The following is a 71215-nucleotide window of genomic DNA, read 5'->3' as shown; positions in this document are numbered from 1 at the left end:
GCATATACTGAACAAAAAAGAATCCATTCAAACAAACAACCCGCCTTCTTGATTTATAAACACAATTAAACAAAGGAGAAATTACGGGGACTAAATGATTTAAATAAGGAGGATAAATCTGAATGCGCCAATTAAGGCCTTCATGTGGGAGTAGATCTATTAAACTATTAAGGCCGTTGTGGAGAAAAAAAGGGGCCGGTTTTTTTTGCAATCCAATTTAAAATGGAAACAATTTGTCATCACACAGACAACGAATTAAAACCCTAAACATCTCATCCTAAATGAAAAGAGCATCTCTTTGGAATGAAGCGCTCGTGCCAAATAGAGTCCATGAAAACAGCTGCAATTAGCAAATGCTACACAATGAGAGCATCAAGATATCAAAAATCACAAGAATTTCCATCAAAACTTTACAGAACTGCTACATTTTTCAGTGAACTTGCTCTAAAATTCGTAATCAATTGATGCAATTGCAGGCCGATACATGTTTTCATTTTTCTCACACCCTCCCTCAGTATTTGCACCTCATTCTCCCTATTCAGCCATTTTACATATTCATAACCGGAGTTGGTAATGCGAAAACAATCCGTGCTATCAGCACCATCTGAGGCCGCTGCACAAAACCCCAAAACAGTCAGGTGAAAAAACACAATCACTGTACACCTCTACTTTCACAATATTTCTACCAGTTAGGCTAAAGTAGGTTTGTACATTTTGATTTAAATAATATTTTCATTTATATCAATTCCTCATCACAGGGCATCCGATGAGACATCAAAGCACGAGCCACGCACATCATTCACCGCCACAAATCAATTGAACATTCGATTAATTATCACTTTTCATTCAACTTAAACAACAGCAAGACTCCAGCACTCGCCACACAGCATTTGGAATATTTGCAGCATTTCTTTTTCTCTTACCTTCTTGGAGAGAGTACAGCAGGAGTAAAGTTACAAGCCACATGCCATAAATAGCAGGTATATTTTTCAGGAATATTTGGCAATCCTGGCAAGTGTGAGGCGCGGTTTTTTGGCCAGGCGGGTCTCCGTGCTGGACAGGCGACTGTGCTCCCCGGAGGTCTCTCCAGCCCTGCTGCCCCGCTAAGCATGGAGGGGAAATGAGAGGCGCTTCAGCCCCGCCCATGTCCCTCCTCTCTTCCCAAGACTACTGTGCATACAAATCCATCCTCACCGCACTAATCAAACACCGCGGAACGACGGGTCACCGCAAAGCCGAGAGTTGATGTGAGCTAAACAGTGGATTTCGGTCTAAATGGGTCCGAATTGCCAGTTTGTGTGAGTGGTGGAGCTGCGCAGACAGATCTGTTGGCACCTTGGAGAGAGCGCACCCACCTGTGCGCCCCTGATGACCGCGTTTCTTTGCGCAATATGGATCTACAAAAACTGCTCAGGTTGCTGCGGAGACTCTGAAAATATAATTACGTTTTTTTTTCCCCCTCTGAGTTTGGGCCTTAATCAGAGGGACGTGGAGCTACAACACATACTAATGAATGCCTTTCTTTGTCTTTCGGAGCCATGGAACGTGCGCAGACATTTGCGCACAGATATGCACTGCAGATAGAGAGGAGGAGAGAGAAAGAGAGTAGCGGGGTGTGGGGCATGACACTTTCACACAGCAGGTGAATAACACAGCAGGTAAATCAAAGCTATTGTCAAAGGTTTCAGCGGATCCTTAAAGCATTGCGTGCAACTTTCTACATGGCTATTTTTTCCCCATTTCATCCTGCTCTCTGTTGCGCTCCCCTGCATAAGCATAAATTAGGACGGGGAGAGTCAGGACACTCCCAGTTCATAGAATATTTAAAGTCACTGAGGATGCCAGTGGAGGATCTGAGAAGTGATCGTCTGCTGCAGCAGCCGCACAACCTACAGGCATAGAGAGACCAGTGAATCCAAATAAAATGGGTTTTTATTGGCCATTTATGTTCATTCCGTGTAATTTTGGTCTGATTGATAAAGTCTTGACTGGCAGTGCGTTTTTCTACACTGTGGTCTTCAATAAAAGTACATATTTAGGCATTATGTTGCAGCCCAAGTATTCACACACACACCTTTACGCGTGTATATGAACACTGGACAGCTCCCGAGGTGAAGTGAATCAGATGGTGTTGGAAGGAGATTTTCTACATCACAAACGATCAAATGAATAACTGACTCGTATTTGTAAACACGTGATTCATTATGGTCTAAACATGTGAAACGGTTCGTCATTTAAAATGACCTTAATCATTTGTTTGTTCACAAGTTAAATACAGCTTCTGATGAAAATTTAACGTGTTCTGCCCACATTTAAGAAAACATAATAACCCAATCAATGAATAGAGGCATCTAGACATGCGCAGGTCTAGTGGATGCCCGTGTGCCGGATGCCACTCATTGAAAACTTGGTTGCCTTTCAACTTAAACATCTTGAAGAAGAGGTCAGCGTCGCCTTCTCGCCTCTCCTCACGCTGCATCTGGTGTGACCAGAGGTTCACGCTTCTGACTCCACACGCGGGTCACTGCTGACATCTGCTGGTGAGACTCACTCATGCACGTGGGCACATTTCTGCACCAGGATTTAGTTTGAGTGATTGTGTACTTCCGGGCACTTAAAAACAACACCAAAAGAGGTCTCATGGGATGTGACTGCACCAATAATATAATTATTTAATAGAAATACTAAAATGTTGAGGTGAAGATTTCCTTTTATATGAATTTCATTAAGTCTGTACTGTATTTTATAGAACACGTAAAGGGAGGAAGGAGCATCATGTGGAACAGGATGCAATATTGTAAGGATGAAACTATCTGAGCTCATGTACAAAGTTTTGCATTTTCAGTGCAAAAATCCCGTCACTTCCATGCAACATGTTTTATTGGATAATTCATGTATTGCCAACAGCAAAACTTGAACATAACAATTCCAACCTATAATATGACCACAGACCTCTGAGCAATTCCTCCCTCCCTCGCCGTCCAAATAGAGGTTGAGTGTTGGAGTCAATGGGAAGTACAACTTAATTAAGTTGAAGTAGATTAAATTTTGCACATTAAATAAAAAATAATGCTTAAAATGGACGGAGCAGAGGCAGAGATACACTGACCTTTAGTCCTGTAAGGCGACAAAACACAGTATACTATGCACTTACCATGATGCCACTTGATAATGTTTATTATTAGACTTCCCCTGAATGCAAACATGTGTATTGTCTATAAATTGAGATGACCTGATGACATCATCAAGAGGCATCTTCTCAAAATTGAAAAAAGCTGCCCCTTCAAAGTGAGCATTTTTCAGCAGTAATTTTGGAGAGGCGTACGCTCTGTTGGCCAGGTTCCTGTGTAGTCGTCTGTTGTCATTGTTTTTTCTCCCTCAGCCCAACAGGAAGAGTCCAATCAACACTAGCGTTGCACTTTTTAATACAAACAACAGGACAGGACAGATTGTATTCAAAACTTTATTAGATTTCATGTTCCTATAATAAAGACATTAAGAGCTGATGTGCATGGGTGAGAGGATGAAACTGGAGACATCATTTGAGGGCGAGCCAGAGCATTAAAGTTGTACTATAGGCTATATCTGTGTGCAGAGAGCAGCGGCGGAGCATGACTTGGTGAGTCTATACGCTGTGCAGGTCTGATCAAGTTCAGGGGCTCCAGTCCACAGCAAGCTCCTCTCTCCATGTTCCCCATTCACCTGCATCCCGTCAACACAACTCCCTGATCCACATCCCCAACTGTTGTATTGCTCACAGAACTGTCACAGTAACTCAACGGTGCGATGTGACAAACTGTCACTTCTGTTGTGATTTGCATAGAGTTGCTTGTCATCATAAGGCCCTCGCTGTCTCAACCTCCACATAACCCAAAATAACTTCTCAATTCATTGATTAGTGAGAAGAAAATCCCTTTTCTTTTCAACTGAGTCTAATTAAACAACAACTGACAGAGATCAGCAACTCAGAGGGACAATACTCTTTAACAGTTAAATCAAATTATTGCAATTGAATGATTTGATCCTGCGACACATCGTCTTTGTTTCTCCGAAGTTACAGCAATAGCCTGAAAGTTAAAGTCCTGATTTTCTGACAACACAATTCTTACAAGGGGGATTTTCTTCCTCTTTTAAATCAAACAGAATATAAAAAACATGACAAATGTGTATTACCCATAATATCCTTTGCACCTTCTGCAATATTCCTCACAAAAAAACAATGAAGTTATTGCAGCTTTCTTTTTCAAATCAATTTTGCTTTTCTGTCAGTCTAATCACATATCATTGTTCCATCAATAATAGCCCATTGTTTTATGGCCAAAAGAAATAGTTTGACATTTTTGTTGGTTAGCTTAGCAAATAAATAAATAATGAGAACAGCACAGAAACAGCTAGCATAACTTCATCCAAAAATAATAAAAAAATCAGCCTACCAATAAAGCCCATTAACTAACACGTTATTGTACATTTAATACCTAGAGTATTGACACTGTGACAGTGGAGACTCCAAGAGCATGTCAACATGTTAATAAGTGTGCTTTAGAGGTGTTGGTAGGTGGATTGTGTTCATCAAGGAGAAAGCCACGCTAGCTGTTTCCCCCTTTCCACCTACTAAGTGTGATTAAGATAACCGGCCACACACCAGAGTGGACTCCATCAGAATCTCAGCATGAACGCAAATTAGCGAACTTCCGAAAACGTCAAAACTACTCTTTTAATACGGATCCCTTTACATTTCTTGCCGTTTCAACAGGAAATACATCACATTGAGAAACTATTAACATCATGATATGGACACATAGGAATATTTCCTCACGTGCGCTGTTTGGTTTCTTCTTATCTCACTTGGATGATCAATGTAACAACCTGACACTGATTTTCATAAGATCCCATCCATACACAAAAATATACATGATTTTAAAATGCCCAACTCATCCCCTTTCATAATATTGCTGCAGTGACTATAGACTGGAGTCACTTTAACGTGGAGGCACATCATTTTCAACATAACAGTGAGCTTCTTGAAACCACCAGAAGCTCACACTTCACTGTACAGTTGGCAAAGCTAACACCTGCTGAGACTGGGGAGGTACATTTATATCTGAGCTGACCCAGTGCTTAGCCACACATCTGTCCCACTCTGCAGAGGTATTTCTTATTAAAGCCAGACATTCAGTGTCTTGAATGTGCATAACACATGTATATTGTAAATGCAGGTGAAATAGTATTTCACTGTGAGTGCGATGCATATACAGTACATTCATCTCCTACTATGATGCTCTGTAGGAGCCATCCCTGTGTATTAGTCAGTGCATCGCTCTTGCTTGAACAGGGTTAATACTGGAGCCCTTCTCAACCTGCTGTCTGAGACGGGATCATTTATGAATGTATGGGTAATTTACTGTATGCATGGGCAGGGCAACCAGGTTTATCTTTTTTTACAGCAGTGCAGTTATAAACATTAGTTATTGAAAATAGTAAAACACTGACTAAATGGAAAAGAGTTTAGGAAAAACAAGCCTTTTCCAAGACTGAGACCCACAAGCAACTATATTGAGTCTGATCCAGGCATACAGTATCCATGGCCACATCACCAATTAGTGCTTAGCCTTAGCAAGGGTTAGCACGATGACATTAGCATGGCATACAATGGGATTTACAGTTAACCTCAGAGCTGACTCTACCAGTGATAGTACATTGAGCCATGTTTTTTTTTCTCAAAATGTATATATTTCTGTTTTCTAACATTGTGTCTAAAATCTGGCCCATGTTGCACATGCTTAAATGCATTGATTATTTGTCCTAAAAGCAGCATCCTCAGACGGTCATTCATTTTCTATGGGGTTAGCTTCAGGGGATTGTCTATCATGTCAGTTTAGAAGCTTGTTGCATTATCACTGTTTGCTGAGCTTTATAAAGTCTTTTGCAATATGTCGTCATCCTCGCTGGCAGAGGAGCGTAGAAGCACTAACAGGCACCTGCGTTTTATATCAAGCAAAGAGAAGGTACAGGATGAAGAGCTGGGCTGAATCCTACAATATGCCAGTGCCATTTGTGTTGGCACTGGCGTGTTACCCTTTGCTTTACGACAGTTGCTTGAATAAATCATACAACAGTCTTGGTGTATTGTGGAAAGAATCCACAAATTGGTCAGTGTGTCTGCGAGATAGCGCTGTTCATTTTGATTTAGTTGACCATTGTATTGAAGGACTACTGTGAATGTGGTGTTAGGATTCAGCACAGCTTGAACTACATTACATTATTTCCTGTCTCAAGCACTAAAAGAAAAGTGTTTTTGTTTTGACTTAGGTTTAGAAACAGTCAAATTGACATGTTTTTAATGCATCCTGGCTGTGGCCAGAGACAATGATTGTTATATCAAGGCTATTAAGCACTTTTAACTAGGAGCACAATGAGGCAAAAATGATTTACAACTTTTTTTTTCTTTATGAATAACCCCCCACGCAGTTTTTAATAATGTGTACAGAAATATACCCATAATTTAATAAATGTGCACGTGGTTGCATTTAATGTAAGGATTTAAAAGAGAAAGCATCTACCAGAGACACTTAGCTTACTGCTCATTAGCAAGCATGCTTTCACTGAGCTTATACTCACTGCATAATACCTATAAACACATGACTACCTGTGGGACATATCCAAATATCCACCAGTAGATGGACAAATCTCCTCTCAATCTTGTTACTAAGCAGAGTCTGCTGAAAGAGTCCTTCAGTTGGGCAATTTCAATATTCCGAATACGTATTTTTCTTTCTTTCTTTTGTAAGGTTGCACTTCCATCACTAATGATCTTCACCGTCTATAATTGTCTAGAGACAACTTGGCAACAATGCTTTCCATAGAGACTTTTTGGACTTAATATTTATGCTTTGTTGCATGAATATCAAGACCAATAATGCACATTTAATTTAGTAACTGTGCGCACAAGCTTTATTTGTCAAATATTTAACTGTAATCAGACCCATTTACTGGTCATGGCAAAAACCCAAAGATAACACCTTAATGTGTTTCGACCAAAGGAGGTAGATGGAAATAGAATATGATAAATTAAAAAAAAACATTACCCTACATAAATCAAGCTGGAGCATCTCTGGTATGTGCACTTATATATTGTGTGTACATTTTAAACAATTATGTGGACACGGATTTGTATGTTGTTTAGTTGTAAATCATTCGACGCAGTTGGGTGCACTTGTATGTATTCACCTTTAGGCCACAGCAAGGCAGTTTTTGAAATCCAAACGGGACATAGTGTGGAAACACAAAGAAGGTAAATAAATATGAGTACTCATATGGTTTATATACATGCACATTCTCATTTCTTTTTTGGTGTTGGTTTTGAATCAGCTTTGGATCCTGAGAGGCCATTTTCTGTGTTGTCAATCCCTGATGATGATACAAGGCACTCTTTCCTGCAGTGGCGTTGAAGGAAAGAAGAAGACAAAGTTAGGATTTTACACGCGCGGCAGCTCAAAGGAACATGTCAAGCGCACACCATACTTTGATGAAACAGCATGAAATGGTTGCATTGCTGGTAAATATCCAAGTGGTTGTGAAAACTCACTTTCTCTCCTCAAGCTTGGAAAGAACAAAGATAACGAAGGTCTTCATCCAAATGAAAAACATTATTGAGGCGATGGCTCCGCCCACAACGGAGGCTATTAAGATGGTCAGCCTGTTGTCCACCACCCTCACTGCAGACATTAACAAAGCACGGATGATGAAACAAATTATACATGTATATGTGTATATATATACATGCAATAAATGCACAAAAATAACAAACATTAAATCAGTCATAAATTAATTCCATACTCTATATTATTTTATCTTTTACTATCAACTTCTGTGCGATCATTTTACTTGTTTCATTTTCTCTAAGCAGACTACATTTCTCCTGCAATATTGTCTTTGTATATGTGGCCTGATTTATCTTATCAACAACATACAAATGAATGCATGTTCTAGTTTGTTATTACTTCAGTGTGCACATTATGGGGCCATGAAGCAACCCCAGTGAGCTGTCCCACATTTGTGATTGGCCAATATATACAGTATGTCAGGGCATATAGCTAAAAGGAATATCTTTAGGGATGTGTTGTCATATTGGGCAGCTCCAATATAATTGAGCTAATTTTCTGTTGCTGAAAGTGGGGACATTTTAGTTTGGTAGATTAATAATGGGCTGGTTTAAGATCATTTGGGTATGTTTGTAAAACTAAATCTACTGCACATGGAACTAAACAACTAATATAACTTTGCCTGAAGACCTCATTTATACATAATGACAGGAAAATAAAGCATAGACCTTGACTACTCACACTCGTCCACCACAATGAGGTGGAAGATGGCGCTGCCGTTGCGGCCCTTCTCTTTGGGATTGCGTCCAAAGCAAGTGTACTGGCCTCCGTCCTCGAAGGTGATGTTCCACAGCAAGATGGAGACGTTGTTGTTAATGTTCTTCCCAATAAACTCCACCCGCTCTCGATATATATCCACATGTGGCTCCACCCCCTCATTCACTTTCAATGAATCACACACCTGATGGGACCAACGAGCCATCAATCATCCAAAACGACCAAACGAGTTCCCTGAACATGAATCTTCCCCTCAGACAGAGGGGGTCTTACCTTCTGCATGGTGCCATTGTCATTGAATTGCCAGTTGAAGTAAAGGTCCTGGATGCCAATGCAGCTGGCGTACGTGCAAGGCAACATGACTGTGCTGCCATTCACAGCCTGCAGAAAGGGAATCTTCCCAACAGACATCTCAAGGGCCTGAACAGACCACACACCTGAGGAGGAAGGGGAACAGAAACCACAACAAGGTAAGACCACAAACCAACTTCACAGTCCAGCAGGGTTGTGTAAACACGAAGTCAGCCTGCTTCACAGCAACAGTTCAATATTTTAGTGAAATACGCTTTGCTTTCTTGATCAGAGTTAGATGAGAAGATCGATACCACTTTCATATCTGACTGTTAAATATGCGACTGCAGCCAGCAGCCAGTTAGCTTTGCATACAAACTAGAAACAGCTCGTCTGGTTCAGTCTGCAGGTAACAACGTCCACACGGTCTATCTTGCTGTACCAAAAATTGATTACGTATGTTTTTACAGGGCATTATGGGCCATAATTTATAGTGTCTTTGAGCAATAACTTCATCATGTCTTTTATGTTATATTTGTGGGAAAACCAGCAAATCTTTCAGGAAGTTACTGCTCCCAATCTCTATGCTGAGCTATGCTAATCAGCTAATCTATTTTCACAGATTTTAAGGTATCTGTATCAATATTTTCTTACTCTCTGCAAGAAAGCAAACAAACATATCTCTGCAATGTTGAACTATTCCTTTAAGTTCCGCATCCAGATTCCTTAATGTCTAAAACACATACTTCTTCATCTTGCTTACAATGAAATTTACTACTTATCTTAATTCAATTCACAAATAGATATACATTGTAGTAAATCCTGTAACTTCAACCGAAAGTTGTGCGGGAATGATTGACTACTATTCTACATAAGGGATGCACTATGCCTCCCACAATAAGCCCTTTGTGCACAAGCTCCTTGGACTCATTTTATGGTCACATCAGAAAACATCAGAAAGTCCCGTCTGCTTATCCAGTTACATCTGAACAATGAGTAGGTTCATGGACAGTGATATTAAATCTGACTCATACAACACAAATTACCAAATTATTCAAATCATTTTAGACCATTTAGATACAATTTTAAGTAACATCCTGTACTCCCTAATACAATATTAGGACAATTTAATGAGAAAACATAATTGATTATTAATTCCATCCACCATTCAAGTTAGATTTTCATGATTTTAAGAACACATTATAACATAAAACCAATTATTATTGGCCTCTGTAACTTAACACCACAAAGTCCTTGCTGTGACGCTACTGTAAATAAGAGAGGATGAAACCCGCTGGGCCCCTTGTACGAACTGTAACTGAACTCGGGGACACAGAGAGACGACTTTAGGAAGCCCCCGTGATTAAATCATACTTCTACCAATTAAGGCAGATGGGGCAGGAAAAGTTTGTCTTTTCCGTTTTCTCATTAGTAACCCACCAACTGTTGATGTGTCACAGGTACTTAAAGAGTCACATATACAATTTTAGTAGGTCAAGGACGGACCCTCTTCTACACCATTAAAGCTCCCCCTATGCTTCCATCTAGTGTATGATATGTAAACTACATGCTCATAAGCTGCTGTGCAGAACCAGTACACATATGATGAGGTTATAGAGAGAAAACACAACACCTGATAAGATGAATGGTTTCACGAGCAGCTGTATTTTCTGCACTGCTTCTCACACTCCCACGATTCTGTTTCGTGTGTTATGCTTTGCTGAAAACATGGTCAAGGTCAACGTATGACAAGCAACATTGCAGCAAATAGAAAATAACATAGCTAAAATGAAGACATGGCTTTATACAGAGAGGCTGTGGCATACTGTATATGGAAATGTTATTGATTCAGTCTCATCTCTCCCTTGCTATCTTGCAAAACTCACTCTCTCCAATCTTTTCCCTCAGCTGGTCCAATGCAGCACAGTGAGCTTGCAAAAACAGCAATGAAGCAGCGGCGAGAGCAACAGCATCACCCCTCCCGTCTCTTTCCTTGTTCGCATTTTGCCACTTTTTTTTAATCAACCTTTCACAATATTTTTTTTTATATATATGATGTAATATATTTGTAGTTACTGCAGCTACTGATAAGGGACTCAGACCAAAATGATCATATTCATAATATTTCTAATTAAAGTTTCGTTCGGCAAGGTAAAGTGTTGGAGCTTCAGATAAAAGTATAGAAATGATGCTCCAGTTTCTAGCCTATAAATGTCAACTTTAGAATATCTCACAACATGTGCTTGCCACATCATTTCCAAAAAATAGTATATTAAAATAACAGAATACTACAGCCTGGCAACTACTGGATGTAGCAGCTAAACTTTATATGTAGCAGCTTAAATACATATGATAATGACACATAAGCTGATAATACTATTTTTTTTTTTTCCACTTTTTAAATATTTTTGCTAAATTGTGATAACCACAAGATTTTGGTTTGACTAGATTTTTCAATCCAAAACACTGTGTTTTAGGTTAGATTGTGTAAAAGGAGACATATACTGGTTTGAATGGTTAGAATGACAAAAACAACAGCAGATGTATCTTAATAAAGTGGAACAAACTTGAAAATGAACAGCCTAAACTCAAAGTCAAAATGCAGAGACATAAAACAGCACTGTTTCTTTTGCTTAGCAAGTTTTAAGCATCTCATAGTGTATTATACAATAGAGCAAACACATATGATCCATGTTATAATGCTGATGCTTAGATGCAACTGCTGTAGCATCTCTCTCTCTCTGCTACATGCACCTGCACCTGCTGATTACGTCTACCATGCAGTTTTTGTTACGGCCAAAATGTTTGCTGTTCATTCTAAATAAAGACAACACCTGTGAGCTAGAACTTTAGCTTATTGAGAATTATTAATGTGATCAATTTTACAAGACCAGGAATACTGTAAGGCAGTTTTACAGCCGACAGTTCCTACACATATTGTCACAGGCCATGGCCTCATAATGCGTATTTTGCTGCACTATTGCTGCACTGATGCACCACACATACACAAATATTCACTGTACTGAATGTAGGAATGTCAGAAAAAGGGATTAGACATACATATTCTGTATTTTACTTAAAATAACTAATTGTTAGATAACGGCTAATGCAGAATAAATACAGAATTGCAACATCAGCTGTATGCCAGAGTACGAAGGATATTCAGACAGTAAGCGTCATCTATGACTGAAATGCGATTCTAATGTGATGCTATTTTTTCCAATAAGGAAACACTTTATTAAAGAGGTGTGGATGGGTGTCGCCTTTTGCAAATATAATCCAATATTTACAGCTGATCCTCTATATCCAAATCAGCATCAAGCCACTTGGTGAAAGGTTATCATCAGTCAGTCTCAAACACTGCATGAATTTACTTTATATCACAATATCAGATCTGGATACCTACTGTGCTGTAACGCTATGATCACTGTAAAAGTACTCTTCTTTAATATATTGATTCATGAATCAAATAGGAATTGAACTGATGTTTTACTGGACACTGCCCAGAGTGACTCTGCTGCACTATTGCTGCAGATACATCTCCACTGTTGGCAATCAAACCTATTGTCTAGACTAGAGTGCCTAAATTCAGCTCTCCCATCACTTTTTGGGTACATGCAATCCCAATCAAAACCAAAATGGATCACAGATAACACCAAACTGTCGACCAATGACAAGCACATTGTAATGAAACATTCAGTCTTCGTCCTTTCTGTTTCAATGCAGAACCATCAGCACATTTTGCTCAACCTTCAGAAAGAAAACATGTCCTGTAAAACCCTTCGACGAAAGCTATAGTGTACTGACCTAAATACAATCGCAGTCAACACTGACGTAGGTCAGAAGCCGATGAAGGTCAAAGTCAAATTTGCCACAACATCATTGTTCTGTATAACAACACAAAAACACATTGATACCGGCAGAGGCGGTTGGTATTCAATAAGGAGTGAGGGGGGGAAAAAACTAATGTGAAGTTTTTAAAAAAGAGAGAGATGAGGGGGTTACGTGCAAATCAGCTGTAGCATAATGATCATGGAGCGAATGGAGAGAGGTGACGTAAAGACATTACCAAGCAGCATAGAGAAGATCAGGCCGACGGCTGTGTGATGAGGGCCCAGCCTCGGCAGTTCAACCCTAAACCACTGGACCTCCATGGCAGCCAGATCTGTTCAAAGACAGATACTGCTGCAGGATCCAGCGGCCCCTAGATAGCTCGAACAATATCCTTTAGCACAACTTCTCTGGTATACTGTATTGAATCTGGAATATGCTGTCTTGGTGTCTGGACCCCAAACCCGGCACGTCCCAGTTGTGCACCTGCAGTTGTCTGGGGGGTGGGAGCCGGCCCGCCTAACCCCAGAACACTCCTGTGGAAGAGACTGTAGGTTATATAGAGGGCAGAGGCGGAGAGAGAGAGAGGAGGGGGGGGGGGGGGGCGGACACAGAGAGACAGATGGGAGGAAGGTAAAAGTGAATCAAGTGAAATAGGATGATGGGACATTAAGTTTCTAAAAGCACAGACAGTACAGAAAAGTTATTTTGTACAGACAGTTTGTGTTTAAATGTTGATGCATGCATGCGTCTTCATCCGCGTACAGTATCCATTGGACTGAATGTAAAAGGGGTAGAGCTTAAGAAAATACATCAAAACATGCACAGTTCAAGTTCTGTCTTGCCTACCTGCTCCGGCAGTCGGTGTTCACCCAGAGGCCGGCAGGCTGCCTGCACAGCTGAGTCAGTGTGGACAGGACAGCGGCAAACGCTGCGCACAGTCAGGGTTCACTCAAGGAGAATCCGCCAGCCGGCACTTTTACTGCAGAGCCAGCCACATTACAGCTCCAGCCAGGATGACAGAAAATTACAGAGGAGAGGTAGAGACACACAGCAAGACAGAGACGCGTGGAGAGACAGGCGGACAGGAGGGAACGCTGCTGTTCTCATTCCCCCTCAGCACAGCACCAATGACGCTGACTCTTCTCCCTGCCCGTCCCTCCAGCTACCTCACAACTTTTCCCTATCCTCTGTCCGTTGGCTGCATGCCACCTCTCTCTCCCTCTCTCTCTCTCGCTCTCTCTCTCTCTCTCCCTCCCCTCGTCTCTCTGTCTCCCCTCCCTCACCTGCCCCTGTTTTCTCTCGTATTCTCTTTCTCTCCTCCATCAACCCCATTCACTCCTCCCCTCTTTGCTTTCCTCCCTGCCTCACCCTCCTCCCCATCTCCTGACTTGGGGCGTGTATGCAGACTCAGGCACTTTTCTCAGAGTGTTTGTGAAGATCAGAGAAAAGTTCTGCAGTGCAGGTTGGGGAGGAGGCTATGTAATGCAGCCCCAGGGCCGGGCCTGACACACGGTCCCATATCAAAACTCTCCATTCATAAATAGACATGTTCTTTCACTAACCACGTCACCGTCAAGGATTCAAAACTCAGCACCATAATTACAAGTTGTAAGGGAAACAGCCCAAGAGTTTCTGTCTATTCTACTTAGACAATGAAAAAAGTCAGATTTTTAAACTGTAATGTGACTTTCCAAGCGTTTCCTTTCTTATTATTATTTCTTATTTTCTATTTCCTTCCAAGGTTGACAGGGTGACATTTTTTCTATTACTCTGTTTCCCTCTTGAAAGGCAAGCTCCTACTCATATTCCCCTGGCTCGGAATAATCAGCTTCCTCAGCCACCGGTGATGTGTGCATGCGTGTCCCATTCAATGCCTGGAAGGTCAAGCTATCTTGTACATCATGAAGCAGCCAACACTCTCTTGTGATCAGTGCAATGCGGCTGCAAATGCATTATGATATGAGGCGGTGTGGGCAGTCATGTTTCACGACAGGACAGCTCCTTTCCCATAAATGTACAGACATCAACAGCCGACCAATAGCATGTGTCTGCACTATTCACTGCAGGACACACTGCAGGACATGTGCTTAGCTCAGAGTTTCCAGATTTGATTACTCCATATTTAGACCCTGTTAACATTGCATTCATACACGTATATGCCTGCCTGTTTAACTCCATCTATTACTGGAAATAGAAGGTGACTACACAGTAATTATGGTGTATTGTTCATTAGAAAAAAAGAGAAAAAAAGGAGAATTGACTGGATGCAACTGAGCCCATGTGACATAATGTGGTATCTGAGCCAAGGTACAGTTACACAGGCAGAGGACGAGGGGACAGCGACACATTCATTTTGGACTTAACATCATGGTTGTTTTTTTCTCTGATTACACAACTATTTAATTCACATGAGAAGAAAAAGTAAAGTGTGCGATTCTGACGGGCTGTAACGGAAATTTGCATCAGCAGAATCAGTTATGAAGACAGATGCAGGTATCTGCTATTTATTATTAATTGAGTGGGTTATTATGCACATAAAGGAGATTCTATAGGAAGGCATCTTTTTTCTTTACTAACTCCTGCAAAAGATTACGATATGCATCTTATTTTATGTTATTTATATTTAAGCCAGATGACAGTTGTTATTTGCATTCAATTTACGGTTTATATAGTATAGGCAATATACAATAGTAAGGGGAATGGATGGTCACAACTGGCTAAGCACAAATCTGCCAACACAGCAGCAGTATCCACATTACAGTCTAATGTTTGCAGTGTGATGAGTGAACAAATTGAATCCATACTGGGGTGAATTAAACCGCATGCGATTGTATTAAATTAGAACGTCCAGTGACAAAAAGGGACAAAATAGTCAGAGAATGCCAAACACACACCAACAAAGAAGAGAAGTACGTGAAGTGTGGCGCGAGGTGACAGTAGGTGGAGTGGGGGGTTGGTTTGACGGATGTGGAGCTCTAAACTGAGAGATCATGTGGTCAGGCTGCAGGCTGCAGGCTCACTGCTCTCCTCTCCAGGCCCCTCCACTGAGTATCAATGCAGCAGCAGTGGGAACTCTTCCAGAACTGCAAAGAAAAAAAATAAAAAGCATTTTGCTGCAGAAAGACAGGACGCTGCTGCAGACCTGTGCAGGACAACTGCAACTACAGAGAGTGCTCATAGACAGTCACACAAACACAAACATATGTACTTTGTAAATAATGAGGTGTCCCACATCATCATTCATAGATGCCATGTAGGTGCAGCCTCAGCGTTTAAAGTCACGTAGGTGTCATTTGCTCTTACTGCAGCAAAACGTGTGCTGCTCCAAAGGAAAGAGACAAGGGCACACGCCTCAGCGATCGCTGGAGTGAGTTAGAGCAATACATATACCTCCACAATATAAACATAGAAATCAGTGGTGGAAGAATTATTTAGCATTTGACTGTTATGAAAACAGTAACTTACAATACTGTAAAAATACAATTACATTACAAGTTAAAGCTCTGTATTAAAAACTCAATTAAGCAGAAGTACAAAACTACTTTGATTTGAAAAAATAAAGTTTAAAAAGTAAAAGTAGTTTTGTGGTTTCCATGACTTGTATATTAATAATATTATCAGATGTATAAGTAGCATTTTACAGTGACTCGTGCACAGTTTTTTTGTCAGGTAAGTTTAAGTTTAGTCCTTTAGTTCAATGGTAGCAAAGGGGTCGAGCCCCCTCCAAAGGGTCACACAATACATCTGTGTGTGTGACCTCTGCACTACGTACACTCCTTTTAATGCCGATCTGAATACGAAGGTTTTAATTTCACCTGCTATCTGGCAGCAGTTGGCATCTTTCAAGGTATTTGAGTGATGGGTGTTTACCGTCTGCTCCCAGCTTTTCAGAAAAAGAATTACAAACATGACTCCCATGTTCTCTTCTTAGCTTTATGCTTCACCAACATAATTAACAGTTTAATTTTACTCACTGCATTGTTTTGGGCAGCACAAAGCTGTTTTTAGCTCTGTATTGTTGGGGCTATCTAGTGAACATAGAGCATTTAGCAGATAAAAAGATCACCCCAATTAATTATTGTATTATTAATACATTCAGCATTACTATCGGTTGACCCTGAGAGATAGCCAGCGATGCTTAAAAACAACAGAATGTCAAATGCATGAGCGGCACAAGCTGGGGTCACTAAAGAAACAGATATTTCTCTAAGGAGTGGGTAGAGACCAAAGCAGACCTAAAGGATAGATGATGCAAGAAAGCGTTGTCATGCGCACGCAAACACACAAACACACAAACATTTAACATTTTCTCTTCATATATTTTATGGGGGGTGGCAACAGAAAGTATAAATCTGACTTTGAAACCTTATAATACGCTAAGAGGCAAAATGACACTGTGGTGGAAGTGCAAACAACTCATGAACATCTGAAATAAAACAAGAGGTCCATTTAGACATTGCACATTTTTGTTGAATGCCAAAAGATTGGATAACACCTGTTTAATGTGTAACAATGCATTTTATATAAACTTCTTAAGTTTGTAAAATACATATTTATTATAAAAAAAATAAAAAGCTAAACTCTAACTTAAACTTTGCTAAAATTGCTACTGCTGTCAGATAAATGTAGTGGAATAAAATAATAAAGTAGTATAATACATGTTCCCTTAAAATTGTATTTAAGTATAGTATTGAGCAAATGTACTCTTTTGTCCCACCGTAACAGAAATGACAAAAAAAAGATGAATACATAACCAAATGGTCTGTTTGTTGAGAGATGTAAGCGGTTAATTGATTCCAGTGCATTTCACTGTGCTCAAACATACACACAAAACTAAATGTTATGCAGTGGATACATATGCCACAGAAAGAACTTGTGACAAATGCTGACAAAGCATACAATTTACTGTCACCCGAAGTGTTGTATTTCTTAGTTTAACTGTCATTTTGCCTTGATGATCATTTCCTTAAAAAACAAGTTGATTGGCTGTGAGGTCATTTAAATTGACTTCTGTATTTGTGAACAGCACTTAACCCATTTGAACCTGTTCCACATGGCATGTTTTCATTCTGTAAGAAGTGCAATGTATAATGAGAAAAAGAGTCTGAGTGGAGAAGCTTGTGCCGTCCCAGACAGGTCCCCCCTCATGTCTGAGGTTAGAGTGTCTCCACACCATGACTTCAATAACTCTTCTATGTTGACGCTCAAGTTTAGTTTGATCTTGTTTAAGAGAATGGATATATAAGTATGGATTGTGTTTAAGTGAACAGAAAAAACTAAAATTAACAAAAAAATAAACAAAATAACACCTTGGGACAAAGTAAAAAGAGAGCTCACGATACCACCAGGGGGTGATGTGTCCTGCATGCCTTTTCTGCAGTCGGGACAAATGTATGCTCTATCACAGCAATGGAGGAGCACTCTCAGATTTTCCAATAAGTTGTAATGTGAATGACAGAACAGTATGAATGTACTGTGATGTCCTGGTCAGATTATTTCAACCCGTTTGCAACACAAAATAATTTGTTATGAAGACAGGCAGGTCAATTTTTGTCCTGTTTGATCCAAAAAGTTGACAAACTATGAGCGTAACTCATCTGTTTGAAGAACAGGAAGTGTGACCGTAGCTCATTGTCACAAACAGGAGTGGCTGGTTGGTATTTCACACTCACTCACCCAGTTTTATCTCCATGAGATGATCTGTTCCCACACACTGAACATTTTTTTAATCAAAACTTTAATCAAAAATGTAATAATTTTAAAAAACAGTTCTTTATTCCAGAGTTGCTCAACACAGATATATATGACAACATTTCAGGACTTTTTAAAAACCTGAAAATTCCTGCTTACTTTACATTACGTACAAAAACTTAATACAAAATCAATTGTGCAATCTTGCCAATGTAGTAAACTTCGTGCTTTGTTGATCACTCACAAATCTTGTGATGGACTTTCTGGTAGCAAAAATTAAATGATGGCACCGGTTCTTCTGTTTTATTCCGGCAGCATTCAAAAACACTTCTTTCTGAAATGTGTACTCTTGTGTACTCTTTGCTGATGCTTTTAAAAATAAATAGGAGAAATATCAGGCAATGCCTTGAACAAACACTACCTGCACTAGTATGGAGTGTTGGTGGCGATGAGCCAAATTAAACCGGCTCTTCTCTTAAAAAAATCTTTAATCTATTTATTTGACGTGAAAATTCATGTGATTTCACAACATTGGTCAAAAGGCCTTAGCTTTTCAGCAGCAGTAAAATTAGCACAAAGAAGCAAAGTTGAAACAAACATGTACAACAAACTCTCCATCAATACATATCAATAAAACACACATACATTAAAGGGGAACACCACTGAATAAGGCAAGTTTGTTTACAGGTGTTGGGAAGAACCACTGCATATACATTTTTTAAAGTTATATGAAGCCCTTTGTGGCCCGACAGGGATCTGTGTTAAGTCTGATACTGCCTCGCATGATGTCACTTGAGACAGCTTGAAAGAAAAATCTGGAAGTGTATAGTTAGAGGGGAAACGCCACGAGTTCTCGTAGCCTGCTCCTCCTCAAGGCTAGAAGCTCGAGGCTACATTAGCTACTACTAGCATAACACATACAAACCTCTGACCAAACTGCTAGCAGGCGAGTTGCATTGTGGGTACTGTAGGCTCCAGATTGTGACAAATAAAAAAGACAATATCTACAGCAATGCACATTGTAATTCAGTGACCATAATAAACAGAAAAAGTACTATAAATTACACGTTATCGAAACACAAAAATGGATATGAATAGCAAAAGGGATGTTAAAATGGGAAAGGCGATTCTAATCAATTGAGTGTGTCCCTTTAATCATCACCACCACCACCATCATCATCACCACCACCAGCCGCAAGATCATCGTCATCATCGTCGTCGTCATCGTCGTCGTCATCATCATCGTCCTCCTCCTCCAGGCCGTCCTCTTCCTCATCATCGCCACTGCTAGGTTCAGACTCTTCATCATCTGAACTTTCAGAATCTTTCTTCACCTTTTTAACCATCAGATGAACGGCCTCTTCAGGTGAACTGACCCAATCCCCACAAAACAAATTAAATCACACATACACACACACAAACATATACACGCGCACACACAGCAGTGAAGCAGGCTATTCATGAATGTTTGTATAGTTTGTACCCAGAATCCTTATTTTGAAACGAACCCAGCCAGAGTACCACAGAGAATTGATGTACTGCTTCCTTCCGCGGACAAAGATGACCAAAACATCAGTTCAGGAATATTTCTCCACCAAAATCAGTTCACCTGTATTCAAAAGTTAAAGTGGCACAAACTATGACCAAGCAGTTGTTTTGGCAGCAGCTGCTCAGAGAGGAAAGCAAAGGTTTTGCCGAGAGCGGGCAATATAGAGGGCATGTCATAATTCACCGCAGCAGTATCATGTATGAAGTGCTTTTTAGGAATGTAATCGATTATATGTTTAATGTGATGATTTAGTTGGAAGCTTAATTCTATAACACATCACACTTCATAAAATAATAATCGGACAGTTGAAAAATGAAACAAATCAAAAGCCATAGGTCAACACTGCTGCTGTGAATTCAGGTCAATGAACAGGCTCCAAGAACAGTGTAGGTCCCTCTATATTTACATTTCTTACTTTACAGTTTAAAAAACTCTGAATAAAATTAAGTTAGTAATAATAAACACTGGCAACTTTTGGTAAAACATATAAAAGATTTGTCATTAGAACAAATGAGAAGGGCAGTACTTTAATCTAACACTGAAGGACACAATACTATCTGAGAGGTTCACATTGGAGGAGCAAAGATGGAAGAAAAAGATGCCTCCCCACCATAAAATGTAATTGGTCTTGTCCGGCAGAGAGAACCCTAACAGCCAACTCCACACCAGTCCCGAGAAGAAGAGGAGCTCTGGCTCTCACCACACAGTCGGGTCCTTCCACACGCGTTCCTTCGGGCGCATCTCAATGTCCGTGCTCATGTGCTTTCTCTTGTAAAACTTCACCGCTACGAAGATACAGACGAGGATCAGGATCACACCACAGGCGCCTCCAACTGCCGCTGCCAGGATACCAATTTCAGAGAGGGAAGCTGGAAGCAATAGGAACCAAAATGAGTGATAACTGACCGTAAAATGTCCATGCTTCCTGTTGGGAACTGCTGCATGCATTCCACATGCCACTGCACCCCTACCTGTTCCAGGGAAGACCTTGACCTCTGACCTTCCTGTGGAACGGCCTACAGGCAGTACTACAGCAGAACAACTAAAATACTACCCTCTAAATACATCCTGAAAACATTGACAGTAATGACTGAATAGCAAAAATACGATGAAAGTTCAACAATTTAGAATTTTATTTTGCTGTAGTAAATGTGATGATGATGCAATGTGACAGACTTTTCTTCTTAGCCTGCAGTGATGCCAATCTAACCTTTGTTGACAACTTTGAGGATGATCTCTCCATTGCTGCCGTGCACATCTGGACGGTTGCGCACCTGGCAGATGTAGGTGCCATTAAAAGTCGGAGGCACCTCATGCAGCGTGATGGAAACGTCTCGTCTCATAATGTCTCCTGACCACACCGCATGGCCTTTAAAACGCCCGGTCTTTGGAGGGTATGGTACCTCCTGGTAGTAAAACACCTAACACAAAGACACACACAATACAGCAAACTTGCAAAGACTGTAGAAGCCCAAAAACATTTTAGCTGGCTAACATAACCTTGTGTCTACAATAGCTTTTGGAGTGGGAGTGACCTTGTTTTCTGTGCTACCAGAAGATATGCATATCATGTTGTATGAAAGCAAGACTTAAAGTAATGTACTTTGTATGTGTAACCATTAGCAGCAGACCAGCCATGAGCTCTTCTGTTCTTTATTCGATTTATTTATTGTGCAGCGCAAGGCATTTCTTCATATAATTTCCTTTGGATCGCTACCTCTATTTTGAAGTGTGGAGGAGCAAGCTATTAGCAACTTAAGATTGTCCACCGAGAGCTGTTAAAAGAGAGCAAATATATTGAATGGCTTTTATTACAAGAATTAGATTAAAACAAACTGTGAGAATCAACACTTTTTGAACATATTCAAAGCATTTTCATTAAAAAAAATATATTTTTACACACCGACTCATCCGATCCTGAATTTATGGGCCGGAAATTCCAGGACACTGTGACAGACATAGTCGACACCGGCTGATCGGAAGTGAAGGTGCACTTCAGTTTCACATTTGTCCCGTTGACCGCTTCCATCTCTTTCACTGTGTAAATAACTATTCCACTGACATATCGCACACCTGTGATAATGACAAACAAGTGAGAAAAAATAGCCATCAACATTACCGTAACCTCACAAGCCTCCATTGCCTGACTCATTCATGCCACACAAGTGGCATGAACAGTTTAGTTTAAACTGCCCTGGTCTCTCATTTCACTCTTCAGTTTCGGAGCATTTCATTAAACCACGAAAACAAGAGCAGGGCTGTTTGCACCAAACATAGTTAGCACTGCTTCTTTAACACAGAAACGTCCTTGACAGTTAAGAGCAAAGACTCAAGATATCTGGTGTTTACTCTCCGTGACTACAGTATAAACTGTGAGTCAGTTTCTTGTGATGACAACTGCTCACAATCTATTCTAAAGCCACTACTTTCTGAATTACTTCACTTCATTGCTTCAGTACAGCAAACAATTGAGCATATAATATAATAGCTAAGCTATGGGTCAATGATTGCATGTGTGTGCAAATACAGATGTTGAGATGCCTTAAAACCACAAAGAATATTAGGTTATCTGAAAAGACTCGGTTCGGATGTTTGTTATTCAACATCTGTTCAATAATACATCTTATTAGTCACATAGAAACAACAATGGTTCCTCATGTCTGACTTGAAACAAAGCATGCTACAGTGATTTCAATTTGGCAATTGTTAATCTCCTTCAAAGGGTTTGGCAAAGTTAAATATTTGAGCTAAATCTGCATCACACTGTCAGCCACAGTGATGAGCAGACCTGCAGACCCGTTCTAGGGATTAAAGCATTCCTTCTATTGAGCCACAGACAAGAAGAGGACAAGAATGTTCCGTAATCCTGGACAGGGAGGGATGAAATCAAATCAGTATGACTGTAGAAGAACATTCAACTTAACAGGATGAAAGTATTTAGCAGGACATGGTCAGGGTCTCTGTATGGTGAACACACAGGAACCGTTCTGTAAATGAGATCCAACTGAAAGATAATAATGATAATAGCGGGATCCCACATATATTACATCCTCTTATGGAGCTGACCATGCTTTTACACTAGGAGATACCTGATCAAATCAAGGAAACTGATTTTTAAATATGTGGGCATTTTGCCAAACTTGACGACAAAGATTAAATGCTACATTTGAATGACATTCATTGCAACCTGGACTGGCTTTGTTTGGAAACCAGAGGGTGTGTTTTAGAGGCCTGTGCAAGTACAAGCACATCGGAGACTTGTGGTTAAATCCTTTCAGGAAGCCTTCCACACATGAAATTAATTATTGAATACAAAAACCTAAATGACAAACACATGCTTTTCTAAACTCGATGCAAAAATTCTCTAAATTCATTTATTTTCAATCATATTTATTTGATTGTGCAGTACATTTAATTGACACTGAATTGACCAAAGAAAATCTGCATGAACTTGTTTAACAGCCAACAATCTTATCAGAAGGAACTGACATGAGATGGATGAGAAGAAGAATCAAAACTGAAAGTGGAATACATAAAATTCATTCAGTGGTCATTATTTTTTATTTATTAACCGTTGCTATTGTCCAACAATTAAATATAAATTATAGCAGCAATGGCTTATGGAAAGCTTTCCAATCCTTTCCAAGGCTTTGCATGAGAATGCTGCCAATAAAAACAGGTCTGTGCTACTTGCTAGAGAAGTTATAGTCGTGTCTTCCACAGTATCTCCCTCACTGAAAAGTGCTTGGGAACAGTATGATTTGTTGTGTTACTAAGCCTGCTCCCCATTATCTATCCGTTGTGACGCTATACGAGTGCTTATCAGAATGTAACTATGTTCAGATACCCAGGGGAACGTTCTCATGCTAGAAGTTCTACGACTGACTGGCTTTAACCGCAAGATTAAGTCTATTTTATTTTTAAAGACAAAACACCCAGTGCAAAAACACTTTTTCCTGCACTGGTCGATTTTAAGAGTTTGGTCAATTTTGATTTTCAGACTAGTGGTCCAGTGTCCAAAATACACATAGAGGTTTTTATTTTACTACTGAAGATAACATTTTAGAAAACAGAAATACTTCCCAGATTATATTATACATTAAATTGTCTTATTGTATAATATAATCTGGGGGAATTTAATTGTGATGTCTTTTAATTCTTTCTTCTTTTTTGCCCCATTTACCCATAGTGTCTTCAAAATGTCTCTAAAGGTTGTTTCCTCAACAAAGATCCTCATAATCTGAGCAAGAAGTATTCACTTATACACCAAACATCCGGTTTCATTCCTATCTATATTATGATGTTTTTTTACAGAGGAATTTTTTGTTTTGTTATGACTGTTTGCCCTGTGATGGACTGGCGACTTGTCCAGGGTGTACCCTGCCTTCGCCCCTTGACAGCTGGGATCGGCTCCAGCGCCCCGCGACCCTAATGAGGATCAGCGATTAAGATAATGGATGGATGGATGACTGTTTATAGTATTTGCTGATATATGGAGTGACACACAGAGTCTGCAAAAACCTTTGACACTCATAAACAAAATTAAACAACAACCCTGAACCTGGCTTTAACCTATTTTAATATTTATGTTCTGTAAATGTATTAAACTTAGCAGATAGAAGATATTTTTTGAGAACTTGTAACACATAAAAAAATGTCTTAATGTAATTAATCAACTAAGGAAGTTTAATGGTATCTACTAGTTAATTGTTTTAGCCAACTCATGTATTGTCTCCTATTAATTTAAATGTTTAAAAAAAACATTAAAATCACACACATTAACACTAAAATTGTTACCCTTGTTAAAGCACCTCCAGTCTAATCAATGGACTCTGGTGGCACATCTAGGGTTGATGTATAAATCAGGACATGTGTTGGGATGGATTTTGCCTCATACCTCGATCCCAACAGAGAACAGCAGTCTTTACTCACCCGTACCACTACTCCTAAACAGGTTTTTACAGTCAGTGATGTTCAATTCATATGATTGATGATATATTGATGATGAATGCATAAAATGACAAGTTGTAACACGGTGGTATAAAGGTATAATAATGGTATTATCTAATATCAGAAAATAGCCCATCAATAACTACCCTTTAGCAAAATTAACAAACAAACACAAACACGAACACACACACACACACACACACACACACACACACACACACACACACACACACACACACACACACACACACACACACGTAGGTTACATGGACCAATCCTCTTTAACACTGACACATTGGTAAAAGCCTTCATGTTAAGGTCTCCCTGGGACAACTGAAAATAACCAAACTCCCCATAATTAGTTTGGCTTCTTGGTGTCGGTGAGCAGTTCTGGGTCATAACTACCAGCACCCCTAAAGCATGCCTCTTCAGCACTAGTTTAGCTTGAGGGGACATGGCAGGCCTTTACTTGAAACGAGTTCTCTCCAGGAAGTTGTTCCAACTCACCTGGACCTAGGAATCCTCCCAGAAGAAGCAGCGGCCATATCCGATACATAAGATAACACATTGATACTCGGGTTAGTTCCTCAGTCAAACGTCCCTTCGTGTACTTTTATTGCGCGAAGTCATGAACGCGAACGTCGCCGCACACGGGGGTTTAATAAAGTGGCTTTCGGGAGAAACTCTGCTCGGTAGTGGAGACGTGAGTCACTCCGCGCGCGCACCCACACCTGATGGGCGGCGTTTCCTCTCGCACCTCTTGCACAACCTGTTAGCCTGCCTACCTACGCAACCTGTCACTCAGCACTGTGCGGCTGTCAGTGCCCCACGGAGCTTTAAGGTGTGGGTTTACAAGCGCGAGCACTCGGTCTTTGGTTAATAACTTCAAACTGATAACAGACAGGGGCTCCAGTTAATCTTTAATTTGGTTAATGTTCCTGCTGACTGGTACCATCTTGCGGACACATTGTCGCTTCACAAAAGAAACTAAGCACGTCGATATATGCAAGTGATGTTATGTAAAACTGTCGATTCCACTGAAACACTGTGCCTGCTGATTTCCCTCTGAATGCCTCTGAAGAAAGAAAACACTGAATTCCTTAACTTGATAGGTGTAGGCTACTCTAAGAAAGAGCACGAGTTACTGACATTTGTTTGGACTGACAGTTATGTCTGAAAGCTTGGACATTTAATTTTGTTAAGATGATGTCCCTAAAATTCCCAATGATGTTCTGAGACATCCCCACAAAATATGTCCAAGACAGATAACAATAGGTAATAATAACAACAGATTGTGTCTGATTTTCAAGAAGTTTATTTCCCTTGTTGAAAAATCTATACAAATTTAAATATTTCAAAAGTTGATCTGCTGGAAACAAGATGCATCCTGAAGGTTTCAAGCTCAACATTAGCATATGAAAACAAGTTACATATTGAACTATAATTGGTTTGAAAAGTTGTTGTGATGACTTAAACTCAGAGGTGATAAACATTCCTCCTTCAGCAGATAAATGTGAAAATAGCTTCTTAGTGTGAAAGACATACATGATTCTGCACAGGGGAGCTTCAACACCAACAGAGGGAGCAATAAGCATAACTGGATGGGACTTTAATTTAAGCACTTTGTCAGACGTATCCGAGTATTGCACCATAAAGACCTCTGTGGTCGATACACCTTATTCTTCTTCTGACAATACGATGCAGGTGATTTTTCACAATCCTCGAGATCTCAGACTTCAGCAAAGTCACATAACTTCCTTTTCTTAATGAGAGTGGCAACATCAAGCAGTCTCACCCACACGGCTTCATTTGCACCCTAACGAGTCAACTATTTGGTGATGCAAGAGAGTAAAAAGCAGAGATATTATGAAATACAAACTGGTACAGTGGGTTAGCAGACTGTCCAACAAGTGAATGATTCAGTTTTGGCAAGCATGCAACAGATCACCTGCCTGTCCAGCTGATCTCTGTTCCTCGAGAGATCAGTAACCAACACCAGCTCATGAACATGGAGTATGTACAACAAAGAGCATGGCGGTAAGAAGAGCACTGACACAATACTGGCTCAGTTGAGTCAAAAAACACACTGATTGAATTTCAACAGAACATTTATTTTGAAGTAAACGTGACTTATAGCCACAGTTCTACATGGGGATAGAAACAACTTACTGCTGAAACTAAATATTGTGCCAATGCCTCGTCGGTCTCGTTATAATACCTCACACACCCCTGCACCAGTCGTTAACATAGTCAACAAGTCATAAGGGACCACGCCTTCAAAGGGGAAGGAGAGAAGGAGAGGGAACATGATATGTCCTAATCAGAAGTCTCCTCATATTAATCATGGTGACAGTGGATTCGCTCTCTCTGCCTCACAGAGGCCAAAGTTGAATTGTTTCGAAATAAATTGCTGAGAATGTCCAACACACTGTTAAATACCAGTGGCAAAACTGGGACTACACATTGATACATGGTTTTGTGAATATCAAAGTGACAATAGAGACGGAAAATATCCAACTTGCGGTCTTCACCACTCTGAGGACAACCGCTCCATTTCTGTTGTTTACGTCTGTTTACGTCTGGCAGGTGTAGGGACCATTAAAGGTCAGGGACACCCACCGCAGGGTGATGGAGGCATCTTTTTTCTATAGCATTCCCTGACTACACTACATGGTGCCTGAGACGCCATTGAGATGGAGGCTGCAGCTTCTCAAGGCGAAATAATGCCTGAAACGCACACCACAAACACAGCATTTCAACGATAAATAACAATAAAACACAATATAAACATCTTTAGAACATTGTCACGAAACATATTGTGCCACGCACCGTCTCCTCAGTTCTCGGATGCAGGGATGTAAAGTTCCAGGTCAGTGATACAGACTTAGGAGTCACAGGAGAACTGAAACTGACTGCTTCCACCTAACCTCAAAATCTAAACCTCTATAGAACAACAAGCAATTCATTGTTGTCATAAGTTTTCAAATAAGAAAACATGTTGACGCCAAATAGCTTTGAAAGACATGTGGTCTCTAATCTGCAAGAACTAACTTGTCTTTGATATTTTGGGGATTTACAGTGCTAAAGAAACAGAGAAATTGGCACAAGGAACCCCACATGTTGTGTGTCGCTTGTGATCTTTGGATTGCAGTTTTGCGTCCATGTGAATCGGCATTCGGTTGAGAATAAAGCAACAACACCAGGGACACATTCTGTTAGCTGAATTTCGGTCAGTGACCTACTTTCGTACCTGGTTAATGATTGTGTGAGTGTAGAGTTCTGAAGGTCAAATAACACTGATCAGCCTGGGTAAAAAAATATTAATATGCATACCTATGTGTAAAATATGTCTGGTGTATATTAGGATTAGTGGGGCATACTTACTAGAGGCTGTGCAGTTGGGTGATGGGGACATGCATACTGTTGTTTACTGGTCAATTTTGTGTTAAGACATGACATTACTATCTAAACAAACCAAAGTGTTGCATTTGAGTGTTATGGAACAAGGACGTTTCTTTCAATGGGAGGGAAATATGTAGCTATAATATTGAGAACTTAAACAGCTCTCTAGGAAGCAGTGTTCTGGTGCATGTTTCTGGGGCTTTTATTCTGCAGGGAAAAAGAGGAGAGGAAATGTGTGTGTGTGTGTGTGTGTGTGTGTGTGTGTGTGTGTGTGTGTGTGTGTGTGTGTGTGTGTGTGTGTGTGTGTGTGGTGTGTGTGTGTGTGTGTGTGTGTGTGTGTGTGACAAGAATTAAAGTGCTTCCCGTCTTGTGCCAAACTACTGAGCATCGTGTTGTTGTTTTGTTATTATTGTAAAGTTTAGACGCAAGATAAACCCTCGCTACACATTTTCACTTCAAATGTAATCACAATCACGGCCGTAACCAGGATTTTAGAAGTATAAGGGACTCATGACGCTCAGTATTTTGGAACAGAAACCAAGAACAAGGTCTTTAAATTTGGATTAATGTCTGTCTTTTTCTGCTGTCAGAACAGCGGCTTGGTCACGTGACACAAGAACAACGCGTCATGTCGCCCTGGGTTTCGACTCGTTGATATGCATATTTAAGGTTTTTTTTTTTTTTTACAATTATCTTACAATTAATTTTATCCCGTGTGTTACTGTAACTTCCTCAAGCAACTAATACCATGATGATGATGATGATGATGATGATGATAATGATGATGATGCAATCTCCTCCCTCTCCAAGGTTGGTCAATTAAATACTTTAATAAAATTATATCTATCTATCTATCTATCTATCTATCTATCTATCTATCTATCTATATATATATATATATATATATATATATATATATATATATATATATATATATATCTGGTTAGATCTTGACTCAATGGTTGCTCTGTGATCTTGATCTGCAGATGATAGTGTTTTCTGACCAGTCATTATCCTGCACTGACACTGTCATTGAAAAAGTCAAATTGATCTTGCCTTCTAATAATATATTTGTTTTACTTGCCTTGTGGTGTATTTTATTCTCATAATATCCACACATATGTATAAAAAAGGGATCCAAATAAAGATTTAGGACAAATACATGTGCGTGCCTGTGTTTGCACGTTGTGTGCATGTGAGACACTACAAGGACAGGAGACACTAGAGACACAGTGAAGGTTTACATTATACAAATTATGATATTTAATCATTGTAATTGTGTACAATTTATATGTATAGAAATAATTTCAGACTATACTCAACAGCTAAAAATAGTATGATGATATTTCCAATTTTTAAATCATTCCCCACAACTGACAACAGCGAAAACAAAAAAAACAAACTGTGGTAGTTTTTATCGATATTTCCTGTGTTTTCTACACGGATGTGCCATAGTGTAGTGGCTAATTATACCCTGAATAAAAAAAGAAAATAAATATAAATTAAAGAAAATTAAACCAAAATAAAAAAGCCACCGATGCACCGTAGTTATGTAATTTACGCAGCTAAAAAGAATGCAAGGTCCATGCGGGAGTCAGCTTTTACTAATGTTTATTGTACCCTAAAACAATCAAACAAACAAAAGAACAAAAGAACGGCTCATGCTGCCTCTCCCATCCTGAGCTGGCGTTGTTGCTGGTGCTGGTAAAAAAAATCATAGGCCTACCCAGGTGCATCCCGGTCCTGTAACCGCGTACTTCTTTTTAAATACCCCTGGTGTCCACAGCATTACCCACTTAACAAACTAATCTAAAGACTAAGTAAACAACTCTCAAAAGAAAAAACTATCCTAATACATCAACAAAATATAACCTAAACAAACAACTGTAATCAAACAATTTTACTTGTGAATAAAATAACTTATTAGTAAATGGCTCCTACACATAGGAATGCACAACTTTGATTTCCTACAGTACCTGAATGCAGCGTTTGACCTAAAATGACCATGATGCATTGCGGTCAGCTGGCACGCACGGCGGGCTCTCAGGTCGGAGATGGCCCTGATGAGTTCACCGTCATACAGCAGCAAAGATGTCGTCAGGGCTGTACATAGTCAAAAACAAATAGTGTCCTCCATCTAAGCGGTATTTCCCCGTCGCCGGTGTCTGAGACCCACTACGCGTTTCTCATAGAATCCGAAGTAAAATGTTTTAGGCTGTAAAGTTGTTATTTGTCGTACTTTCAAATGAACGACCCACCCATGATTCACTGTGGGACCAGCGCAGTGTTTTTGTGCCCTGCGGCTTATCTTTCAGGACATGGCACCTAGAATCCGTCAGCCTGAACAACCTCCGCGCAGTACACAAGGTAGCCATACTTTTGGTGTATGGTGCAGATGGTTAGCAGGGGTTTAGTTATGGCCGTTATATTCCAAGTTTGGTACATACGCAGCCACAAAGGAATGGCTTCCCGACAGGCAAATCTCAGGGGGAAAAATCCCACTCAGCTATAGCTGACTGGCTGCAGTGCCCTCCAACGGTGTTATGTCTAATGGCGTCACTTCGGCTCTCTCCCATTTACAGACGCTCTGCAGTTTGCCTTTTTGACACACCTTTTGTTGTCTCATCGAGCGAGAGTCGGCCAGGGTTGCTAGCGAGCATCACCAGCCTCAACTAGCGTTACATGAAGTTGGGGCAAAAGAGTAACTTCGAAGCCGTGGGAGCCACGAAGCGACGGCCGACACCCTGCCAGGTAGTTTCCCTTGTAAATAAAGAACAAAATAATTTCTGTAAATCTTCATATTTTCATATGTACATGCAAAATGTGACGTATTGACGCGAGATGCAGCCATAACAGCCTCTCCAGTGTTTAGCAGGCTAGCTAGCTAACGTGCTAACATCAGACAAACGGTAACCTATCGGGATTAATGCGATCTGTTTTGTAATCCATAAGCGCCCGCTTTGAAAGCGAAAGTAGCCTTTATCCTTATTAATTAGGTCAGTCTGTCTGCTGTTGCTGCACCGAGATGGTTTTTGCTAGCTGGTCCCGAGGCTTTTCTCTTTTGACTTTCGCACCAAACTAAAATAATAAGAAGCGGCAAGCCATGTGTAATGCGTCCATGTAGCTGTATTTTTGGAGCAGTGTTTTATTGATCCATGGATAAGAGGTGGTGTCTCCTGTAGGATGAGTGGTGATGCTATGAACCCAGCTACAGTGGCCCAGCCAGGTGAGGATGTGCACGGAGATGACCGGTGGATGTCACAGGTTTGTGTTTTTATCATAAGTATAGGAAACATTCTTTATCCCCATGTATCATTAAAAAATACTATTTTTTTCCTTATGTAAAATGCATTTTAGCACCGAGATTATTATTATTTTTATTATTTCATAGAAGGTTTGCCTTCTTGGGCTTGCCCATGTCTTAACATTTAATTAGTTATTTAATTATACATACGTTAATAAACACAAACAAAACTGCGCCTACAAGAAAATGCATGGTTTATGGCCAGCTTCCCTTCATGATGAAACGTTTCATACAGTACTAACAACACATTAACTATTGCATTTGATGTGGCTGGAGGCTTGGGCTGTGCAATGTCATGAGGTGATGTTTTGATGGTACTCTCCATAATATTAGTGACAAGTGTGAGGAAAAGGTTGATGAGTCTATTCCCAAGACCTGTATTTATTTCAGATCACCATTATATCTAGTTCATTGTTTGGTGATAGCTCCTGATAGGTGAATGCAAGGTTAATCCTTCAAAGCTCATAAGACTGAGACCGTCTGCTTTACTCCAAGCGCTCTGTCAGATGGGCACCAGACTTGTCTTGTTGTGTGATGAGCTTGCAGGATTTTGTTTGACTGTGAAGGCTTTCAAGTTTTTACTAAGATTTAGAAAACTCATAACACAAAGGTGTTAACTCGGACTGATGCTTGAAAATTGGACAGGATTCAAGTGATTGCTTTGTGTGAATGAAATGCAATTTTTATTTAATTTATCGCAAATCACATTTAATACATCACAATTATTTTTTTACAGCACATCAGATTTGTGCAGGAGTGTAAGGATGCTGAACCAGACGTGCTTTTTGTAGGCGATTCTATGATACAACTAATGCAGCAGTATGAGGTGAGACAAAGTATTAATATCCAAACCTGTTTATTTGACTTCTCACATAGCACTAGCGTCTTAATTTAGATTATTTCTAAGTCACAATATTATTACACAATACTCAAGATACAGTGTAAATATACATACGTTTATGTTACCTCAATTCTGTTCTTACATTGGTACGTATGTTGCTGTAATGTGTTGATGCTTTGCTTGACATGTTATTTGATATTATTCACCAATGTCAGAAATTCGTATATGAAATGCACATTTCTGGTTTCCTTTCCACAGGTCTGGAGGGAGGTATTCTCGCCTCTTCATGCGCTGAACTTTGGCATTGGAGGGGACACCACCTGTAATGTGTTATGGAGGCTGCAGAATGGAGAGCTGCAAAACATCCGTCCCAAGGTGAGCTAAGCTTTCTGCACCTGGAGCTAAGCTTCAGGTGCAGAAAAATTCTCATATCAATTTTACTTCCGTTAGCCGCAACATACCAGCTGCATGCAACTGTTTCCCTCTCTGACACAAACTCAACAGACAGACAGTATTGTTTGTACCTTTTGTGAAAAGTATTTCATGAAGCTGTCCCTGACCTCATGTTGCTTGGTGTAGCATCAGCATGATGTCCGTGGTTGTCAGAGAGAAAAATTAAAGCAGAACAGCTTTTAATGACCCCGGCTGCCTTGTTGTTAAGTTGCAGTGTGCATTTGGAAAGCGTTGTAGCGGCGATGGGTCTGTTGTATCATCTAACTGTGCACCTCTGTAGCCTCACCGACAGGCAGTGTTGACGACTTGCCGACTTAAGACTGACGTGAAAGCACGTATTGTTCTGTAGTTTCTGTCTCAAAGAACAGTGGTGCTTCCGCGAGCTGCTCCGCCTCACAAAGCTCTCTCAGGCGGTCAGTCTCAGCTCTGCAGTGTCCGTGTCCAGATTGAAAATAATTAAAACTGAACTGAACAGGAAAACAAGTATAAAGTTAATCAATTGCTGGTCTTTAACATACATCTTTAAGGTAAGCAACAAACTGAACATAGACAAAAGAAGGATTGGCTTGTCCCTAACAGGGATCCTTACTACTGAACACACTGTTTATGTTGTTCCCTGATAAAATACAAATTGTATTACTGGTATCTGTTCAGAAAAAAGAAAACTGATCCGCAACGACCAGGTTCAGCAATGACCAGGTTATTCCACCAATGGATTTTTTCTTCCCTGATGACAATGCCACGATTCATCGGGCTCAAATTGTAAAAGAGTGGTTCAGGGAGGATGAGCCATCATTTTCAGTTCACACCGTAAACCCATTGAGAGTCTTTGGGATGTGTTGGAGAAGGCTTTGTGCAGCGGTCAGACTCTACCATCATCAATACAAGATCTTGGTGAGAAATTAATGCAACACTGGATGGAACTTAATCTTGTGACAGTGCACAAGCTTTTTGAAACAATGCCACAGCGAATGCGTGCCGTATCAAAGTTAAAGGCGGTCCAACGTAATATTAGTGTGTGTGGCGTTTTCTTTGGTGTCAACTTTTTTCTTTGTATGTATGTATGTATATATGAACATTAATAAAGCGTCTCTCTGTGGTCTTCTCCAGGTGGTGGTGTTGTGGGTGGGAACCAACAATTATGAACACACAGCAGAACAAGTTGCAGGAGGAATTCTTGCTATTGCGCAGCTGCTTACATCCCGCCTCCCCAAGGCAAAGATAGTTGTGCTGGTAAGTAGTTAGTTCTATGTGTTGTCCTTTACCGCAACTAGTTTGTTTTGAAGTATGTTGACATGAAATGTTGGGATTAGTCGAGTACCTTTTTTAAATGTCATGAACATTCCATGATATAGATAACAAATAATCAAACGTAAAAAACCCAGTTGATGTCAGTGATCCTCCCAAGTCGCCAGCTTTCAATTTCTGCTCTGTGTTAAGGAATATGCAGATACCTGTCAAAAAGGAATATAATATTCTTATCATATTTGTATCTGTGTAATTAGTTCAAGTTGTTATTTCTCCAATGGTTATTCAAAATGTACAGTGAAATACAGTGGCATACAGTTAAAGCTATGCTAAAAGGCTAATGTGTGATAATAATAATTAATTATACAAATGGTAAAAACAAAAAAAAAAGATGGTAAAAAAAAATGCAAAGACGTGTACTCCATATGTTAAAATATCAGTGACAAGCCGTGCGTTTCAGACTTAGGCCTTCTTGAGTACCGCGCAGTCCACATCAGGGGCGGACGAGCGGGAAAAAGTGTCCCGGACGTTACTGTCACGGATCACTCAATACACGGCGCGTTCATACAGTTCACCGACCACTCCGCCACACGGCTCCACCACGAGTATATGGCGCGGGGTACTGACCTGTGAAGCCGTTCCAAATGACGAGGAACAAATAAAAAAGGAGATGCTGTGAGCGACCGCGGCTCACCGACTTACAAAGCCACTTCAACCACGAGAGCGGACTCCCCCACCGACCAAAGCTCAATTACGCAGCTCAATTACGCAGCGCCCAACCGACGGCGCGCTGGCCCTCACTTGCATTGCGCCATGGGGTTTCAGAGACCCTCTCAGTCGCGCGTGCGTTAGACTCCTTGGTCCGTGTTTCAAGACGTGTCAGGTGGATTGCCGACATCACCACAGAACCCTGACGTCCTTTACGTCGGCCGATTCCACCCTTGCGACACAACGCGATTGAGGCCCAATGAGGACATTTCGCCCCGGTTGACAGTCGCGCCGAGAGCCGGGGGCCCCGTCCCTCACAGGAGTCACAGCAAGCACATAATCCACGGCCCCGGAAAGCGGCAAGGGCCAGGCACGAGCACTCTTAAGCACATGGCCGGAGCCGGTGTGCCTTCGGCCCGAGCTTTTCCAAGCCAATCTAAAGCCGGTCACAGCGCACTGCAGCAAAGGAAATACGCCCGCGAGGGACAGCACCGCAAGGGGAAGCACAACGCATATGGTCAACAACAATGCATGTTGTCCAAATCTATCCAATAAAAATGTGACACTGACACCCTGCACAATGCACAAGACCTTGCAGCACAGCTGCGCTGGCGGCAGCAGTGCACCTCGGCGCGGTGAGAGGCCGCGGGGAGAAGCACCAGCAGCCAGTGCAGCGGCAACTACAGCGCCGTCGCTTGTTTGTGATTAAATACGACTGCAAATGTAAAAAACAGTAACATAATCAGCATTTCACTCACTAGACGTACATAACTCTCTGAGGGAAATCGGTCATCAGCAAGTCCGAGTCCTGAGATTCTAGATTCACTGACAAATCACAGCGCTTGTTAGCAGAGGAACAGATGAAGGCACCGCTGCAAAGTGCAATTAGAAAATAAGCTAACAGGCAAAAATAATTATAATACATGTAGTGTATTTGTGAAAAACAATTACATTATAAAATGGCTATAACATTTAATCATTTTATTATATATGTTCAGGTCACCAGAGAAGGCTGAAACTTAGTTTATGGTTCTGCGTCACGTCAACGCCGTACCGACGCCGTCGACGTGACGCCGTCATTGAGCATTCAAAGTTCTGCGTCGAGGGACCGCGTTGCTCTGCAATTCACCGCCATGCCGCCAGGGGTGTGTGACTGTGTGTTTCCAGGGGTTATAAAGTCGGAGCTCATCAATATTAAAGAGCAAACGCTTATATTGCAAATGTTGAAGCGCAAACGACAAAAGACGTTTGCGCAGGTGGTCTGTAAGACCACTAAAAAAAAAAAAGCAACTGCCGGAAATTACGTTCTAAGCGGGCCAATCACAGCGCTTGCGGTCCGCGTCAACGCGACGCGTAGTTAGGATTTTAGGTACGCCGTCGACCTGACGCAGAAGCATAAACTAGGCTTTAGAAGGCCCTGACGACCCGCCACTGTAAAATATAAGTGTATGTAGATCATCAGCATTGTCTGCGTATCAGGGGGCCTTGAAAGATGTCTTTACCTCTGGCTTTCAATGGGAAATGCTCACATATTAGAGTCAAATTGATGCTCTCTTAACCCATTTTAAAGGAAAAAACAACTTCCTTAAACACAAAAGACAAGGTTTAACTCTCAACACATAACTATAAACACACAACTCAGAACTATTTTTGTGTCCCTCAGGGTTTGTTGCCTCGAGGTGAGCTACCCAACCCACTGAGGCAGAAGAACGCGGCGGTGAACGACTTCTTGCGATCCCGGCTGCCCCGCCTGGGCCAGGCTCTGCTCCTGGATGTGAGCGGGGGCTTCGTTCACTCTGATGGAGCCATCAGCCAACAGGATATGTTTGACTTCCTCCACCTGACTTCGACCGGTTACCGCACCATGGCGAAGCCCCTCAATGACCTGCTGCTGCAGATACTGGACGAGGCGCCTGAACCCAGGCGGGTGTCGCTGGTTTGAGGGCCGTGGCCGAGCAGCGCGTCTATTCAGTGGCATGTCTCACCCGCTGTTATGAGAGACAGGGTGAGACATGTCCCTGGTATCTGGAGGAGGAAGGGCCCACCCCGATGTGAGTGGGCCCAGGAGAGCTGTGGGATCCCATTCATGAGTGGAGGGTGCAGAAGAGGAGGAGAGACCTCACTACAGACGTAGACATTGTGATTGCAGTCGTAACTTCTATTGCAAAATGATTTACAAAGTCAGACTTCTCTGAATCACAGACAGATATTCAGAGATTAAGTGGCGCTCCAGTGGCACATACATACATACATACATACATACATACATACATACATACATACATACATACATACATACATACATACATACATACACACATACACACATACACACATACACACACACACACAGATTAATTTTAGCTTGTGGATAAAATGACTGGTGCCACGGAAACATGATACAAATAGAAAAACAATCCAATTTCTTCCTCCGCGTTTTGTTTGATCATCAAAACGGTTAGCTGTGCAGCTTCTCTCTTTAAAACTTGAGAAGTCCAGTGCACAGCGTACTCACAGTAGGCAGAACGTTATCCAAACTTGAGCAGTGATTCCCAACCCGCATGAAGGGACGTTCATGTGACGTCCCTTGGGTGTCACATGAACAATTATAACTTTAAAAAAATAAAAGTGGTGAAAATATATATATATTGCAGAGAATGTGCCGCTTTTCTAGCTCATAAAACAGAATGCTTCCACCTCTTAAGGCCAAATTAAAACAATCTTTGGTGGCATTTATTCCTGTAAAGTTTAACTTGTTGAGAACCACTCCTGAGATGCGTTGTAGTGAGCAGTATTTAAAAGTATTAGATAATTTTGCGAAAAGCAATAATCAAATGAAGCAAAAGTCATGTAAAATAATTACACACATTTATTCTGATAGAGTTGTGTCTGTCCCGTTAGTTATGCGTGCTATTTTATATCCTGTGAAAAAACAGGAGCACTTAGTTAAAGGTTCACTTTTAAACTCGGGTGTAACAAATTAAGACTAAGAAGTCTTTTTAGACTCCTGATCAACACAAATAGATCAATGTATATCTGGAGAGTTAACTACTTTTCCACAAACCACACACACTGCTAATCACTACTTCACCCTTGTGTCACCTAAAATCAAATGTCTAACTGGAACTCTAACGTTATTGGCTGCATGCTTGTTAAAATCGCGTATTCATACATAGTCGTTAGTGATGTGAGGCTGTTACAACACTCCCGAGTTGCTGCTTTGATGTGCAAACACGTCTGTCACACCCCGCGAGTGTATTTACATTTTACTTGTAGAATTACGTTTCACTATTTGTGTCCAGATGCTAAATTTACTGTGATTATTCAAATTTTGCTCCGTACAACTTTTTGACTGTTAACTGGCTAGCTGGTGAAGGACATTGTTGAATAGAAAGAATATGCCAATGACATTGTGTGTACACCGTTTTTCAGTCACTTTAGCAAAGCACTTAATTTTGTTTTTTACAACATACAAAACAGGAGCGACTTCAGCTCCAGTACTCCTTTCACTTCACCTTAGTGACCACAACACAAGTCATTCCTCATAAAAATACAGATTTGATTTTGGGTATTCCTTTCTGCGTCTGCATCTCACAATGTGACTAGCGCGGGCTCCCTCTCCCTCCTAACTACTCGGATATACAGTATTTTTCTTAAAGCCCACTATGCCATTTCTCACCTCTTTATTTCTCTCCGTGTTGTACTTGAGGTTGACTCTCACCCATCCCTGCCCGGGCCCTGACTTCTCTATGTGGTGTAGTTACTAAATATTTTTTGGAATGAAAAGTACACGGTTAAGCTACTGATGACGGCTATACTGAATATTGTCACGCTAAATGCTAAAAAGCAAACACAGGTCATGTAAAGAAAAGTGTTTGAGTCTGTGAGCTTCTACTGGAGCACACTACTGGAGTTATTTCTCATGTTCAAATTGTGGCCGAGAGTCTTTTGTCGAGTGTCGACATTCTCTGACGTTACTGCTGTCTTAAGCTCTGCACATTTGCGTGCCGTATATAAATAGTGTATGTGTGTGTGTGCCTTACATATTGATAGGGACGGTTGTCTACAGTGTGTCTGGTCCTGGATCAGTTGGACGAATGAGTGTGGAGAAGTGACCCCGGCTGTATATGAGACACGTGAAGCTTGAGGAAGTGATGCTTGAAGGGGTTTCAGATTGTGGGAGTGTGTGTTTGGTTTGATACAGCATTTGCACTGTTTTGGCTTGTCATGTACGTTTATTGAGGTAAAGCATTCCAATTAAAAAAACAAGGATCTAATAATGTGTTGAGTGATTTTCTTTTTTTTTCTTTTTATGTAATTGTTCTGTCCTAATTTTGCTCATCATCAAAATCCATTACCTGTGATCAGTGATTGTATTTAAACTTTCAAGAAAAGGAACGCACACACACCAGCAGAGGGAGCCATTTTATCAGACAACTATCAGAATGAGCCCAACAAACCTCACTGCTGCCTCCACGCCTCTTCTCCTTCAGCTGGAGTCCCTTACTGCCTAAATAATTTGCTTTCCTCAAGTGCATTTCTCTAATGTAATAATTCCCCAGCAGAACATAGACTTGTTTTAAAACACCCTCATTAAAGATGTAGTTAGGCGTGCTGGAGTGTACGTGACTGTTGGCAAGTTGTATAATACCTAGTTGATAAACCATTTGCTCACTTTTAATGTCGCTCTTGTTAATTTTAACACTGACCCAAAACTGTCCCAGCATAGCAAAAATAGTTAATCCATTTGGAGGCCGGCACCGCAGGCTGTCAAAGAAGTGTGAAGTTTGATGCACTGTTAACACATCGAGCTCGAGCCCAGAACTAAACCACTTAATGGCTGGATTCACGTTACGAGCTCACGTGTCCGACACAGGAATGACTGAGTCAAAGCTGATATTTTTACTAGTTTTTCCATCTCACAGAGTTGGGATGCTGTAAAAACTGGAAGATCGTAATCCGTATGTCAAATAAAATTGCATTGCTGAAACGGTACAACGTTGAAAGGCACTTTAAACGTCCAGTGAAATCAGAAACAAACACTCTGCCCACAGCTTCTGCGTTGCCATCTGAACCACATATGTTTAGACTGCCGGCGATCCACATCGAATATTGTTTTTAAAAGTCTTCAAACTGGCCATGTCGATTCTAGATAAATATATGACATGCTTCGTCTATCACCACACAGTTTGAATGGGAATTGATAACTTTCTAATCCTAACAGGCATACACATTGAGAGATGTGTCAACAGCAACTTGTCAACGCCCTGATAAAGTCTATATCTGGCCTTGTGTGCTGCTCCTGCTCTATGGACCTGTTGAAAGTGTGTCTTTTGTTCAGGACTCACAAGCTGGCCAGTGTTAGGCATCTGTAACAACATTTTCAGGGCCTGTGAACAGGGATATGTGAAGATACTCATTCTCACTTATCAGAGGGTCACTTAATGTTATACAAATACTTAATACTTAACAATAAAACACAAACATGTTCTATACACAATGTTGGTTTACAGGTGATGTTCCTTAAATTGATGCCCTCTGTGGAAATATCTTCTACAACATCGAATGTACTTTATAGAAATCTCTCATTGTTTGTTGACTTTCTTTGATCCCAATGTGATGCATTTCATGAATCCTCTCAGATGTCATGATTTCATAAATGATGAGCGATGTAAGCGATGTGGTGCTAGCACCATGTGCTGTGAACCTTTTTTCCTGGTCAAAAGGTTTTTTTTTACTTAACCAGGATCAGCCAGGCAAGGGCCCTCACAAGCACACTAATGCAGTAAAGTACTGAGATGTGGATCTTTTTTATTTTTTTACTTGAATGTTTTAACTTCACATTATGTCATTTCAAGGGAAATGAAATACAGAAGTTGTTGTCATCATATAAGCAGAAGTTAAGAACCCCTCACCCTCAAAGAAATTGTGCCATTTCAATTTGAACGCTGCATTTGCTGCCCCTCTGAAAAGGTGTCTGAAAAGACCATCTAGTAACCAGGATCAGCCAGGCAAGGGCCCTCACAAGCACACTAATGCAGTAAAGGACTGAGATGTGGATCTTTTTAATTTTTTTACTTGAATAAATACAGTATGATGGAGTGAAACAACTAAATAATTGTAATTGATAAAGATGCATGTGACAATACAATATGAGAATGTGCAGTAATAGATTGAACCAAGCCATTAGTTCTGAATATTTAAAATACATATTTTTTAGAATAATTCAGTTTCTATTGAGTACACTCAATCGTGACAAAGGCCCTTTTATAAATCAACAGCAAAAAGGTTATTCTGTCCATGATATTACACGACTGCAACTCCAGAGAAACTCCTCCTCTTCTGCGCAAAGCACTCCACAGCCTCACTGCAGCAGGTGTGGACCGCTGCGATGGGTTGATCAGTCGCTAAATTGCAGCTCAAAATTAAGCGAAAATGAGGGTTTTTGGCACCAGGCCAAGTGATCTTTGGAGATTGAAGTGAAAATGTGGAGAATATTGAGCTTTTAACTCGTCACGCAGACTCAACAGCTTTGTCCTCGTCTCGTGGCGTTTTGAATGGTGGGTTCAGATCTCAGTATTTGGCCTCAAAGCAAAAGTTTTGAGGGGAAACATCTGCTTCCTGACTCAGATTACCCACCATTTACACCTGATACTCCTGTGACCTACCTTTCTCACCCTTTTATCTTTTAATGCAGCCGCCGAGAGAGCTGACACATGTAGGTCACACCACTGCACCTTCCTTTGGGGTTCCCGCATCACAAATATTCACCCCAATGAGTCAGTCACACACACACAAACACACACACACACACACACACACACACACACACACACACACACACACACACACACACACACTCTCTGTCTGCATGTTAACCTCAGCCTGAAGGCAATGGTTATTGTATGTGATGTGATGCTTAAACATAATGAGTCTCTAAACCTGCAGTCTCCCGCTCAGCGCCTCTCTGTTTCCTAAACACAGTTGCTTGTCTCCATCTTGAAAACCACACTCGAGCAGAGAGGATCTTCGCTGCGAATCACACCTCTATGCAACCACATTAGAAAGCAAGTGAGCAGTGATTACAAATGCAAATATTACAACCAATGTGGTTCATATAGTTTGCCACTGCAGCTGTCGAAAGGGATGTCTTACCTCCGTCGAGGCTTGTGTAGCACCATATACACCTCACTTGAACGAGGCAGAAGAACACCAGAGGGTCTTTCTACTCTGTGAAGAGGTCATCGAAATCCATTGATACCCATTGATTTTTTGCGTTGCACCTCTCCATAGTTGACTTGGTCCAAAAGCCAATACAGCAGGTCTCGGGTCAGGGTCAGGCCGTCCTTTTTACTTCCCCAGCCTTTCGCCCTCAGGGCAATAATTTCTTGACTGCTGTCTTTTGTGGCATCACTTAATGACCTCTCACTGACATCGTCCTGCTGCATACTAACCGAAGCAGACTAATGTTGTGTTTGCTGTGAAATTAATGCCTGAATGTTTGTTGTTTCATTGTCATCCAGAGGGAAATACTCGGTTAGACATGCTGCCTATTTGAGGTCACCGTGTCTTCGTCCGGCTGGTTTTTCAGCAGTATTTAAACTGCTAAAAATCAGTTTTTCCTCATATTCTCACTTGTCCTCTCACTTCTTTGTTAAGGTACACATTGTGACTTTTGAAAGGGGGATGTCTCTTATAACCTCAGGCCTCTTTCACACAAACCATACTTATCGATAAAGAAAATTCTAATGGGATTCCCTTCTCATCTCTGGAAAGACTTGTATTGCAGGGAGAGATTAGTTTTGTCAAAATGAAATATGAATAGAGATGGATGATAAGATGTGTGACTTTAAACCTACAAACAATCTCTGTAATAGAATAGTTGGCCTGCTCTTGGTAAAAGGTGTGAAGGTGTAAATTAGGGAAAAGCTCTTTGTGCCTAAGGAGGTGATACAAATGAGGCTGAACTTGTTATGGTCACGCCATAACTCAAGCTTTCCTGGAGTTTTCCTTGGCTTCCAGTTTCCCCTGCTCACAGTCCAGTCTGCAATCAGCAATCAGCACACCGGTCGGCAGTCAGCACATCAGCGCTGCAGAGTATCTACCCGATACCAGATTGTTGCCAGCTGCAGTGAGAAACACATGACCATGAACTAAATCAGTTTGACCATGCCACGAATGACACAGGGACGCATTTTCTGATTTGATGCCATTTTTATCACTTGAAGTAAACTGGAGCACTTGTTAGAAAATGATTGACGCTATTGTTCTTCCAGAGAGAACTGTCTCGCTGGTTATGTTGCGGGCAAAGACAGAAAGAAGCACAGCTGCCAAGTCAGGATTTTACAGTAGTGGGCGACAGATTCACTCGCCTTTCACTAAGATGTTCTAATCAGTGACCTCCTTACCGTCTTCACTAATCGTAGCATTAGTTCTTGCTCACAATCAGACTGAAAGTCCTTTTCATGTACTTGAGTCTTGAGATGTGGATCAGGCTACTTTAGTTCACCCCGACTGGATCAGATCTGGACCTTAAACAATTCAGCTTTATTTAGTATAGTGGCTAAAAATGGTGCATACAATGATAAGAATACTTCTCCTGGACCTCTTCAGTTGTGCATCACTGCATCCTTCCTTTTGAGACACAACTGAAAACTAATGAGGAACATGTAAATGACCTCGCAGTGTTAATGGAGTCTGCTTTCCTAAAGGCATGGCTGTATTGTAAGAACTTGATAGCGGAGTCAAAGATGGCACCTATTGCTCACCTGGTGCTAATGTCAAACGCTTCTAGTTTTTGGACCCACGGAATATGTACATTAGTGTTTCTCCCGCTGGCTCCACCTCAGCCATGTATATTTACATTGTAGTGACGTCACAATGTTTCACAGATATAACATTTCCATGGATCAAAAATGCACAACAGAAAGTCAAGTGGGACGTTAACAATTCAAGTATGTTGTTAATGATTAAGATTTATTTTTTTTTGGGTGGCAGGTGCCATATGCAGTTCTTATTTTACATCCATGTACTGAAGCCACTGGACCAGTGAGGCCTCTAACCAGCTAGCTTTGCTCAATAGCAGTAGAACAAGGTATTGAATCGGCTTTCCCATTCATATTCTCACAGACAGTCTGAGGATTTAAACTGGCATCTCTCCAGTCATAAGGCAACTTCTTTAACCTTGGGGCTAATCGTCGGCCCTGTTTTGCCCCTTTATGGCAGCAAAGTGCATTCCTCTGCAGTGAGCCCGCTGGTGTGTTGGTGTTTCCACGCTTTCATTAAAGCCCTGATGGAATGAAATACAAGCTCCTGTGCAAAAAAAAAACCAGGCGACACTGCTGTGAAAGATTAGCTGTGGAAATGTTTTAAACATCTAGACTGTGAGTGATAAAGATATATTCATGAAGTGTTTGTTTTAGTATGAAGCGTTAGCTCGTTTGGGAAGTATTTTAAATGTGTTTTACTGAGTAGCTGCAATGCAGTGCTTTAGGAAATTAAGTACCTTACTAAAGGATTTTCCCAAGTGATCATTTAATGACATATTCATTCTTAACTAATTACTTATCCAATTCATTCATTTATCATCAACAAGTTGCACTCCACTACCGTGTAACAAACAATAGCTGATGAAAGTCAGAGAGTCAATTATGTATGCTAAAGGTTGTTAGCTCACTCAGCCAATAAATTATGAACTAACAGTCATCCTGACACAATAAATGATGAAGGATTCACATCAGCTTTTATCCCCTCAGACATGTAAGGTGATGAAACAACAGTGTAATGCATTTCTGAAATGCTTTGTGCTGGATGACAGTTTAATGTCAAATATGAATTAAATTCACAAATTCCATTTAAATCTACTGCTTTAGTGAATGATAACTGTATGACCTGTATTGACACTTACGATACAATATGTTTGGTTCTTGACCTAAGCAGTGATGTTTACAAATGGTAAAAAAAAAAATGTATCTGAGGTCGAATGTAAAGAATGTCTTGCAGGAACACAAAGCTGGTATGTTATGTTAACGGATCCATTGGATAGTGATGAACAGCCTGAGACTCAATCATCTCACTTATGGCAAAGCACATGAGTTAGTGTTGAATGTGCTAGTGTTGAAATAATAAACACTTTTAGACAGTTCAAATAATCTAATATGGCTGAGAAAACCAGCCTCCGTCCCACAGAGACTAATGTCCTGCAGCATCATCAACAGCAGGAGTGAGCTTTAGTGCTGAGGACATTACAAACAGGACATTATCTCGCTCCGTCAGAGGCAAATAGGTGCTATAAAAAGTATTTATGAACTGTTTAATATAAGTGTGACTGCACAGTGATTAAGCGTGTAATGAGGAGCAGTTTTCTAATGCTTTCATTGTGAAAATAATAGATTATACAAACCAAAACTGAAGAATAAGGCATCACCACTTGAACATTAATATTAATAATTATACAGGTTACTGAATGTTTTCCATTTATTTTAAATTCATACTTGTTTCTCATGAATTTACAATACTGTATACCAATTTAGCAGGAAGGAAGGAAGGAAGGAAGGAAGGAAGGAAGGAAGGAAGGAAGGAAGGAAGGCTTTGTGTTCTGCAATAATCCCTCCTTTTTTGGAAATACTCTCTGACTTCTTAGGGCCTCTGTTTTTTGTGACCTATTTTCCTTCTGACCCAAGCCACCTTTCCTTTCTCTCCTGTGTTCGAGTCCACCTGAACATTTAAAAAGGACAGATTCTCCCTGTTGTTTCTTTATAATCTCTCTCTCATCGAACCTGACTTTATTCTTTTTCCGTCTACTCCTTCCTGCTTTCCTTTTCCATCTCCGGCCTTTTTCTGAGACAGTTCATGCTGAACAGCTTAGTCGGTACTAAAGGAAAAACAGTATAAACAGAACCTTGGCAGGAGATAGCGATAGCCCTCCTCTGAATCCCCCTTGTTTCCCTCGTTCCATCCAACCAGGCAAAGCCCAGCCAGGAAAAATCCAGGCTTTATCCCCACCCGTCATCACTCCCACCCATCACGTTCTCCCTCCTCCCACATTTGGGCAGACTTTTCTTTTTCATCTGCTTATCTCTGCGTGGAGTACAGCTCAGGTTTTAAGCAAACAAGGCTCATTGTAATGTTACCTTGAGACTGTCACATGTTTATTATGGGTTGCTATGTACATTAGCTATCTCTTTTAATGTATGCCTGGTGTCACCAGGCAATGAAGAATTACAGAGCATTGTGATTTTGAGTGATCGATAGTGTTATCAGTACATGTGGACAACGCCTGCTACTTTCTTAAGATAAGATAAGATAAGATAAGATAATCCTTTATTGGTCCCTCTGTGGGGAAATTACAGGATTACAATAGCACTGCTCACAAGTAATAAGTAATACATTTTAATTTCTATTGTTAATCTATTCATGACACAAGAGACTTCTTTAAAGGTTAATCAAACTTTATTTCAAAATCATGTTCATTATATATGATGTATTAAAAGCTAAAAAGAAGGTCCAACATATTGATTACAAATCTAACTGCAGATTGTGTTAAGGAGCAGGTAACACATTTCTGTATTCTATGTCTTTCAAAAATATTTTTTAAACCAGACAATTCAACTTTTAAACTTACTTGTTGTTGCCTTAATAACTTTAAATGTTGTGCTTAACATGACTGTAAACCACATTCCACTTCTTATCTTCCAGACTGTTTTAATTCATTCTAGTGCACAAGACATTAAACTTGAAATTGCTCGACATCCCATTAAACAACACGTTCAATGTTCTCTCTGTCATTAATTCTTGTTAATTTTGCATTATATCTGTGTTGCAGTTGTACAGGGAACCTTTTCAAAAATTGTCCCTGGCGGTGCATTCAAGTACAACCGGATATCTAAGGATTGATGGATACAGTTCCAATGGATTTTGTTTTTTTCATCCATTAAATATGTTTAAATGTCAGTTACCTTGAAGGCACCAATAGACAGAGTTTACAAAGTACATCCTGCAATGATGAAGCTGTTGAAGTAAAAAAAGAAGCAAACTAAATGTCAAATGCAAGCTGATTGTATAGTGAACTGAAACCTCTGGACGTTTGGAAGGTAAGACATCTAAAATCTTATTGTTTGCAGTGAAGCACATTAGATTTTTAGGAAGTGGGTTAAAACATGCAAAACACCTGGGATTGTCCTTTTAGAAAAATACTATAATTTACAATTCACTATGTCAAATGCTCGGTCAACTTTACTTACACTATTTAAGGTATCTATTTGTGTAGGCGTACTCAACATGAAGTATGTGCACATCTTCTCATTGGTCCCTGTTTTGGTCCAGTTTAGCCTTGAAAACCGCCAGGTTACACTTCTCCTCATGGTCCTCGCTGGCCTTACAGAGGATAGAAGAACGAGTGTTTCAGGTCTGCGCGCATTCACGGGTTGTTGATGATCTGCCTGGGTCGTCCGTAGCCCGTTGTTCCAGCTTGAGATGCTCCTACATTTGTGCCCATTTGCAGGCCGATGACATTTTTGCCTTCGTTCAGCTGTTCCTCTGAGAAATCTCTCCTGTTCTCTTGGGCTTTCCTGCACACACACACACAGGCAAACATCCCTCAGTCCACAATCTCATTGCTCAGCACTGGAATGAAACCTCCTTTGTAATACACAATGTCCACAGGGAAGTTAGTTTGAAACCCTGAAACTCACCTGTGGAACCAGTTGAGGTCTCCTTTGTAACACCCGTCGTTCTTTGTGACAGCCAAACTACCCAGAGCCATCAGGGTCCTCTGGACAGCAGCCATGTCTTTGCCTGAAGACATGCAAGACATGTTTCACATGAACAGAGCATACACCAAACACAGGGAGGCGGCAGTGACCTGTGCTCTGTGATCCTCGCCACTGGATACAGTTTAATTTACTTACATTGATGTAAATCTGAAAAACACTTAATTCTGCTATAACAATATCAGTTCTACTGGTTGTCTTACCTTCAAAGAGGTCCACAGTCTGAAATATATCAGTTTTGGTGACTCCATAGTTTTCTGCAGCTTTGAGAAACAGGGATATTTGTTCCATCTGCTTAAACGCCATGCTGGAGGTCTTGATGCTCTTTATCGGCTTGTTGGTAGCATACAGGCTGTTGATGAGCTCACTCAGCACCTATACAAACCAAGCACATCCCTCTAAATATACTCCACACAATGCACACTAAAATGCTGTTTTTACATTTATGAAAACACACTCACACATCCGGTCTTGAGCCAGTTTTGGAATCCGGTCTTGGACGGCTCAGGCCGGCCCACATCCTGGCCCACACACTGACGGACGATCCACTCCACCAACCTTTCCTCCAGTTCTGAGTCGTATTTCTTATCAATCTTACTTTGCACCTCCCGGGACAGACCAAAGGATGGACCAACGTTTGCCATGGTGATCCTGTTGGAAGGGAAAGATAGTGTTAGCTTCGCAAACCTCACTCCCCAGCAGCGTATTGTGTTCTTTTCAATATTGATGTTTGATAGATGACAGGACGTTCTCATTAAAATCCCTGCTCTGCTCACACCCACAGTCCTGGCCTGCAGTCAGAACAAATAGCATTAGAGTCACTCTCATCCTGCTGCATGCATATGTGCCTCAATGTGTTTCCATTGTGTGTTAGAACTGTTTTTTGTGAACCTATCCATTTCAAAATTTCAGAATAAGCTTAGCATTGAAGACTGAAAAGAGGTGGAAACGTCTAATTCTCCACTAGAAAGCAAACAAGCGTAACCAGCTATAGACTGAAGCTTTTTATTTCAATTATCCAGACCTTTATTGAACAAAGACATGTTTTTGTCTGTAGTGGAATGCTAATGTTTTAGAGAATTTCAACCCTGCTGTAAGTCATTACGGTTGGCCTATCTGACTTATAAATGTAGTATGAGCTTCCTGTCAGCTACAGAAGAACCGCCCCACTCGCTGCTTCCTGTTTGCTCATTTGGCTGTTACTTCCTTCCTCCCTCCCCGACATGTCCTGTATACAGGATACTGAACAAAACAACACCGCTGCTCACCATAGCAATGACAGCAAAAACAAGAAAAAACTAAAATCCTTCATCGAGCCTGTTAAAACATGAACGTATGAGACGGTACCTGTTGGTATGTGAAGCCACAGCGCTTGCTTTTACATATCAGAATAATTGAGTTCGCAATCTCAAACTAAAAAAGCAGACAGCATTTGGAGATGTTTAGAACTGATAGGGAAATCTTTCGATCTTACATTTCTTTATTTCCTGTCCCAAGTACACGTACACTTTTCGGACATGTTTTGTAAATATATGGAAACTGTGCATTTGTGTGGCCTTTCAAAAAGGCTGGAGACGTACTGTGTTGGATTTTTCTGCAAGGACAGAAAGACACACCTTTTATATCTTGCAAAACAGAGGCTTCTCAGTCTTGCGCAATATGTGCTGATAGTTTGACAGATCATCAGTGTGTCAAGCAGCTCCAAACTGGAGCCTTTGCTAACATGGATCACACTCAAGACTCTGTTCATTGTCTGAGGTTGCAGAGGTTACAGGGGCATGTGGGGGGCAGATGCAACTTCCTGTCAGCTTCATGAGTTCTAAACAAGTTAGTTACAACAAGTAAAAATCCAAACGTCTGAAACTGATAAGTAACCTCTTTCTCAAACACAAGGGTTCAATCTGTTCTGGTGCGCCCTGTGAACATCCAGCAGCTCTAAACACCAGGGCGTATCTCTGCTTGTAGTGAACAAGGAGAGATGATGAACTTTTCTTTCAGATTAAATGTAACCTGTACTCTAATCTCTAAAGCAACTGGTTGGATGTCACAAGTTTGGTTCAATGCCATTCAAGCGGAGCGTTTGTACAGGTGTTTGAGTGTGTGTTTTGGGAGATTATAGAGAACTGTACACTTTAGAAATCAACTGGGAGCGGCCTAGTAGTTACTGGGAAGGTCTTGTAATAATAGTCACAGCTACAACACTCCAAAAACACCATGTTGTCCATACAGCGATATGTCTGCAGGGGTTATTAAATATAGAAAAGAACTGTCATAAACCTGTTTATGCATTGCTCATACATGCCGTGGCAAAGAGGTAACTATGTTAATTTTCAATTAATATATTAAAAAATGAGTGTCAGTTTAATTTCAATACCTCATTCATGTATTCTAACTGAATGTGTCTAAATGTGTTGCAATAAGATTATTATTCTGCTTTTGTTCAGACAACCGTTGCTCTGTGCACTTCAGTGTTCACCATAGCTGTGTTAAGCTACTCAATGCTAGATACTTTTGCTTGACAACAACCGCATTTTTATTTTTACATGTCTTCCAGTTCATCATTTGTCGAATTAAGTTCAAAAGTCAAAGCAAACTGCCTCAGTACAAACATTGTATTTTGTATTGTTGTTCCAGTGCTATTCAAACAGCAGTGAATTAAGAAACTACTGCAATACTGATGTGAGTGACTTTGTTTTTTCACACTTAAGTATTATTTTGTGAACTTTTCCATTAATCCCCTGCTTTACCTTTACAAAGTCTTTAATACCTTGACTGCTACTCTGAGCCGTCTGTTTTAGCTTAGTGATCCGCTCCTGTGTGTCATCTGGGGGTTATCTTACTCAAAGGCAAATCCAGTTGTTTCTCTTTTACCCCCGCCCAAACGATTCAATTTTTGTATCATAGTAACTTGCAGGCATCTGTGACAGGAAGTTTCACAACTTTCTTGCAGTTGCAACAGAGCTGCATAGAACAATATCACAGTTACTGAGTCAAATTTACCACCATCTCAACTCAGTTTGACGCGGGACTCATTTGGCTCAGGAAATGACTAAGAGGTCGTTCTGAAACCTTTGTTATGTGAACACAATGGATTACCTAGGTCACAGGATTATTTCTACACAGTCCCAGCAGCTGCTGCTGCTGCTGCTGACGCAGACTGTTCATTCTTTACTCTGTATTTGAATCTTATCTCTGAAGATAGTGAGAACAGCCCAAACACCACTGGAAATCACACACTTCAAGTTGCCTCACACTCTGAAGCCCTCGCCTGCACATCAAACTTTACCATAAACCTGACAACGCATGTGACAAACACATGCAGACATTTACTGCCATTTCCTGAACCACCCGCCTGGTACTCAGGGCATATATTAAACTGGAAAATTACACATTATTAGACAGTACTGGCTGCATGTTGAAGGTGGAAACCTCTGGAGCCATGAGGTCTAAAATAAAAGTGCTCAGAGGAAAGGTAGAAAAGAAACAGGATTACATAACACAAGAATTAACACCGTTTAGCTTTTTTTTTTTTACTGTGTAAGATCGAACAGGAGCGAAGGTAAGATCGAACAGGAGCGAAGGGAAGTACACAGAGTACAAGGGTGGGGTATATGATTTGTTCCACGTTTTTTTTATGTTTCCTGCACACAGTTAGCCACAAGCTTCAAGCAACAAAGAAACTTTTGACTGCCAGCGAGAAAGCAGAAACCTGAGATTGAGTGAGGGACAGAGAAAAGAAGAAGAAGAAGAAAAGGTGTTCACTTACTGTGTGTCGTAGCTTTCAGGTGAATACAGGTGTGTTAGGACTTGCGTTGCTGTGTTCCTGCTCTTCTTCTTCCTTACAACACAGTGCTGAGTGAACGACAGAGGACTGCCAAGATAAATACAGCAAACACCCTTGACTGATTTATATGACTTCACCGAGAGAGAGAGAGAGAGAGAGAGAGAGAGAGAGAGAGAGAGAGAGAGAGAGAGAGAGAGAGAGAGAGAGAGATGCCTTCTTGTCCTCTTATTTCACTTTATGACCCGCCCCTTTGTTCATTCTCTTTTTCCCCACTGAAATTGTAATTCCTTATTTAGGAGAAGGACAGGAAGGAAAAAGAGGGCATGTGACTGGATAGTTTGGTGTGGTCACTGAAAAGAATTCTCCAAATTTCTCCCTCTACCACTAAAGACTGAGAGGAGGGAGGGACGGATGATAAAAAATCCTGGAGAACAGTGCAGTTTGAGGGAGCACAGGAAGGGAGTAACAGTAATTAGAGAGCAGTGAAGCACATGTGGAAGATCATTTATTGCCTTAATTCAAACTGGTGATGTTTGTGTCTGAAAGTGAAACAGACAGCTGTGGAATGTAAATCCCTTCCTCTCTGTTGAGCTTCAGTTCAACACACAATGGAAGTAGAGAAACAGGTTATAACATATCACACCATTTCGTCCTTATGCTTGAAAATGTGAATTCAGAAACCTGGACCCGTCCCTTGTCCTTGTGCACAGTTTCAGCTCAAAGGCTGCAATTGTACATCCAGGCGGTTTCCATGACAGCAAGGAGAGACACTCCCTCCGAGACATTCCTACCATGTTGGCCTCGTCCACCGAAGCAAGTCAGGACCCGCCGGGGAGGTTTGAGATGTAACGATGACATCAGACGTGATAACACTGTGAGAAGTTGGCAACATGTGAAGTCATCAACCGAGCCCAACGGTCATGAATGTGTGTGTGTGTGTGTGTGTGTGTGTGTGTGTGTGTGTGTGTGTGTGTGTGTGTGTGTGTGTGTGAACCTTCATGTCAGCTCTGTTTTGTGTCAACTGCAGGACTAAGTAATATTCAACCACCAGGACATCTGCAGGGTTAATTATTCTCACAACCTGAAAGAGGTTGCGTTACAGTTAAATATTTCCTCTTTCCTGCAAACTGTAACTGCTTGAATGTTCAGGAGGAGTCAGTTGACTTTGTTTCATTTAATATTTGAGTTGAGTCATTATATAAATACATGACATTCTGCTTAATTAATCGACTTAAAAAGAACAGAAAATGAAAAAGAACAGGACAATACTGAAGTGAAATACACCTAACTCCTCCTCACCTTGTTGTGCCGGTTTGGTTTGAATGGGGCGTGGAGAATTTATGTCACAATGAAAAACAATTATTTAAATTAGTGCTGAATAGCTATCCTTCTAACATATCTAATCATAATCTAACTGCAAAACAGTGAATTCATAAAGTAAATATATTTTTATACAATTTGTATTGTTTCACTTTTATTTTGTTGATTTGTTTTAATTTAGGCATTTTCAATATTCCATAACTTAGACAATGCCCTTTGTTGCTTTCATCTGGATTTCCACCTATTATCACTAAGTTATTGATACATTTAAATGTATTATGATATTTTATAAGACTCAGAAAAAAACCTTTACTTTTGATACTTTAAACACGTGTTTGTAATATTACTGTTGTACCTTACATTTTGAGTACTTGACTTTTACTAAGTATTGTTCCAATTTTATAAATAAAAAAGAGGATCTGAGTACTTTCTGCTAGAGTGGTAAGCACTCAGTGAACTGGTTGACACGGGGGTGGGGAGTTGGAGGAGTGTTTCTTGGCGGACTGTTCATGTTCAGCCAGATGACAGATAGCTGTGTGTGAGAGAGAACATGGGAAAAATGATCCAGCAAACTTGTTAATGGTGTAAATACACGCAGATGAGAAATTCAACATGTGGTTGAGCTCTGGACGAGGGGGAAACACTCACTTTTTTCTAATCTGAAGCGTTAACAGTTTGTCCTTTTCCTCACTGAAGCCAGATACCTGTCCTGAACTTGATGCTATACCATCAGACAAACATTTTATTGTGTCTTGCATCTCTAAATTGCTGCCTTTGCAGAAACTACACTTTTTCTTATTCCAGATGCCGACCAGCCCTCCCGTGAGTCTCTACAGGCTGTTCCTGCACTACAGCAACATCTGGTGGCTCAAGGGGACTGATAGCAGACCTCCTCTCACTGCTAACTTCTTCCTCTGTGGTGCCGATTTAACTCCACGGGTGCAAATAGCGAAAAGAACACTACACTCCACATTTCGAGTATGAAATGTGATTATGTTCAACAAGAGGACACTTTGAGATATCATGATCATTGTCCTCTAAAATCAATCTCGTCCTCAGAACAGATTTAACAGATTTAGGTACACACTTCAGGGTGTTGATGCCCATGCTGAGAGCTGCTAATTGAAAAAGGGCTGCATGGCAGAGGCAACACTGTGATGTCATCGACTGGTACACTCATATGCTGATACACAGAAAATGAAACTAAACAGATGGAGAAGAACAACTGAGCACAAAGGACAACCATCAGAGAAAAGTGGTGCAAGGTTGTTTTTGCTGTTGTCAGTCTGAATAATTAAAGTACAAACCCTATTCTAGGTCTAAGAACCCCGAAATGTTTTTGATGCTCCAGAAAAGTTGTGTCAGCGGATTATTTACTTTTAGAGAGTTATACATACTGAAAGTAGAGTGTACTGTCTGGTAGAAATAAAATGATCAGCACGGTATCTGTCAGTGTGACACAGTACAGTGAATTCACATACATTATAGCCCTTCAGGCTTTACATATGGCCGGCTCTGGACAAAATGGTCTGTCAGTCAGTTGGTCCACCACTTTGATCTTGATCGAAATATCTCAACAACTTTTGGTACGTACACATCAATGTTACCCCACAGGATGAATTGTGGTAACCTTTCATTTGGCATCATCCCAATATTTCTTTAAATCATTTTCCAATTGTTTGTTGGTAAATATCTGCTCAACTGTACTTTGTTGTCAGTGCTAACCAGCAAAGTAAACATACCTGCTAGCTATCAGCATGTTAGCGTTGTAATTGGGGGACTGTAGGGCTAATGTTAACATTTAGCTTACAAAGCTGCTAGCATAGCTGCAGAAACGTGTTTTTACATGTTATAACAAAAAGATCAAGTTTATATAAATACGATCTAGTATTGCTTTTGCAAAAATCAAGTAATAAAAAAAATGATCAAATTGGATTTGTACAACAAAGGGAACTTCAAACTTCCTTCAGTTTGAATTGTCATGTGGCTATTATTATGAAATAAAACATTCCATGTTTTACTTTGTAGTTACCGACTTTATGCCTATCAAGAGGGTAAAATCATTAAATCTTAATTTTTGGCATCAAGCCAAAGATGCTGCTTATGCTTTTAACCTTAGTTAATGTATTGCCTAATTTTATTCGACATGGGACTGCATTCCTGATTATGTTTGCATATTTCTGTAAAAGCTCCCGTGGCCAACTGCCAGCTTGAGACTAAATGCTAACGTGATTGTGTGCTGTTGGTCCTTGAAACTGGGTCTCCACGTACTGAGTATAGTGTGTCAGCTGAAAGGATTCCTGAAAGGAATTATTATTATTTCATTTTCACTTTCATCAGGACATTTCAAGAATAGAACATTTCATATTTAACAACCTGCAGTCTTGTCTTGTGGGATGCAAAATCAAACCATGACGAATGATAGAGAAAGGATCTTCTACATTGGATTAAGAAACAGACAATGTTTAAACCAGTCTACCGGACATGCTCTTTATCTCGACATGTCATGCACACAGCCACAGATCATCGGTAGCAGTGAGCTGTGGGAGAAAGGAAGATTAGATATGTGGATGAATAAAGAACCCTAGATTAAGACCACAGGAGGTCCTGTAGCGCCTGATCCTGGACAAAATATCAGTTAGACACAACAGGGAACATCTGTTTAAACTCCTCATTTATTCACAACCTTCTTTCCAATTTCAGTCTGTGAATCTGCGCCAGAAGGCCACTAGATAGAATTACTTACTCCCCTTTTCTCAGTACTGCCGCAGTTTTAACCCAGTAAAGCCGTTGGGTGAATAACATCTGGACAGCATGACTTCAGATGTAATGAAGACACACTCCAGACATGCTGACAATCTGATTATAACAGTGTGGGATTTGCATTAATATTTTTTTCCTCACACAGGAGCTGTAGTGTGTGGTTTACTGTAGTGTGCAGTTTGGTCCTCTTGGAGGCGCTGTGTTTCAGTTGGAATTGTACCACTAAACACAATGTTCACTCTGCTGTCACTCAGCTTCTCAACTGTGACCCCTAAATGTCCATATAAATCTTGGGCTGTGCACCTCCCCCCTCGGATAATGCTATGAGACGAAAACCAGCACTGTGCAGAAAAAAAGGGTCTACAGTGCAATTCACATGTTCAAGGTGGAGATGGTGTGTGATTACTCAGAACAGTAATCCGGTAATTACTTGTTTACACCCTGGCTCAAATCAGAGGTTTGTACCCTCTACTCTTAAAAAATGGGACTGCGTGCCAAGGTATTTTGTAAAATGTCAAATGCAAAAGACACGCCTACATTGGGGACATCTGCATGGTCTGCTGCTTGACTTCATTGCTCTAAACTCATGGATGCCAACTAATTGCTATAAAAGCTATGGTGCAATTACAAAATAAAAATCCCACTTCATTTATTTGACCTCTGTTTATTGATCCAGGAAGCCAAGGTGCATAGGTGTGGGATAGGTGCAGAGGGAGGATTTTGAGCAATGCGTCCTTGCAATGGCATCCTGTGTATTTTTGTTGTGTATGGATGCTGCACAGGAGCTAGGAGTTCACCCGATTGTTTTGGGGCAGAATGTAGTTTGTGCGAACAGTTTGTGCATTTCTGTTGAGTGCATCCATCTCTACATCAGTTTGCTTCTAATCCAGCATTGTACTGGATAAACAATTGTGTTAAGTAGAAGTCTCGCTCTCTGTTTCAGGAGCCGTGTGTTGTTAATTAATGTTCTCTCTGGCCATGTGAGGAGCTGGTCTAATAACAGAAGGCGTTAAACCTCCTTGTGGATGCATTTTCCCTCTAAATCCAACCTCAGAAGAATTGTATCTGAGACAGACTCACCATCCTCTTCTCCTGAAGTCTTTACATATTGATATAATGAGACCAGGATTACTCACAAGCAATACTTCCAGAGCTGCCCATACGGACAAGAAAACTATTTCAGCATTACAGCTAAATTGTATTCGTACACCAAGGTTTCCGTGACATTAGTTTGACAGTAGTCTTCAAAGCCATGCAGGATTACAAAAATACAATCAGCATCAAATGACCCACAACTTCCCACATCCTCAACTGGGCCAAACATGAGAGAGTTTCATGTTTTATGTCTTAGGTGGTGCCAGTAGGATATGTGTTTTAAAGACAGAGCTTTTAATATATGTGGGGAATGACTGTATGTGTACAGATTAATTTTCACACATCATTCACTGCTTTTATTTATTTTTTATTTGTTTTTTTTTCTTCTATTTGTTCTATTGTTTACCTTTTAGGATATTTTAACTGTTATGTAAAGTGACTTTGAGTGCTTAGAAAAGCTACTATACTATACTATAGTACTAGTACTATATACATAAAATGCATTATTATTCTTCAGCTATGGAAGGACTTTTTAGCTCTTAAAATAGCACAAGAAATTCCATTTGAGCAACTCCTCAACTCCTTACACTGATATGTCCTTTTTATTTTCTTTCCTGGCTTTTCGGTGATCACCTGAGAAGGCCGAAATTGTAATGTCAGTAGTTGTTGAAAGATTATTGCTCGATTTATTTTGGCACCATTTGACCAGTGATCTTAGATAGACCAAATTAGAAGCATCCATCATACAGAGATCAGTTTGTCATCCATTACATGAAACTAGATTACCAGAACATCCGCATTAGAGCCAGAGTGTATTGTCAGGGGTATTTCAGAGATATACTCTAAATCTGTCCCCCACACAAATTCCCAAAAATGAATTAATCCAGTAAGATGGCATACAAGTCTTGACTGGATCTGGAAGGCTATAAATAATACCATCAGACAAAACTTGCATATTGTCTGCTCCACATATGTCATATTTCAAGGATTACTGGGAAGAGAGACAACATCAGCAGAGTTATAAAAGGAGATCATGACAGCTGGTGGGAGAAGATGTCTCAGTTTTTTGTCAGCAATCTCTTTGAAAACCCCCCAAAAAACATTGTGGTGAGAGAAAAGAGCGGAATTGGGGTTAAAGACAGTTTAAGAGAGAGACAGTGGTGAATAACGGCTTTTCCTGCAGTACATCAGCAGCTTTGAGAGACATAACCAAGGAAGACATTCACGTAAGACGCGGGTGGAAAAGCCAGAGCAGGCTTACGTGAATGAGGACAGAGAAGGTCAGAGGAAGGCAGGAGGGCAGAGTGAAATGTGGAGGTGGAGGAAGCAGTGGAAAGAGCGAGCTATGAGTCAGGTGGAGGAGGAGAGGACCAGATGGAGACAGAGCGAGAGAGAGGAAGGGCAGAGAGACTGTGCCAAGCAGGGCTATCACCCAAGGAGACCAAGTCACTTGCGGAGAGCAGAATGGAGACTGACACAAATTGATGGGCCGAGACATTAGGAGGCTAGAAGTGGAGCAGGCTCCAGAGAGGAATAAGCCAACTCCAATTTCATCTTCATGAATGAATGAAGAGGCAGAGAGGGAAAATACTGGATATGGAACAGGGGAGAGGAATAATGAAATGATTCTTTGCTTATTGCTGTCTTATCACGGGGATAGTAATGAATCAGTTGCAGAGAGTAGGTCGCAGAGCAGATGAAAATTTGATGAGGAGGCAACGGTGAATGCCTGGGAATGGACCGTCAATGGCAACCAATCTGCTCACTCATACAGATTCAGCCTTTCCTATAATATATATATGTATTTTTCTTGGATTTATGTAAGGTCAAGGTCAGAAAAAAAAGAGTTACATTGAAATCCTTACTCCAGTAACATTCAGTAAGCCAGTCACTTCCTGGTTTAAATAGCAACCCGGATGTTCTTTTGCAGATGTAATGAATAGATATAGAATGTATATAGTGTTAGAGTTTATATCTATTCCTTTTTTCCCCAATGTTTTGCTTTGAGGAAATGGAGACTGAGAGAACATGTAACGGTGTTGTGAGATGTATATTGAATTCACTTTATGCACACACATAATGCCACTTTAATAGAGAGCTGGAAGGAACACTTTAGAAAAGAAAAACAGCTGAACAATGGTGATCTAGAGCATATGACTGGGTCAAATATATTTCCCAATCCACTGTAGTGGAAATTATTTGGACTAAAGCCAGAATATGATACATATGTTTGGCCCAGCTTGCCCATCCATCTTGTTACATGTTGTTCATCTGTTCTTTTTGTCATTAACAATTAGCATGTCAGCTCTCTTGCGATATCAAAATCCCTGCACCATTCCTGTGGCTACACGTTAACCGTCTATTTGCATGCTTTATTGCTTGAGTAAAGCAAGCAGGATAAACTCAGTTGTAGTGATGCATTTGTGCTATACTTATACGAAGTGCACACATATGGAGGTATGGGATTTGAAGAATCTGATGCGAGCATATAGAAACACCTGCAAATCTTTTCCAGTCAGGCTACTGACTACTAGTCCAGTACACTGTCAGTGTGTAACGTGTTTCCTCTTTCATTGCATTGAGCTGCACTGCATCTGATTGAATTTGAATATCGAATTATTACACATAAAATAATTTAAACATTTGAATATGGAAAACTAGACTCTAAAAATTCTTGCGACGCTAACTCCTGTGGAAAACATCTGCATGTAGTCAAGCCCACCGAAGCAGAGATCAAACAATAGACCAGAGTGTATTGACTGGTCCAAAAATCCAGTCCTTCATCGAACTATCCATCTGAAAGGACATTTTTTATCAAAACGCTCTGTGTAATACGATTACAGATATTATTTTCAGGTTTTTTTGTAGTTTCTGCTCTGTACTTCACACAACATGATTGTGAAAGAGTTGTAACTCAAGATATTTGCAATGAATTACTGTACTTACCTGTTATTTTACTTCTGCAGCTGCAAGGTAAAGCAAAGAACAGCAGGCGTCTAACTTTCTCCATGAAAGAGCCTCATGCTGCTGCGGAGCGAGAGATGGTGCAGTGTTGTTTCTGTAGTCTCTGTGGTGCTTAACATCATTACTGTGCCCCGGTCACCACAGCAACCGACCTGGCTGCATCCTCAGAAATGCTTTTGTTTAGGCATTTATTGACTCTGTGTTTGTGTGTGCATGTGTGTGTGTGTGTGTGTTGTTGTTGTGAATGTATATCAGCACACAGCAGAGAGTAAATCACTGCAACCCACATGTTCTTAAGAACACTGTGTGGCCCTTAAGTGAATGAACAACAACAAATCTCGTTCCTCTGCATCCTATCAGACAATCGGCTTTATTAACACAGTTCTCCATCATCATCATCATCATCACCCTTGTCCCTCTTCCTCTCGTCCCACTGTGCTTTCTGTTTTCCCCCAGGCCGCGGTCACATGATGCCTGAAGGTTTAATAACACTAAAAGCCGCCCCACACTCTCCTCCCTCCCTCAGTAACCTCGCTCATTACTGAAATGATCAGGTCCGCTTTAATAGCTTACCTGCCCATGAGGCACGCTGATTCTGAGAAACAACAGTGTGAGTAATAAAAACATGTTGCTGTGAAAAAAAATACACACATGCAAATATATATATATATATATATATATATATATATATATATATATATATATATATATATATATATATATATATATATATATATCATACAAGTTTTTGCATGATAAATATACTTTAGTCAGTAGTTTCATCTCAAGGAAATACACGTTAAATCTATAATTTATCAACAGAAAGTCAGACTACATGAATGTTTCTCTCACAGATGTATCATTTCTCAACGTTGAATAATAAATGTTAAAGCAGGTTTTGAATCTGTGCAGCTGTGAGCACTGCATTATATACTCTGTGTTGTGTATTCCTATGTATTATGTACAGCATGAAAGGCTACTGTATGTTTTATGTTTCTGTAATACCACACTGCCGTCTACACCAACAGTAGTGGGAAGTAAAGAAGTGTATCTACTCAAGTTAAAAACTGTTGCTGCAACCCAAACATTGAACATCCCTTTGCCTCAAGCTATGATGAGCCGCTGTCGTGGTGGTTTTAAACGTGCCGATGTGGGCTTTATCGCTATTTATCCGACACCATTCGTTTTCTTTGGAGTTCCTTGAAAGCCTGCTGCGTCTCATCCAGACGCTAAAGGGTGCTTTGTGTCAGACGCAGAGGAAGCGTCGGTATTTGATGACCTGGGAATGTACAAGTATGTCTATTTTTTTCTACTTACAGAAATACTTTTATTCCATGACGTCTTGGTGTGAGATATTGTACTTTCACTCCGCTCAATCGATCCAACACTTGTAGGAACTTTTCAGATAAAGATTTTATATACAAAACGTGTGATGAACTTTAAGACAGACTTCTTTTTCGGCATTATGATTACTTTTGATAATTTAAGTAAATTTTGCTTATACAATTTTTGAACAAATACTTATGTAGCATTTTGTCTTTTGCATGTGTAAACAATCACAATATAAGTCAAATTGCAGCATTTCATCCCACTTACTTGTTAAACACAGCACAGCCAAAATCTCTGTTTGCATAATAATTTATTCACATATTTTTTTCACATACTTTATATTATTATTGCTGCAGTTCTGGAGCCTTTCAGGTATTCACTTTCAATATTCCCACAATAGGATTCTATGTTCATATCTCTTTATAGTTTTCATCTTCATGCATGCTGAGTATTACATTTCACAGGAGCAGGATGCAAATAAATAAAACAGTCTCTTTTTAAGTTACATGTCATAATCTATCCATTCTATTAATGCTTCGGTAACATGCCTTTTTCAAAGTCCATAGGAGGAGGGGGAGAAGGGGGGAGGGACTTTTCGGAACATATAGTCTCCATTAGAGGGCGAAGGCTTAACAAAGGGCACATTAATAATACATATTGTTAAAGCTGGCAATCTATGATTAATCTTCATTACCACCCAAAGCCCTGTTCGTCATCCAAGTGAAGACCAACTACATCGCATAGGGAAAAAGGCTAAGTGTAGTTCTTACATTTTATCTATGTACACATACTTTGAAATATGGCACCAAATCAGCTTGTGAAAAAAAGCTTGAGGTTACATGTTAAAATATTTGTGACTACAATACTTTCTCCTGTTTAGCTGAAAAACTCTTTATATAACTCCATTCAGCCACTTAGACAGCAATCACACGTAATGAGCCAAAGTGGAAACGCTGGCACACTTTTCTTGACTGCTTTCAGTTGGTTCTGGGAGTAAACAGTATGCCTTGCAGGCATTGAGAGCATTGTGGTGCGTGACACAGTGTTGAAAAGTTAATCTAACTCATCTTCATTGCACCATGTGTCCCACATAGAACAAAAGCTCCCAGGCAATGTCAGTCTGCCGTATGATTGGCACCTAAGAATATGAAGAGTGATGATTTTTAAGAAAAAAGCCTGGTACACTGACAACAAATACTGTGTTCCAGTTCCTGCTGAAAGCTTTAGTGCTGTTGGTTTTTGTGTTTCACTTTGTGGAAATTTCTGACAATATGATTAAAAAGGTGCTTTTTTGTCCGTCGAGTAACTTTACTCGAAGATCATGGACAATGACAAATAACATCATCTTTCTCTCAGAAGCTTAGATTAGCTTAGCATTGAATTTTCTGATTTAAATCAGACATTGGCTTTTTTTTCCCCCCACTCACATGCGTATGCATGCACACGCTTAAGCTTTTGCATATGCACACATAATTGTAAAATGAAGGGATTATTTCTGACCTACAGCAAAGGCAAATAATGAAGCTCTTCAAATGAGTCAACCTCAGACTATCTTTACAGTATTTTAATATTGTTAGTAATTGCTCAGTTTTGTCTGTCGTGTTCTTTGAAGGCACCTAGTGTCACCTAGGCATCATGTAGGTTTTGGGTGTAACCTTTGTTACAGCAAGACAGTAGCCTTTTTAGGAGGGGGGTCCTGCCCTCCTGACATGTCAAAGACTCTCCTTTGAGAATTGATGCTTCGTCACGACTGCATAGTCCGTCTGTGCTCCTGAATAATAATGCAGTGGTGATTTTTGTGCCCTAATGATCGGGGGTCCTGGGCCAGGGAAAAGCTCTTCTCCAAAATGTAAGAGGTCCTCGAGCCCCCAGGCAGAAGAGCCTCTGTCAGACGTAGGCTGACTCACTCGACTGGGTCCTGCCCAGGTTTGGGGCCTGGGACAGGTGTGAAACATCCTTCTTGCGGACTTCACAGATGGACTTCCTTCGGGCCTGCGCCCCTCGGATGGCCGTCTTTATCTTCCTCCAGCCAAGGTGGTTAAGCTCCGCCAGGTTGAGCAGCACACAAACGCCGCTCACTGCAAACATAAAGACCAGAAACACGGTCTTTTCCGTGGGACGGGACACGTAACACTCCACCTCCTTTACGCATGGGTAGCGATCACACTCAAACATCCCTGGCACATTAAAACCGTACAAGAAGTACTGGCCAGCCAAAAAGCCGATCTCCAGCGCGTTGCGGAACACCACCTGGATGACATAGAAACGGGAGATGCCTTCCTGCCGTCGCACTTTGGCATTCTTATGTGTTTGAGGAAGTCCCCGGGGTCCATTGGGGATCTCCTTAACCTCCAGGCAGTCGTGATCCTCTTTACTGCTGTCGGGGTGCACCAGGATGCCGTTGATGTTGCGAGAGTGGAGCTTGCGAGCGTGATGGTCATGATGGCGGCCGTGGTGACCGTGTCCGTGGTGATCCATGTGAGGGTGCAGGAGAGAGTAGCTCCGGTCACGCGCCTTAGCAGACTGGTGAACAGAATACGTGATGAAGCACAAGCTCGGCGTGCACACCAGGATGATCTGAAAGACCCAATAGCGGATGTGCGAGATGGGGAAGGCCTTGTCATAACAAGCCTGGTTGCAGCCGGGCTGCATGGTGTTACAGATGAACATGATTTGCTCGTCCTCGTACACCTTCTCCCCCACTATGCCTACTATTAGGATACGGAAAATCACCACCACTGTCAGCAGGATCCTGCAGAGAGACAGAAGGAGAAGGAAAGGGCAGGATGGGGAGGGGGTGAAAGGGAGACAGGCAATGTCAGTTAGTGAGGAACAAATGCAAAATCTCAGGGAATACCTGTCTATGATTCTGACAAATTGATTGCAGGTCTTGGTTTCAAAGAATCAAAATGCTGATTGGATGCTGCTTTGGTTATGTCGGACAATGAAACAATTTCAGATCAACAGAAGGAAAAAAGTTTACAGGCAAGATGTCGGACCGAACTGTGTGCCTTTGTGTGTGCTCATGGGTATGGTCATGCATGAATGTGTGTGTGCTTGTGTTATCTCACAGCTCGCTGCTGTTACAAACAGCACTGTCGGATGGTAGAGGTGAACTCTAGATAGCGTGCACACGTGAGCTGGCTAATCATAAGAGACTGAACAAGAGGGGTCGTCAGAAGGTAAAGGTGATTTCACACTCTTTTCTGCTGAGCTGAATGGGACATCAGTGTGAGTGACTGCACATACATGCTTTAACAGTGGTTACTGTTCACCAATCCATTGAAATAAGGATTACCGTAAAATAAATTGTTAATATTTGTCTGATAATATTATGTCCTGCCTTAACTTATATTCTGTTACACATCTCTTTATCGTTGCAAACCCATGTAGTAAATATTAAACTGTTGTACAAATGACCTCTTTTTGACCTCTTGAAAAGGCATCTCCTGTTCTCAGTGTCACGGCAAGAGTGATGATTATTAGCAGCATAGTGCTGAAACATATATGCTGAAACATACAAGTTGCAGCTTCGAAAAAATGGGGGGACTTCCCGATGAGGCTCATTAGTGCATTGCTGCAGTTAGAGAGAGCTGTGTCAAGGGGCTGGAGGATCCAGAGAGCAGTGCGGCTGCTTTTAAAAGGCCTCTGAGAGACTGGTGTGCTGTACTGTTATCTTCTGGTGTCGATCCAGCAGGAGCACTGCGGAGGAGGACTGGGGCTTTAGAGCTGCACTGTCAGCTCTTTCTAATGAGCGAGGAAAGCCTGCACATCATGGGGCTCCCTGGTATTTATGCCACAATGCAGTGGATGTGCACGCTCCCCTGCGTGGCGGAGCCAATTACTTAGAACACACTTGTTTCCAAGCCCAAGAGGGGCCACCCAAGGCGACCGGAGGGACAGAGATGGATGGGAGTTGGCCCCAGGTGGGTTAGAACAACTGGGGTCAATGGTCGGCTATAGCGCGTATGACATGAGCCTTTAATTCAAGTGATGTAGCATAATACAACTCCTTTGCCTTTTTATAAGTACATGAAAAGTTGATCTTTGTTAAGTCTGTCAAATGAGACTCTATAGTATAGTATTGAATGTATTGAATTAGGCCTCAAATTGTTCCATAATCACTTTCCACGGCCAGTTACCACAGCAGCCAACAAGTTAGTGAAAGGTAAGGAGAGAAAAGGGTTGGAGGCGCCTAGGTATGATGGAAGAAAATGATTACAGTGAGAGAAAATTCTAGAGAGGGAAAAAACGAACGTCTACCAATGAGGCGGTTCAGGAGCTCGTGACAGTTCAGAGGTATAGCAGAGAAATATGTGATAGCGTGAAACAAACCTAAAATAGAGCAGCGCGCCGCTGCAGGACTGTTCCTGCTCCACCTGCGAGAGCACGCCTGTGTCTGTGGGTTTTTTTTGTTTGTGTGTGTGAGTGTGTGTGTGTGTGTGTGTGTGGACAAGACAGACACGAGGACACAGAGACAAAGAGGGAAAGTCAGCCATGTGTGTGACTTGTGCAAAATGGCAAACATGTTCGGTCGTCAGCGCTTGGAGCAGCTGTGAGCGTATACGCCACACTGACTTTCAGTATGTTTAGAAATGCAACAGAATAAAGCCTCCCTGCACCTTTGGTCTTTCAAATGTGAAATGTGAGTCGCCTATGTGATTCACATTCAGTCACTTTGGGATCCTTTATGTGAGCCGATGTGTCTGCCTCCACTGCGGGTTTGACAGCAGTAGATTTGACAAAAGTGCTGATATTGATGGTGCTCTGCACCACAAGGAGTCCTTTGACGCATTCTGCTCAATGAGATAGAAATCTGTGATCGACACTGCTCATTTATATTCAAATATTTAGGAAATACGACTCATGTTCAGTGTCAGTGTGAGAATCTGCGGCTCTGGATGCTGTTTTAAAAAGAGATATAGAAGGAAGCTTCCAGCAAGTCTGCGTTTACTGTCTGTTTCTATTTCAAGTCTAAAGCAGACCTAATTATCGTGTCAGTGATAATTACTACATCATAATAGCATTAACTAAATGTCACTAAGTCCGCCTGCTGTCCACATTTCTGTATAGTGACACAAGCTCACAGGCTGGACAGGTCTTTCATGGTAGAACTAAAAAATAAGTCCACTACAATGTTCTGAGTTAAATTAAACTAAAATAAATGTTTCCAATACTTTTTATAATTCAGACTGAGCATTTTCTATTTACTGATGCAGAAGTAATGGAACTTCTGCAGATTAAAAATACTCTGCACTATATCTGAGGCTTACTGAGTCCAGGCCTATTGAGGTTTATTTCTGCCTTTTAATGTCTTTAACTTACTGCACATGCATGGCATACTCTTTTGCTGCACATCATCTTACAGGAACCAGAAATAGCAGAGAAATGACATATGTCAAGGTCCTAAGAATATTGTCCCTCAACTCATTAAGAAATTAAACTATGATGCAGTCTATTTACATGTAAAGCAATTTCATCCCAACTCGTTTTGGTGCCTTTTTCATTAAAAGTCTATGAATGTATAAAAGCAGCATATCAGCACTTTTAACTGGTTTTCAATGATTGGTGCTACATATATACATAAAGTTCAGTGACTATGAATAAAACATGCTCTGTACATACACCAGGGAATAGATCGAACCTACTGATGTGTGGTGTTTTAATTGAGGGTAAACCAGTGTATCCTCAATAAATTAGACCATCATTGCAAAATTGACCATGAACCAAAAGTAAAAACCCTAGAAGCCTCTCATCAACCTCTTAACATTTTCAAGTTAATACTAAAAACAAATGCTGAAATTCACCTCATCGCATGGACAACTCGCACCAACGCAATTATAAATGTTAACTTCTAATTCTCTATCCAACTCTGTGTCAAGTGACAGTGAGGATTAACAACAAGCTGTTTACAGTCTTCCAGTTGCACCCGCCTTCCATAGGTCCATTTCAAGCCATGTGACCACTGCAGCTTTATTCACCTTAACACTCAGAATGTTCAGACGTACTTATGGACTTTCCTTGGATAGAAAACTTTCCTAAAGTACGGTACTGCAGCTATTTTGCTATACTTGTTTGTTGGGCAGATTTATGTCGTTAAAATTTCAAGACATTGCAAGTATTGAGTGTTGAGCTGTGTGTGTTTGCAGGCGTGTGTGTGTGTTCGTGTCTGCATGTGTGTGTGTGTTTGTGTGTGTGTACTCTACTGCTGGATAACAGGATAATCAGCACGGGGCAGATTGCTGCATTAGCAGAAAGTAGTGGACGAAGGTTATCTGCAAACATCAGTGTTTTAAGTGCTGCAGGGTAACAAGCCAATACTGTACGTTGGGGCAGATTGGGACTGGACAGCCTGAACCTGCAGAATATTCAATATCCACCATAAATGAGGAAAAATATGTTGTACTATATCAAACCCGAGGGAAGAATATAAAAAAAGGCAGAGATGATTTAATACAGAGCATTCTCTATTTACCACATTGCCCCTTAAACATTCCCACATCCATCACTTTATCACCTCATTTCACCTCTCCAGAGGACCTCCTTTCAGACCAATCATTATAATCATGTTTTTAAATCCCTAACGCTGTGTCAGGGATTTAAAAATATTTGGAATAAAAGGATTCAAGTCTTCATTCCTGGATTGAGCTCACATTTAAAAGTTATTTTCAAATGTTCACAATTTTCTTTTGCTGCATCAGTGGCAGCTGGCATTTAAATAAAGTACAAAGATCAACAGAGCTCACAGACAATCTAACATTGATAGAGGGACTACGAGAGGAGGAAGTAAAGACAGTGATGTGATACTTTGCTGCTGTGTAATTATACAAAGTGATGTGCAGGCAGCTGATTGACCTGTGAGATTGTGTACATGTAACGGTAACTGCTCTTCAGCTGGTGAGTCGGCTGGACATGCAGGCACTGTCTCTCCCAGAGGCTTTTACACACACAAAACACACACGCGCACACACACACACACACACACACACACACACACACACACACACACACACACATACGTTCATTCATACAGCAGCTGCTGTCGCCAGCCTCAAGGGACAACAATTGCCTCGAGCACAACAGCAGATGAATTGGGAAACACACACACACACACATACACACATGGGGAATATAAATTAGCCTTTAAATGATATGAGTCAACAAATATACAAAGTACATTTGCATATATAGGTACACAGACTCTTCCTATAGGGAGCAGTCCTCTGAAGGACTGGCTAAGTGCAGTATTATCTGCAGAGAGACCCTGAGTAAAAATATTCTTCCTGCTCGTATGCTCTCAATAATAAGCTCCACTGATTGCTGATGGCAGCACATAATGAATAAAGACCGTACCAGGCAAAGAAATTAGGCAGCTTAATTATCACAGTGCAGACATTTCTTCCCACCCGCTCGTCATCCACTGCTCCTCTCTCAAACTGTTTTCATAGTTTTAGGTCTTGCCAATGTATCAGGTGGGCTGCATGACCGCCTGCGGCGCCACGAGGAGCCAGCGTGACAAACACATTAATATGAAGCTAAACTTGTGCGCTGGTTCACCTACTTTAAGCCTGTTCTTTAAATACTTATCAGCGATAATTTTCTACAAGGTGTACTGCATAAATGGTTTGAAAATACTGTCGGTCTCTCGCCGATATTTATTATTTTACACACAAATCACAGAGGTCTTTTCAAGCTATGAACTTCCTTTGTGGCCCAACATGTGCAGAAATGTAATTATCTCACTCGCTCATTCAACAACTCTGAAGGAAATGACTTCCAGCTGCTTTTCAGGAATGAAGGAGGAAACAGAGGGAGACGCTTCAGGTAACTGCTTCAATTATACCTAGGCTGAGAGAGACATAAACAGGTTTTGACTTATGATAATGCCACGCAATGAAAATATGCTCAGATCTTCTTTTAGTTTTTTTCTGAAGCTAAACTCCTTTGCGAAACAAATAGATAACACAGCAATCGCCAAAGGCTGGAGGATTTTGTGTCTGAAGATATTTCTAATAATTCATTGCAGAGCCCAACCACGCGTGTGTGATGCCAGTGCATACCATGCAGCCTTCTTCCATCCCATTTGTCTTTATGCATCTAAAATGTCCCTTTTGTCGGAATTTAAGTCAAAGTAGTATTTACCCCGATACCTTTAAAATGTTTCTACCTGGTCATTCAAAAATGCTATCATCCCATTTTGACAAATTTCTAAACTGAGCACAGATTTGTCTGAACATATGTTATGTTCGCCTTTATGGATTCAAGTGAATGGAAGAGTTTGTGGGAACGTATTTATGTTTCCCAGCTCATTGTATCCTATATGAATTATATATACTCCCCCTGAACAGATCAATAGATGATGTGAATACAAAATGCTTCCCAGGTGAAATTACAGTTTTATTCTGTTGAAATGTATCTTTTAAAAAAATATATATTTTATCATGCATTTCCAAATTTTCAGTGGTGCTTAACTGGAATTACATGACTAAACTTGTTGTCATGATTTATTAACAAGTCACATGATATAAGCTTTAAGGAGTTGTGCTTAATATTGTGTGGAGTGAATGTAATAAAAATTGGTACTCTGTAATTATATATATATATATATATATATATATATATATATATATATATATATATATATATATATATATATATACATATATATATATACATATATATATATATATATATATATATATATATATATATATATATATATATATTTAAGTTTATCCGTCTCCTTATGCAAGTTTTCATATGTCTTAATGTATTCAGACAGCTGGTAACGATCAGAGACTTCACCTCCTCAGACTTGTTTAGAACAGAGTGGAGAATTGTTTTTGTTTTTTCACGATGAAACAAATAAGCCATAATCAAACAAAAGCAACACCTGCATCACTTCCAGGCTCCAGTTCAAAGTGTTTGAGCGATTACGCCGTCGAGCACGTTGTGTGAATGTAAAAATCTCAGATCTGGAGTGGATTTCACTCCTGACGGTTTCTACTGTGAATGATAAGACAGCGTTCATGCGAACACTTGACGAGGAAGTAATCTTTGCTGCAGACTTAACCATGGCAACCACGATGTGACGTTCCAGATGTTTTCATGTCACTGCCGTTGAAGTGTACAAAGCAGCTGCTGCAGGTTGCTGAGGGCCGCGTGAGCCCAGAAACTGCAGCCATGAACTAAAAGATGGGAACCTGCAGAGCTCTCTGTGGTCTCATCACCGGGAACGACCCCTTTCACGTTCCACACAGTTTTTTGATGGATCGCTAATGTAAAAATGCTGATTGTTATCTAGACAAAATAAAACACAGTAGCTGTCATCAGATGTGAGGTACGCTGTGTTGTTACCGCAAACACATCAAGACATTCTAACTGAAGTGTTCCTTTATCCAAAAGTAAAAAAGTTTTACGGCTACCAACTCACACTACACCTGCTTATGGCTTTGCCATCTTTCTGGCAGATTATTCATCTTTCTGGGAGTGTGATGCCACCTGGATGTTGTTGATTTTTTTTTTTTTTGGCTGCAAAAATGTATTTGCCACACCCTGATCTAAGCAGTGTCGTAACATGAAACTCACTTGAATCAGATGCTCTGATAATGGAAAGTACACTAACCACACCATCGAGAAAATATCATGCAAAAACACATTCAGGCTTCCTGAATATAACATCTAACTTTATGAAGATAACTCATGGTAATTAAAATCAATTAACTGCAAATGCAACAAAATATTAAAAAAAACACAAAATGTAGAGTCGATAGATATGTTTACCTCACATTCTGTTTATTTTCCGAAACAACTTTAATTTAGTCTTGATTAAGAACATGCCTATCAAAAAGTATTTTTCGATGCATGATTGGTATTCCTTGAACTACATTCTTCAATTATTGTTTATTAGAACAAACCCACAGAGGTTAAAAAATCTGGACTATAACGTATCTTAACACCACGGTCATATTTCTAAGACTGATGTATTTATATTTGTTGGAGACATATGTATTCTAAAATACAAAGGTTTATAATCACATCTCTGTACTTAGCTGCCTTTATGATCTTTATGATCTTGAAAATAGAGCCATTAATTATGACCTAAAACATTGTACTGCATTCCTGATTTAGGAGAGTTTGGGAATCTAAAAACAGACTCGCAAGCCATTAAAATTAATGAAATTCTGTTCTAACCTAGTTAGGGAATTCAAACGTGTAATTGAAATAACGAACGTTTCAGCTATGTGTATGGAAACATTACACGCCCGGTGAAGCTCATACACACCCCATCAATATGTTGCTGAAATGAATAATAGCCTGCGCTGGATGAAAGCTGAGCTCAGCTTTACTGGTAAAATCCCCCTGTCCAACAGTGTAATCAATAACATTCACCATCAGGGATCGCTAGACAAATAAACTAATGACAACTCTAGATGTGCAGAGAAATGGTTTAATTTGAAAGACAGTCCGCTCCTTGCCAAAGGATGATGGATTACTAATCCTGTCAAACACTGAAATATCGCTCCCATTGTTTTGCTTTG

At 40.6% G+C, this 71215-nt stretch overlaps 6 protein-coding genes across 14 annotated transcripts in view; 1 reads left to right on the top strand and 5 right to left on the bottom strand.

Annotated features, from left to right (window-relative positions):
* LOC137802435 (cell adhesion molecule DSCAML1-like) overlaps nucleotides 1–1146 on the bottom strand; it is a 53077-nt gene extending 51931 nt beyond the window's left edge. For 2 of the 4 annotated variants that reach the window (XM_068600287.1, XM_068600288.1), the window contains exon 1: nucleotides 924–1146. In XM_068600287.1, coding sequence (XP_068456388.1) covers nucleotides 924–1146 — 223 coding nt within the window. The remainder of the gene's footprint in view (nucleotides 1–923) is intronic. The other 2 variants (XM_068600290.1, XM_068600289.1) reach the window with 1 other exon arrangement.
* Nucleotides 1147–3462: 2316 nt separating this feature from the next.
* Nucleotides 3463–13715, bottom strand: scn4bb (sodium channel, voltage-gated, type IV, beta b). Of its 3 annotated transcripts, none has more exons than XM_068601378.1 (6): nucleotides 13350–13715; nucleotides 12739–13048; nucleotides 8652–8815; nucleotides 8343–8562; nucleotides 7586–7715; nucleotides 3463–7433 (listed from the first exon to the last, which is right to left on the bottom strand). In XM_068601378.1, the coding sequence occupies exons 2-6, from the start codon at nucleotides 12821–12823 to the stop codon at nucleotides 7337–7339; spliced, it is 696 nt and encodes a 231-aa protein (XP_068457479.1). In that variant the 5' UTR covers nucleotides 12824–13048; nucleotides 13350–13715; the 3' UTR covers nucleotides 3463–7336. The 3 variants fall into 3 exon arrangements, with proteins under 3 accessions (XP_068457479.1, XP_068457480.1, XP_068457482.1); XM_068601379.1 differs by having other exon boundaries at nucleotides 12739–13036; XM_068601381.1 differs by lacking the exons at nucleotides 12739–13048; nucleotides 13350–13715 and adding an exon at nucleotides 10303–10371.
* A 4565-nt stretch (nucleotides 13716–18280) lies between these two features.
* On the bottom strand, nucleotides 18281–25371 carry mpzl2b (myelin protein zero-like 2b). Its single transcript, XM_068600800.1, has 5 exons — nucleotides 25201–25371; nucleotides 21647–21816; nucleotides 20954–21164; nucleotides 20444–20612; nucleotides 18281–19565 (listed from the first exon to the last, which is right to left on the bottom strand). Exons 1-5 carry the CDS (start codon nucleotides 25259–25261, stop codon nucleotides 19346–19348), a joined length of 831 nt encoding a protein of 276 aa, XP_068456901.1. The 5' UTR covers nucleotides 25262–25371; the 3' UTR covers nucleotides 18281–19345.
* Nucleotides 25372–30302: 4931 nt separating this feature from the next.
* pafah1b2 (platelet-activating factor acetylhydrolase 1b, catalytic subunit 2) lies at nucleotides 30303–38929 on the top strand. 3 transcript variants are annotated; one of them, XM_068601124.1, is made up of 7 exons: nucleotides 30303–30462; nucleotides 30678–30846; nucleotides 31278–31359; nucleotides 32136–32225; nucleotides 32499–32615; nucleotides 33804–33926; nucleotides 36313–38929. In XM_068601124.1, the coding sequence occupies exons 3-7, from the start codon at nucleotides 31279–31281 to the stop codon at nucleotides 36589–36591; spliced, it is 690 nt and encodes a 229-aa protein (XP_068457225.1). In that variant the 5' UTR covers nucleotides 30303–30462; nucleotides 30678–30846; nucleotide 31278; the 3' UTR covers nucleotides 36592–38929. The 3 variants fall into 3 exon arrangements, with proteins under 3 accessions (XP_068457225.1, XP_068457226.1, XP_068457224.1); XM_068601125.1 differs by lacking the exon at nucleotides 30303–30462 and having other exon boundaries at nucleotides 30534–30846; nucleotides 31262–31359; XM_068601123.1 differs by lacking the exon at nucleotides 30303–30462 and having other exon boundaries at nucleotides 30537–30846.
* A 7158-nt stretch (nucleotides 38930–46087) lies between these two features.
* On the bottom strand, nucleotides 46088–51356 carry LOC137802521 (transgelin-like). Its single transcript, XM_068600454.1, has 5 exons — nucleotides 51186–51356; nucleotides 47881–48070; nucleotides 47623–47794; nucleotides 47342–47444; nucleotides 46088–47218 (listed from the first exon to the last, which is right to left on the bottom strand). Exons 2-5 carry the CDS (start codon nucleotides 48061–48063, stop codon nucleotides 47068–47070), a joined length of 609 nt encoding a protein of 202 aa, XP_068456555.1. The 5' UTR covers nucleotides 48064–48070; nucleotides 51186–51356; the 3' UTR covers nucleotides 46088–47067.
* A 9611-nt stretch (nucleotides 51357–60967) lies between these two features.
* Nucleotides 60968–71215, bottom strand: part of LOC137802520 (gap junction delta-2 protein-like) — a 17080-nt gene continuing 6832 nt past the window's right edge. For both annotated transcript variants that reach the window (XM_068600452.1, XM_068600453.1), the window contains one exon: nucleotides 60968–63426. In XM_068600452.1, coding sequence (XP_068456553.1) covers nucleotides 62562–63426 — 865 coding nt within the window. In that variant the 3' untranslated portion in view covers nucleotides 60968–62561. The remainder of the gene's footprint in view (nucleotides 63427–71215) is intronic.

The sequence above is a fragment of the Clinocottus analis genome, unplaced genomic scaffold, assembly GCF_023055335.1.
Source record: "Clinocottus analis isolate CAN_PGR_092001 unplaced genomic scaffold, fCliAna1.0.p SCAF_5, whole genome shotgun sequence".
NCBI lineage: Eukaryota > Metazoa > Chordata > Actinopteri > Perciformes > Cottidae > Clinocottus > Clinocottus analis.
This window is presented reverse-complemented; position numbering and strand designations above follow the sequence as displayed.

What these genes read in the sequence shown, in the direction of transcription:
- scn4bb (XM_068601378.1), bottom strand. Translation starts at nt 12,823, where the DNA reads ATGGAGGTCCAGTGGTTTAGGGTTGAACTGCCGAGGCTGGGCCCTCAT. An exon ending in GATCTTCTCTATGCTGCTTG is followed by an intron (nt 8,816 to 12,738) that starts GTAATGTCTTTA and finishes CTTCCTCCTCAG; the next exon opens with GTGTGTGGTCTGTTCAGGCC. An exon ending in ACAATGGCACCATGCAGAAG is followed by an intron (nt 8,563 to 8,651) that starts GTAAGACCCCCT and finishes TGGTCCCATCAG; the next exon opens with GTGTGTGATTCATTGAAAGT.
- mpzl2b (XM_068600800.1), bottom strand. Translation starts at nt 25,261, where the DNA reads ATGTGTTATCTTATGTATCGGATATGGCCGCTGCTTCTTCTGGGAGGA. An exon ending in GGGAGGATTCCTAGGTCCAG is followed by an intron (nt 21,817 to 25,200) that starts GTGAGTTGGAAC and finishes TCATTATCACAG; the next exon opens with GTGTGCGATATGTCAGTGGA. An exon ending in ATTCAGGATCGGATGAGTCG is followed by an intron (nt 21,165 to 21,646) that starts GTGTGTAAAAAT and finishes TCTTTGTGTTAG; the next exon opens with GTGTTTTACTACCAGGAGGT.
- pafah1b2 (XM_068601124.1), top strand. Translation starts at nt 31,279, where the DNA reads ATGAGTGGTGATGCTATGAACCCAGCTACAGTGGCCCAGCCAGGTGAG. An exon ending in ATGACCGGTGGATGTCACAG is followed by an intron (nt 31,360 to 32,135) that starts GTTTGTGTTTTT and finishes ATTTTTTTACAG; the next exon opens with CACATCAGATTTGTGCAGGA. An exon ending in TGCAAAACATCCGTCCCAAG is followed by an intron (nt 32,616 to 33,803) that starts GTGAGCTAAGCT and finishes GGTCTTCTCCAG; the next exon opens with GTGGTGGTGTTGTGGGTGGG.
- LOC137802521 (XM_068600454.1), bottom strand. Translation starts at nt 48,063, where the DNA reads ATGGCAAACGTTGGTCCATCCTTTGGTCTGTCCCGGGAGGTGCAAAGT. An exon ending in ACTGGCTCAAGACCGGATGT is followed by an intron (nt 47,795 to 47,880) that starts GTGAGTGTGTTT and finishes TGGTTTGTATAG; the next exon opens with GTGCTGAGTGAGCTCATCAA. An exon ending in GACCTCAACTGGTTCCACAG is followed by an intron (nt 47,219 to 47,341) that starts GTGAGTTTCAGG and finishes GTGTGTGTGCAG; the next exon opens with GAAAGCCCAAGAGAACAGGA.